General features: G+C 36.6%; 2 non-coding genes across 2 annotated transcripts; one reads left to right on the top strand and one right to left on the bottom strand.

Moving 5' to 3' along the window:
- The first annotated feature begins 54215 nt into the window (after window positions 1-54215).
- LOC128287647 (small nucleolar RNA R71) lies at window positions 54216-54322 on the top strand. The gene has a single exon (XR_008278346.1). It is a non-coding gene; the product is annotated as a small nucleolar RNA R71 (small nucleolar RNA).
- Window positions 54323-62281: 7959 nt separating this feature from the next.
- LOC128287590 (small nucleolar RNA R71) lies at window positions 62282-62388 on the bottom strand. Its single transcript, XR_008278290.1, has one exon. It is a non-coding gene; the product is annotated as a small nucleolar RNA R71 (small nucleolar RNA).
- Window positions 62389-72089: the final 9701 nt, after the last annotated feature.

Genomic DNA, 72089 nt, shown 5'->3' with positions numbered 1-72089 from the left:
CATATATCAATAATCATTACACATCCATATTTCATTTCACATAATTCGAGTAGGGTCATTTCTTGAAGACTTACTTCGGATGTTGTCGAACGGCTTCAACGGCTATTCGGTCACTTTTTCCTTCCCTTTATCCAATCGTGGCCCTCTAAGCTCTTGAGCTTTATGTTAACAAATAAATCGTTTTAGTCGTTTGAATATCAAAGGGGAATCCAAGGTACTTAGCCCTTATAAGGCCGCACACACTTACATTCACATACTTGAGCTCAAAAATTTTAACATAGCATCAAGCACTCATATGGCCGATTATACTTAGTCATACTTGCACCAATCAACAATAAATTTCAAGGTTTTTCACACCAGTATATGTACTAGGCGAATGTACATGCAAGTTTCTCAAACATTCTTCAACAATTTCTTCTTTAAACAAACATATTTATCACTTATTTCATAACCAAATCATCATGTGCAAACATATATACACATATAGGTGCATGGCGAAATTCAAGGTGTTCATAACCCTTCAAAACATAAATTTTAACTATCATGCAAGAAGCATAAACCATGCTCATGTGCCTACCATGGCGAATACATCACACATCACACCCTTTCAATTTTTGGTCATGGTTAAACAAAGGACTCAATGCCCCACTCAAGAATACTAAAAGAAATTTCAAGAGTAGTCAATCCATCATTAAATGCATCATCAACAAGCTTCACTTTTAGCATGCAATGGCTTTAATACAATATCAACTTTGGCCAAATACCATTTCCATGGCATAACAAGGATTTGAACCATGGCGAACATGAACATCAAGTTAGCAACTAAAACATGCATGAATCTCATGACACAACCTCATACATACCTTAATCTTGATGCAAGTTTAGCCAAATCTCCTTCTAGATCTCTTCTAAACAAAGAAAATGAAGCAAAAATCTCTTCTTCCTCTTAGAATTTTCGCCAAAGGAAGGAGGGAAAAGATGAACAAATTTTTTGTTTTTCTTTCTTAGTTACACGGCAATGGGGGAAAGGATGAGCAATTTTTTGATTTTTTGTTTCTCATCCAACATCATTAATTTTTTATCATTTAATACATCATGCATTAACAAAACATGTTTCAACATGTTTTCTTTGCCCATAAACCATGTCATGGCCGGCCACTAAGCTTCCTTTGGGGAAATTTGACATGCAAATCCTTTATTTTTGCATGCATGATCAATTAGTCATCACACATCTCCCCATCATACTTTCAAAGTTTACTACTAGGTCCTTTCTAGTGAAATTTACCTTTATAACTCTAAATCGAAACATCAAAAATGTCACACATGAGCACACACATATTATAGGCATCAAAATAAATTTTAAATTATTTTTATGCCTTGGTTTTGTGGTTCCGAGACCACATTCCGACTAGGGTCAATTTTGGGCTGTCACATGATCGGTTGTGATCCTAGATATGTTGTAGACACAAATGTAGCTCTTTGTCAGTGTCTTGATATGGCTCGCTTGAACTTCCCAATATATATGACTATCCGGAGCTTCCGTTACATGACTCTTTGTGAGCTTCCCGATAGGTTCTTCATGAGCTTTCTAATTAAAAGTTATTTGTGAACTTCCTGATTATGGATCTTGTGATAGCCCTAAAGTGACCCTAGTCGGAAAGCGGTTTCTGGACCGCTAAACCGAGTCACCAAATTATTTGAATATGATAATTATTGTCTAAAATATTTGACTATGAATGTGTGAAAGTTTTAAGCTTTGATTTAGTTAATTGCATGTGAATTTAGTTAATAGGACTTATGTGTGACACTTTTGAAATGTGATAGGTTATTCTATAAGGATCTATTAGTGCATGTAATCAAAAGGGTGGACTTGCATGTCAATTTCCCCACTTAATTGGTAGTGGCCGGCCATAACAATGAGGGTGGACAAAATGTGATGGGCAAAACATGTCATAAAACATGTTATGTTAATGTTTCATGTTGGAAAGAATAAAATAAAGTAGTTAGTAATAAAATAAGGGGATGAAGGGTGATGAAAACAAAGAAAAGAAAAAAATGTTCATCCTTTAACATCTTTGACCGAAAAATCAAAGGAAAAGAAAGGGAGAAAAGTTGAAGAGGTTCGGCCATGCTTGTAACTAGGCTAAGGTATGTTTGATGTTGCTCCATGAGATTCATGGATATTTTTAGTTGTTAGCTTGAGTTCTACCTAGCCCATGGTTTAAATCTTTGCTATGTGAGGGAGATGATACTCGGCCAGGGGTGTTGTCTTCTTGGTTGGTGTTTGATGTTGTGGTGATGAGGCATGAAGATGAGTTAAGTTTCGGCTAAGGTGGATTTGTGTTGATGTCATTTGCATGCTAAATGTGAAGCTTTGTATGATACATGTGATGGTGGATTGATGACTCTTGGATTTTCTTTTTAGCATTTTTAAGTTAGACATTAAATTCTTTGTTTAAACCATGACCAAAGTTGAAATGGTATGGTGTCTTGATGCATTCGGCCATGGTAGGAAGTAGAAGAGAAATATGGTTGTTGTTCATGTTATTTGGATGAAAATGGTAGTAAGAGGAAGTGCAAATGTTAGTATTTGATTACTAGTGTATATATGTGTATTAGCCGAGTTTTGAACTTGAAACAAATGGTATGTAGTCAATACAAGTAACCATATTTGTAGGAAGTATTAAGCATATAATTGGCCTCAACATAGACATGCAAATTCGCCACATGAGATAGATTGGTGTTGCATGTATTCGGTTATAAGCGAGCATAATGATGAATCTATCTTGACTTAGATAATCGGCTCAAGGAGAATTTGTTAAAGTGCTTAGTTAATTGATATTAGGTTAATGATGTGTAGTCGGTCATAAAGGTGCACATGAGGAAATGTTAGATTAATTGTATTAAATTGCTCAATGTGATTAAAAATGCGTATGACCATTTTGTATTTGAGCTAAAGGTGGCCATATGACCTATCAAACTCCTTGTCATATTCGGCCATAAGCTAGCATAATGAGACTTTAATAAGTTAAATTTGTTTGAATTAGCTCAAGAGCTTAGAGGACCAAAGTTGGATAAGGGAAAGGAAAAAGTGATCGAATAGCTGCCGAAATCGTTCGACAACATCCGAGGTAAGTTTTTGAGTAATGGATCTTAGATTATGATTCGATTAGATCATGTTTTAAGTAAATCAAGATCATGCTCTTTGTATGTAACTATTGAGCCGAAAATGATAATGCTTGATAAGTGACTTGTGTTTGAATTCTAGTTATGAAAATGAAATATAGATATGTCATGATTTATTGATATGTGCATGGATATTTGGATGATAACCGGGCTAAGTCCCGAAGGCATATGTGCTAGTGACCAATTCCGGGCTAAGTCCCGAAGGCATTTGTGCGAGTTACTATAACCGGGCTAAGTCCCGAAGGCATTTGTGCGAGTTACTATAACCGGGCTAAGTCCCGAAGGCATTTGTGAGAGTTACTATAACCGGGCTAAGTCCCAAAGGCATTTGAGCAAGTAGCTATATCCGGCTAAATTCCGAAGGTACTTGGTTTGGGAATGAGCGATCTTGCTGTAATAATTTCAATTAATACGCGTAAAATCCCAACGATGAGGTACGTTTCAGTATATGCATTGGAGTAGTTGATTCCTTTTAAATATTATTCGCTCATCAATTAATGAGCTTCCGGCCTTTGGTTAAGTCGATCCCTTATGTGTGAATATAAGGGTTGGAAATGTGAAGTAGGACTGATTTTTGAGAATATGTGTATATGAAATTATCCGTTTAGTTATATGAATGCTATACTTTAGTTGTGCCTAATTTCATTGCTCAAAACTTACTAAGCATTAAATGCTTACTCCATTCTTTGAATCTCTGTTTTATAGATTTTGGTTAAATCCGTTATCGGACTCGGGATTGTTGAAGTCAAGTCGTCCACACTACCAAAGCCCTTTTGGTACACTTTTGGTTGAACTCTGAAAATGGCATGTATAGGACTACCCTTTTTGTTGTTGGTCACGTACCCTTTGGTTTTGTATAAATTTGGATAGCCATGCGAAAATGGCTTATATATACTTTGAGCATAGTATTATAATCGTTTTGTATGTTGTTCATTGAGAGGTATGGAAATGTTTGGTAACGATTAGCCATTGGAATGGTTAATCATGATCATTTTGGTGCTTTGTATGACAAGTTCTAGTTGATTCATGGAAAACCATGAAATAGGTAAAGTTTACCTTAAAAACAGATGCTGATAGTAGCAGTGGTGTGGATTTGAAAAATCACTAAAAATAGTAGGAATGGAATTAAATAGTGAATAAATTATGTAATCGAACCTTGATGAATCAAATTTCATATGGAAGAAACAAAACGATCATATGAGTCGTAGTTTAAGAGATATTTAAGTTTTCGTGGAACAGGGCCAGAGTGATTTATGGATCCCCTAATCTGACTTTGGAAATTCACTATAAATTAACCAGAGATAATTAGAAGTCATGCCGTATATTTATAGATTCCTTTTTGAGTCTAGTTTCGTTAGAAACAAACAGCATAAGTATTGAAGCCCTGTACAGGGAGATATATAAGTTGTAATGCATGAAGGTTAGAGCAGCCGAACCCTGAAACAGGGGAGATCTTAACTAATAAACTGTACTAATTGGCTTGACCAAAAATTCTATAAAAAAATTATAGATGGATATATGAGTCTAGTTTCAGGTAAAATTTACTGAAACTGGTTTTCGAGTTTTGGAACTCAAGATATGATTTTTAAGGTAACAAAGGACGCAGCTTAGCCACTTGTCCGGAAATTTTAAAATGGATTGTGAAAATAAATGAAATAAGTCCGTAAATACCTCGTGTTCGACTCAACAACGGTCTCAAAGTGCACGGGTGTTACAATTTTATTGGTATCGAGCTACGGTTTAGTCGATTCTAGGACTACCGTAATACGTTTGGGTCTAGCTATACATGCCATTATGTGATTATTTGATAGTGTGGTGATTTCTGACAATTGAAAATGTGTTTATTTATAGTAATGGATCCCGATCCCAACCGAAGCGGTAGTGATGATCTTGAGAGTGTAGCGCTGCTCCAAGACAAGGGACAAAGACCGGCGGACTCTCAACCTATTGCTAGTAATCCGAATGATGAAGCTAGACAAGCTTTTTATAGCGTGATGAATGATTGGTTCAACCAATACATTCGAACTAATACGGCTGTTCCACAACCTCCATTCCCGACTAATACCACCCTCGCACCTACAATACCTTCGGCAACTGACCAAATAAGGTCAAATAAGTCCCCAGTTGGCAGAATCCAAAAACACTGAGCTACTGAATTTAAAGCTACGGACAGCGATGATGCCGAGCAAGCTGAATTTTGGTTGGACAACACTATTCGGGTACTCGATGAGCTATCTTGCACACCCGATGAGTGCCTAAAGTGTACTATCTCCTTGCTACGTGATTTCGCCTACTATTGGTGGAATACGTTGACTTGTTGTGCCAGAGAGCAAGTAACTTGGGAGTTTTTCCAAACCGAGTTTCGGAAAAAGTATATCAGTTAGAGATTCATGGATCAAAAACGGAAGGAATTTCTTGAACTTAAACAAGGTTCCATGTCGGTTACCGACTATGAATGAAAGTTTGTAAAGCTTAGCCAGTACGCTCGAGAATGTATTTCTTCAGAAGCCGTGATGTGTAAACATTTCGAGGATGGACTGAATGATGATATAAAGCTGTATGTTGGCATTTTGGAAATCCGAGAATTTGTGGTACTTGTCGAGCGAGCTTATGGGTTTAGGAGCTTAGTATGGAGAAAAGAAAAGCTGATGTGGGAGCAAAGGAGTTTCGTAAGAGGTCTTCGGGGAGGCCCTTTCAACAGTCATTGAAGAAATTTAGAGATGATTTAGGCCGATCTAGAGACACTTTGGGTTTTTCTAGACGAAATCATGATCGACCCCCTGTGAGTGCACGAGTCACTTCGGTCGCCAGTGTTGGAAATGATCGTTGAGACAGAACGGAGTGTCAGTATTGTGGTAAATGGCATTCGGGGAGTTGTAGATTCCATGACCGCTCTCTGTTACAAGTGCGGATCAGGTGACCACTTTATTAAAGATTGCCCGAGATTGTGCGAGCAGAACGTAAATCGAGTGGGAAACCCGGTGCTACTATCGCTCGGGGTAGACCATCTAGAAATATGGGCAATGCTAGTGGCGGTCGAGAGGATCTAGAGATGCTACAACCAGATCGAGGCTCGTGCTCTGCTAGAGCTTACGCTATCAGACGCGAGGATGCTTCCTCGCCGGATGTTATTACGGTACTTTTACTCTCTTTGATACTAATGTGATTGCTTTGATTGACCTTGGTTCTACTCATTCTTATATGTGAAACCTTAGCATCCAAGAAGACTCTACTGTTGAGTCTCTCGAGTTTGTAATTCGGTGTCAAATCCTTTGGGTCGTTACGCTTGTCGACAAAGTGTGCAAGAAATGTCCCTAGTAATCCGAGGTTCTGTTTTCCGGCCGATTTGATGCTTTTACCGCTTGACTAATTTGATGTTATCCTCGGTATGGATTGGTTGATCAGATATGATGCAATTGTAAATTGCAAAAGAAAACCATCGATTTAAGGTGTGTAAATAACGAGATAATCCGAGTTGAGTCTATCGACTTGAATAGGTTGCCACCGTAATATCATCGATGTTGGCTCGAAATATGTAAGAAAGGGTGTGAAGCATACCTTGCGTATGTACTTGATGACAAAGAGTTAGAAAAGAAGCCTGAATCTGTGCGCTGGTTTGTGAATACCGGATGTTTTTCAGAAGAATTACTGGGTTTACCACTGTTCGGAGGTAGAGTTTGGTATTGAACTTGTACCAGGACTACACCGATTTCGATAGCTCCGATCGTATGGCACCAACCGAGTTAAAAGAGTTGAAAGCTCGGTTGCAAGAGTTGACGGATAGGGTTTCGCTCGACCAAGTTTCTCACCTTGGGGTGCACCAAGATTGTTTGTGAAAAAGAAGGACGGAACCATGAGGTTGTGCATCGACTATCGTCAGCTGAATAAAGTGACAATAAAGAATAAATATCCGTTACCGCGTATTGACGATTTGTTTGACCAACTAAAGGGAGCCTCGGTGTTTTCAAAGATAGATTTGAGATCGGGTTATTATTAGTTGCGAATTCGAGATTCGGATATACCCAAAACTGCTTTCAGAACGAGATACGGTCACTACGAATTCTTAGTGATGCCGTTTGGGCTCACTAATGCCCCTGCGGTATTTATGGATTTGATGAATCGGATCTTCAGACCGTATTTGGATCGGTTTGTAGTTGTGTTTATCGATGATATTTTGGTCTATTCGAGAAATGAAACCGACCATCTTGAACACAGGATTAGTGTTGCAAATTTTACGGATAAGCGGTTATATGCTAAGTTCGAGAAGTGTGAGTTCTAGTTAAGAGAGGTTAGCTTCTTGGGTCATGTGGTATCCGCATCGGGTATTCGAGTTGATCCGAGCAAAATTTCAGCCATACTTAACTGGAAGCCTCCAAGAAATATTACTGAGGTTCGGAGCTTTTTGGGACTTGCCGGTTACTACCGACGGTTTGTAAAAGGTTTCTCGATGATAGCCACACCAATGACGAAACTACTTCAGAAAGATGTTAAGTTTGAATGGACAGAAAAGTGTCAGAAAAGTTTCGATCAATTGAAAACTCATTTGACGGAAGCTCCAGTACTAGTGCAGCCCGAATCAGGCAAGGAGTTCGTCATTTACAGTGATGCATCCTTACTTGGGTTGGGTTGTGTATGCAAGAGGGTCAAGTTGTAGCTTATGCGTCGAGACAACTGAAGCCACATGAGAAAAATTATCCGACCCATGATCTTGAACTAGCTGCCATCGTGTTCGCTTTGAAAATATGGCGACATTACTTATTTGGTGAGAAGTGCCATGTATATTCGGATCACAAAAGTCTCAAATATTTGATGACTCAAAGAGACTTGAATCTGCGACAAAGACGTTGGCTCGAGTTGTTGAAAGATTATGAGCTTGTCATTGACTATCACCCGGGAAAGGCTAACGTGGTTGCGGATGCCTTAAGTCGTAAATCACTGTTTGCTTTACGAGCGATGAACGTACACTTGTCTGTTCTATCCGAAAATGTGTTAGTGGCGGAATTAAAGGCCAAACCATTGTTGATTCATCAAATTCGTGAAGCTCAGAAAGTCGATGATGAACTGGTTGCAAAACGGGCTGAATGTGTTTCTAATATGGAATCAGAGTTTCAAATTGATGATGACGATTGTTTGAGGCTCAGAAGTCGTTTGTGTGTTCCAAGAAATTCAGAACTTATTTCGATGATTCTGAACGAAGCTCATTGTAGCCGAATATCAATTCACCCGGGGAGTACGAAAATGTACAACGATCTGAGACGTCAGTTTTGGTGGCATGGTATGAAACGAGACATTTCTGATTTTGTTTCGAAGTGCTTAGTATGTCAGCAAGTGAAGGCGGAACATCAAGTGCCTACGGGTTTACTTCAGCCGATCATTATACCTGAATGGAAATGGGATCGAGTCACGATTGTAACGCCCCGTACCCGAGACCGTTGCCGGAGTCGAACACGAGGTGTTAACGGACTTAATTCATTAATTAAACAGCTCATACAATTCATTTTAAAATTTCCAGACAAGCTGGCTAACTGCATCACAGTCGCTTTAAAAATCATATCTCGAGTTAAGAAACTCAAAATCCAATTCCGTAAATTTTTCCTCAAACTAGACTCATATATATATCTACTAATTTTTTTCTAGAATTTTTTGTTGGGCCAATTAGTACAGTTTATTAGTTAAAGTCTCGCCTGTTTCAGGGTTCAACTACTCTGACCTCTATGTATTACGAATCAGATATCTCCCTGTAAAGAGCTTAAATGACTATACCGTTTGTCTCTAATAAAACTAGACTCAATAAGGAATCTGTACATATAAAGCATGACTTCTAATTATCTTTTTAAAATTTATGGTGAATTTCCAAAGTCAGAATAGGGGATCCAGAAATTGCTCTGGCCCTGTTTCACAAAAATTTAAACATCTCATAAAATATAGCTCATATACCTGTTTCGCTTCTTCCATATGAAAATAGACTCATCAAGCTTCGATTCAATAACTTATTCATTATTTAATTTCATTTCTACTATGTTTAGTGATTTTTCAAATTCACATCACTACTGCTGTCTGAATCTATTTTATGGTAAATTTTACCTATTTCATGGTTTCCATGGATTAGCTAGCAATTTAGCATACATAACACCAAATATGATCATGATTAGCCATTCCAATGGCTAATCATTACCAAGCATTTTCATACCACTCAAGAACCATATCATAACACCATATACACAAAATGATTATAATGCTATACATGCCATACTCAAAATATACAAGCCATTATGCCAAGATGGAATACGGATAGTGTGAGCGTGCCTCCGACCATTTCCGATTTCCGAGCTGGCTTGTCAACACTACAAGGAATGAAAAGGAGGGAGTAAGCATAAATGCTTAGTAAGTTCACATGCAAATAGCAAGTAACATAACCATATAAGCAAACATAAAACATCATTTGCATAATCATCACCAAGACATTCATATCACATTTTCATTTATCATCTTACCATATTGTTGTTATATCAAGTTTTCAACCCGAGGGTTAAGTACATACCTGTTCAAAGTATCCATTTCACAACACTTACCAATACGTCCCTTTCATCTTGAGTATTCCTCCATTTGAGTATAACTTTACCCGTTGAACACATCGGAATATAATTCGGATACATAGAAAGTTTGCACATAAGTGCCACATATGTAGCCAAGCTACCATGTAACCCGGCCATAAGTGAACTCGGACTCAACTCAACTCAACGAGCTCGAGCGTTCGCATCTGTAACACCCCGAACCCGAGACCGTCGCCGGAGTCGAACACGAGGTGTTAACAGACTTCAAACCACTTATTGAGAATTTCCCAGACAAGCTGTCAATCTGTGTACTAGTCGCTTCAAAAATCATAACTTGAGTCTTACAACTCGAAAATCAGTTTTGTAATTTTTCCCTGAAACTAGACTCATATTTCCATCTACAGATTTTTTTTTAGAATTTTTAGTCAAGCCAATTAGTACAGTTTATTAGTTACAGTCTCTCCTGTTGCAGGGATCGACTACACTGACCTTTGTGCGTTACGAATTGGATATCTCCCTGTACAGGGCTTCAATACTGATGCCGTTTCTTTCTATAGAAACTAGACTCAGATAGGAATCTACAAATATATGGCATGACTCCTAATTATCCCTGGTTAATTTACAATGATTTTCCAAAGTCGGAACAGGGGATCCAGAAACCGTTCTGGCCCTGTTTCACGAGAACTTTAATATCTCTTAAAATACAGCTCATATGGTCATTTCGTTTCATCCATATGAAAATAGACCCATCAAGCTTCGAGTACATAATTTTTTTAGCTATTAATTCTACTTCTACTATTTTTAGTGATTTTTCAATCTCATATCACTGCTGCTATCCGCAACAGTTACTGCAGTAGACTATGCCAATTTCATGAATCCTTCCTTAGCCTTACTAATCATCCATCATACGTGACACAAATTATGGCCACCTTATCAAAATTAAGGTTTCTAAGACTCGTGGCTATAGATTCTAGCATCCCACTCAAACGACCACATAGGCCATTTTCACATGGCTTAAAGTTTACAACCCAAAATTTAACAAAACAAAATAGCCCATACATGCCAAATGTTCTCCTAAGTCGACTAAGAAGACAATACCAAAAGTTGCTCGCCGGTGTGATGACTTCGTTGATGGTTACGAACACCCAAAAGGAGACGAGTCCAAGAAACCTAAAATGGGTGACAAGAAAACACCGAGTGAGTTTATAACTCAAGAAGTCATAAGCATTCCACAACCATCCATTAATAACATTATCATAAAATGAAATAATGAAACAAGGCCAAGTGTTCTAGCCGTACCGAACTATACCATAGTCCCTTAGATCCTTCGGATCAATCTCATACCAAGTCATACATTTACATTTCATATACTATTCAATAGGATATTTGAAACAATTTCCATACATCATTTCATTTCGCAACAATCATGCAATTGAAATCATCACATAGATTTAAATCTTACCAACTCCACCCCGAGCATGAACATAGCATCTATTAGCCATGAACTCAAGGTACTTACTCTTTCCGCTGTCCATACTCATCTCGATAGAGTCACACCTCCGTATAAATATTCAATCGGAGATATATGTAGAGTTCGCACACATAGTGCTTAATACTCAATCACGCACACTTAGTGCCACGTGATTCAAGCCCGCACACATAGTGCCATATAGTCCAAACTCGCACACTTAGTGCCATACATTACAAGCTCGCACACTCGGTGCCAATCTAAATCACCGACGCATATATTTCTCGCACACTTAGTGCCGAAGCAAACTTCCTACACATTTCACTATCTCTTTTACGTTCAACATTATCATCTTTTCATACACATACATTTGTATATATTTCATCTCATTAAACACAATTGCATAGATATTACAATCATTTAAGCAATATCAAATATATGCTTAATGACGTACCTTGTGTTGGGTAAAAATAGTCCAAGTCGGCTACTCGATGACCTTCGTCTTTCCCTTGCTTGATTCTCCTTCTTTAACTCCTTGAGCTTAATCAATAAATCAACTAGTTTAACCATCTTGCTAAACATTCATAATTCAATTACACATGCATATGTTTGTTTGTATATATTCGGCAACTATCCTCACTTATTACCCATTTAGTCAACAATCTAAGCCAAGATAAGGCTTCAATATGGTTGCCTCTAACCGAATACATCATCATAAGTAAGTATATACCTTAAGATAGTATATACGTCATACCAATACATCATGCTCAAACATATATACACATATGTATGCTAGAGCCGAATCTCAAGTTGAATGTAACTAAACATGAACATGATTTCGAAACACAAATCTTACTCTCCATGCAAAGGGCATAAATCACACTTGGGGATGTACCATGGCCGAATACATCACAACACCATAATTTTGGTCATGATTACACAAAGAACTTAGTATATCATTCAAAAATGCTCAAAGAAAATCTAAGAGTCCTCAATCCATCATCACATGTATCATCATCAAGCTTCATATTTAACATGCAATGGCATTAACTCAAAATCCACCTTGGCCAAATACCATCCCCATGATATAACAAAGATTTGAACCATGGGCTAATAAGAACATCAAGTTAGCAACCAAAAACATGCATGAATCTCATGGCACAACATCAAACATACCTTAATCTTGATGCAAATATAGCCAAACCTCTTCCTAATCCTCTTCCAACCCAAGCATGAAGCAAAATTCCTCCTTCCCTCTAGTATTTTCGGTCAAGAGAGAATGAAATGGATGAGCAAAATTTTTTTTCTTTTCTTTTCTTCCATGTACGGCAATGGGGGGGGGGGTTTCACTCACACACACATTTTTTTTTCTTTCTTTACTACCCATGCTTATTTGTTTATTGTTTCCCCCTAATGCACCAACAAAACATGTTTCATGACATGTTTAGCCCATACTCCCTTGTCATGGCCGGCCATCACTTGTAAAAAGGGGGTATTTGACATGCAAGGCCATTGTTTTGCATGCATGCTTTAATTAGTCATCATACATTTCCCCATCATACTTTCAAAGTTTTCTACTAGGTCTTTTCTAGTGAAATTCACATTTATAACTCTAAATTAAAGCATCAAAATGTCACACATTAGTTAACACATATTATAGGCATCAAATAAATATCGAATTATTTTTATGCCTCGGTTTTGTGGTCCCGAAACCACATTCCGACTAGGGTCGTTTTAAGGCTATCACAGCATCCATGAGTGAACTCGGACTCAACTCAACGAGTTCGGATGCCTAGTTACATCTCACGAACTCGGACTCAACTCAACGAGTTCAGACATTTGCATCCATAAGTGAACTCGGACTCAACTCAACGAGTTCGGATGCTCAACCATCCTAGTGACATGTCACTTGCATCCTAATCTATTCCTAAGGTTCAAACGGGCGTTTTCCTCAATCACACATCTTTTCCGTCTTCCACGGAATATCGGAACCGATACTTGGTAGCAATTCATATTTATCAAGTAGTAAACATAATTTGCATATTACTCAACATTAACCACAAAGCATAATATTTCACGATAAAAAAAATCAGCATATCATATAATTAACATCAATAACTTAAAAATAACAATTATGCTACATTATTTACGCATGAACTTACCTCGTATGCGAAAATGGCTACTTTTACCATTTCGTCCACAACTTGGTATTTTCCCCATTTTAGCCCGAATTTTAGTTTTCCTTGCTCTATCATTTAAAATATAGTCTAATTAGGACTCACATTATTCAAATTGACACAAAATCATATTTTGGAAAAATTACAATTTTGCCCCTAAACTTTTGCATATTTACACTTTTGCCCCAAAGCTCGTAAATTAAAATTCAGCCTATTTTCTTATGTTTTATGACATGCTGATCATTTTTCCCTTCTATGGCAACATCAAATTCTCACTCTAACATGTACTTATGACTATTAGGTATTTTTACCGATTAAGCCCTTTTGCTAGTTTTCGCTTAAAACCGAGTAGTACAAGTTGTCTAACATAATTTAAAACCTCATATTCTATCATTAAACACCAAAATACACAAATTTCACCTATGGGTATCTTTCCAAATATGAACCCTAGGTTGAATAATTGCTAGCATAAGCTTAATCGAGCTACGGACTCCAAAAACATAAAATCATTAAAACGAGGCTAGAACGGACTTACAATCGAGCTTGGAAGCTTGAAAACCCTAGCCATGGTTTCTCCTTGCTATATTCGGCCATGGGGTTGAAGATGAGCAAAATTGGCTTTTAATTTTGTATTTTAATTCATTTTACCCCTAAATGACCAAAATGCCCTTACTACTAAACTTTCCAAAAATTCCATCCATGTCCAATTTTTGTCCATAGACTTAGAAATTGGTAATATTCTATTTAAGACCTCCTAATTAATATTTCAAAACAATTTCATACTAGAAACTTCTAGAATGCAAGTTTTGCAATTTATTCGATTTAGTCCCTAATTTCAATTTAAGCACTTTATGCATAAAATTTCTTCACAAAATTTTCACAAAATCATGCAATCATATCATAGACCTCAAAATAATCATAAAATAATTATTTCTATCTCGGATTTTGTGGTCACGAAACTACTATTTCGACTAGGCCCAAAATCAGGATATTACAACTCTCCCCCTCTTTAGGGATTTTCGTCCCCGAAAATCTTACCAGAAAAGTGGTCTTCACTTTTAATCTCATATTCGGTGCCAAAGAACTTTCACTTAGACTGTACCTCCAATACATCTCTTTAATTTCTCATATGATCTGAAAGCTTACAGTCTCAACTCTCAACTGTTCTTAAATTTTCAACCCTTCTCAGTTTCCCATGATATCATGACATAAAACCCGGATCTCAACTTGATTTAATGGAGACCGAAATTCCAAGAAATCCAACAATCAAAGAGACCTAAAATTCCATGAATCTGATGAGTAGGAATTCATTCAATACAGATATGATTTATAGATCTCGCTAAACATTTAACAATAGGATACATCACATTTTCCTCTTTCTGCTATGGAATTAATTCTGATATGGCCTCAAGAATAATCTTTCTCATTTCCATCCCAATGTCAACACTGACAAGGATAATTTTGATAGATTCCAATGCTCGGCTTTAACCCCTTTAACAACTCCGATTTTATGTAACATCGAATGCTCTAAACTATCACATTACCTCACTGTCTTGAAACACATCACAATTCATACAACAGTACATTACTGAAAGTCAGGAAGTCTTTACTCAATGTAGACTAGTCTAGTTCGGATGCTTTGGTTATCAATATTCTCATCTATCCGAACTGTCAACATGTAATAAACTTTTCAGCTTTCACAAGACGAAAACCTTATCATTCAGTAGTGACTTTAACTAATATCCAACTTTTTCTAATAAATATACACTTCTCGTTCGGACTATTTACTCTTTTATCGTACAAAATGAAATTCTATTATCGACTTGAAAAAATAATCGACATAATTGTCACATGAAATCTTTCAAATAAATAATTCACCCTACCGATGAAACTTGCGCTTTTATCACCTATGCCTTTCTCGATGTCAAATCCTTACGAAATTAGAAAAAATCCCAATACTAAAATCACCACATTACCAAGATCAAATTAGAAGTATAGTCATATTTGACATGATTATCACGAGTGAAGAGCGACTTGAACACGAGTCATAATTGACAAATTATGGAACAAAGATAATAAGAAAACCGAATAAAGAAATCCAAGATAGAGAAACCCGAATAAAGAAATCCGAATAAAGAGATCCGGATAAAGAAACCCAAGATACGATACTATCTTGGGAGAATCGAAAACCAAATTCATAGAGAAAATACGAATACCACGATAATTCTTCAAAGAAAGAAAGTCCAAAAGAAAACATCATTTAATCCCATGAAATCAACTATAACAGATCAATATATCTTCCCATACATATATATCGGATGAAGCATCAAGTAGAAGAAAGCAGAATCATAATATCATATGTATTCTCTCATCAATTCTTATCGACGAAATGAAATAGAATACCCGATGAAATAGAGCAATATAAATTATAAACCAATCGGACTACCGGTGCTTTCATCCAACACGAATTAGAAGACATTCCCATATAATAAGAATTTCTTCAGAAGATCAATAGCCATAGAAATATTTCTGAGAACGGGTGAACACATAGAACATCTCAAAAGAGACTGCTAAACCTGTCCGGTCATAACTGTCACACTCAGATAATTCACATTTCAAATATCATTTCCCCAACTAGTTCTGCCGTCACAAATTTCATATTAAATCATTCACTAAAGAATGTCAGTTCTAAATAAATTTCGATTTACACTTTTCTCGACCTTGCACCGAGTAATTCGATTTACCAAAGAGAATTCCTTCTCTAATCGGGACGATGCATAATTCCAATAATCTTTATACCAATCCGATACTTTCTTGGCTCTGACTTTACTTATCAGCTCATTTTCAATCTCGATCATACTCATAATTATTCTATCACTGAACTCTTTGGGTTCTCAACTGGAAACTTATTCAATACAAATCTCATGAAATTCCATTATAAGTACCACTTTGGTAAGGGGGAGGGGTTGTAGGACGTCTAACTCGACTTTCTTATACATACACATATGACACAACTTCCATCATCATAGTAACATCATCAAAATCATGTCAGTCATTCATGTTGGCTTACACCAATTTTCCTATTGTCCCATTTAGACAATATACTTATACATACATTCTATGTTTTCTAGACAGCTTTACTTATCGATTCATTTAATTAAATTAATTCATGCTCATGACATTATATAAGGCCAAACAAACATAGATATTTGCATCACAATCACAACTTTCATTTCGTGCATCATCATGTACATATCATTACAATCATATAATTCAGTCCAACAATTTAACATAGATAAGTTCATTTCATTATAATCCTTTACCTCATAAAAAATTGTATATCATTAACATTCATCAACATTCAACGTCCAATCAAGACAAGGACATTTTCATTCGTATTATGATATTATGACCTTTATTCATACCTCTACTACTTTCTATTTATTCCGTTCATCTTATCAAGTAAGCCACATACACTACATCGTATGAGCATTAAGCAAATATGGATATTTATCACAACATGAACTTTCATCTCACATATTATAACATATGTATCATAAACTTTTATTCATACTTTTCTGAATCGAGACTTATCATAATCATAATTTTACTCAAATACCTTCACATAACATTGAACATGGTCGGCACAGCTCGGTTGGAGAGTACCCTGTCTAAATAAGACGGTACTTATACGCGTCGGAAGACATCACACTATCACAGATCAGTGGCATGTATAGCTAAACTTTTACACATGCTAGGTTAGTCCGAGAACCGACTAAACCTGCTCTGATACCACTAAATGTAACGCCTCGTACTCGAAACCGTTGCCAGAGTCGAACACGAGGTGTTAACGGACTTAATTCATTAATTAAACAGCTCATACAATTCATTTTAAAATTTCTAGACAAGATGGCTAACTGCATCATAGTCGCTTTAAAAATCATATCTCGAGTTGCGAAACTCAAAATCCAATTCCGTAAATTTTTCCTGAAACTAGACTCATATATATATCTACTAATTTTTTCTAGAATTTTTGGTTGGGCCAATTAGTACAGTTTATTAGTTAAAGTCTCCCCTATTTCAGGGTTCAACTACTCTGACCTATGTGTATTACGAATCAGATATCTCCCTGTACAGAGCTTCAATGACTATGATGTTTGTCTCTAATAAAACTAGACTCAATAAGGAATCTGTACATATAAAGTATGACTTCTAATTATCTTTTTAAAATTTATGGTGAATTTCCAAAGTCAGAACAAGGGATCCAGAAATTGCTCTGGTCCTGTTTCACAAAAATTTAAACATCTCATAAAATATAGCTCATATACCTATTTTGCTTCTTCCATATGAAAATAGACTCATCAAGCTTCGATTCAATAACTTATTCATTATTTAATTTAATTTCTACTATTTTTAGTGATTTTTCAAATTCACATCACTACTGCTGTTTGAATCTATTTTATGGTAAATTTTACCTATTTCATGGTTTCCATGGATTAGCTAGCAATTTAGCATACATAACACCACATATGATCATGATTAGCCATTCCAATGGCTAATCATTACCAAGCATTTCCATACCACTCAGTAACCATATCATAAGACCATATACACAAAATGATTATAATGCTATACATGCCATACTCAAAATATACAAGCCATTATGCCAAGATGGAATACGGATAGTGTGAGCGTGCCTCCGACCGTTTCCGATTTCCGAGCTGGCTTGTCAACACTACAAGGAATGAAAAGGAGGGAGTAAGCATAAATGCTTAGTAAGTTCACATGCAAATAGCAAGTAACATAACCATATAAGCAAACATAAAACATCATTTGCATAATCATCACCAAGACATTCATATCACATTTTCATTTATCATCTTACCATATTGTTGTTATATCGAGTTTTCAACCCGTGGGTTAAGTACATACCTATTCAAAGTATCCATTTCACAACACTTACCAATACGTCCCTTTCATCTTGAGTATTCCTCCATTTGAGTAGAACTTTACCCGTTGAACACATCGGAATATAATTCGGATACATGGAAAGTTTGCACATAAGTGCCACATATGTAGCCAAGCTACCATGTAACCCGCCCATAAGTGAACTCGGACTCAACTCAACGAGCTCGGGCGTTCGCATCCATGAGTGAACTCGGACTCAACTCAACGAGTTCGGATGCCTAGTTACATCTCACGAACTCGGACTCAACTCAACGAGTTCGGACATTTGCATCCATTAGTGAACTCAGACTCAACTCAACGAGTTCGGATGCTCAACCATCCTAGTGACATGTCACTTGCATCCTAATCTATTCCTAAGGTTCAAATGGGCGTTTTCCTTAATCACACATCTTTGCCGTCTTCCACGGAATATCGGAACCGATACTCGGTAGCAATTCATATTTATCAAGTAGTAAACATAATTTGCATATTACTCAACATTAACCACAAAGCATAATATTTCACGATAAAAAAAAATCAGCATATCATATAATTAACATCAATAACTTAAAAATAACAATTATGCTACATTATTTACACATGAACTTACCTCGTATGCGAAAATGGCTACTTTTACCATTTCGTCCACAACTTGGTATTTTCCCCAATTTATCCCGAATTTCAGTTTTCCTTGCTCTATCATTTAAAATATAGTCTAATTAGGACTCACATTATTCAAATTGACCCAAAATCATATTTTGGAAAAATTACAATTTTGCCCCTAAACTTTTGCATATTTACACTTTTGCCCCAAAGCTCGTAAATTAAAATTCAGCCTATTTTCTTATGTTTTATGACATGCTGATCATTTTTCCCTTCTATGGCAACATCAAATTCTCACTCTAACATGTACTTATGACTATTAGGTATTTTTACCGATTAAGCCCTTTTGCTAGTTTTCGCTTAAAACCGAGTAGCACAAGTTGTCTAACATAATGTAAAACCTCATATTCTATCATTAAACACCAAAATACACAAATTTCACCTATGGGTATTTTTCCAAATATGAACCCTAGGTTGAATAATTGCTAGCATAAGCTTAATCGAGCTAGGGACTCCAAAAACGTAAAAATCATTAAAACGAGGCTAGAACGGACTTACAATCGAGCTTGGAAGCTTGAAAACCCTAGCCATGGTTTCTCCTTGCTATATTCGGCCATGGGGTTGAAGATGAGCAAAATTGGCTTTTAATTTTGTATTTTAATTCATTTTACCCCTAAATGACCAAAATGCCCTTACTACTAAACTTTCCAAAAATTCCATCCATGTCCAATTTTGTCCATAGACTTAGAAATTGGTAATATTCTATTTAAGACCTCCTAATTAATATTTCAAAACAATTTCATACTAGAAACTTCTAGAATACAAGTTTTGCAATTTATTCGATTTAGTCCCTAATTTCAATTTAAGCACTTTATGCATAAAATTTCTTCACAAAATTTTCACACAATCATGCAATCATATCATAGACCTCAAAATAATCATAAAATAATTATTTCTATCTCGGATTTTGTGGTCACGAAACTACTATTCCGACTAGGCCCAAAATCAGGATATTACAACGATGGATTTTGTATCTGGGTTGCCAATGTCGGCAAGTAAGAAAGATGCGATTTGGGTTGTTGTTGATAGACTGAATAAGTCGGCTCACTTTATCCCCGTACGCACAGATTTTTCATTGGATAAACTAGCTGAATTGTATGTTTCTCAGATTGTGAGATTACATGGGGTACCTATTTCTATTATGTCGGATAGAGATCCGAGATTCACCTCATGATTTTGGAAGAAATTGCAAGAAGCTTTGGGTACCAAGTTGCATTTTAGCACCGCTTTTCACCCCCAAACCGATGGTCAATCCGAGCGGATAATTCAGATACTTGAGGATATGTTGAGATGTTGCATTCTCGAGTTTAGTGGTTCATGAGAGCGGTATTTACCTTTGATTGAATTCGCTTACAACAATAGTTTTCAATCAAGTATTAAGATGGCACCTTACAAGGCTTTGTCCGGTCGTAAATGCCGTACACTATTGTTTTGGACCGAGCTCGGTGAAAGTAAAATTTTCGGAGTTGATTTGATTAAAGATGCTGAACAGAAAGTAAAAGTAATCTGTGAAAGTTTGAAGGCAGCCATAGATCGTCAGAAGTCGTACGCGGATTTGAAACGAAAAGACATTAAATATCAGGTGGGAGACAAAGTGTTTCTTAAAGTTTCCCCTTGGAAAAAGATACTCAGATTTGGCCGTAAGGGAAAATTGAGTCCGAGATTCATTGGGCCGTATGAAATCTCCGAACGAGTTGGTCCAGTTGCATATAGGTTGCTTTTACCCCCTAAACTTGAAAGGATCCACAACGTTTTCATGTTTCGATGCTTGACGTTCTGATCGATCCTTCGCACATAATAAGTCCCTCCGAGGTTGAAATTCAAGCCGATATGAGTTATGAAGAAGAACCAATTCAGTATCCTAGCTCGTGAAGTGAAAGAGTTGCGAAACAAAAAGGTTCCTTTAGTAAAAGTGTTATGGCTCAAACACGGGATGGAAGCAGCCACTTGGGAACCCGAGAACTCTATGAAAGAACGATACCCAAACCTATTTACCGGTAAGATTTTCGGGGATGAAAATTTCTTAAGTGGGGGAGAGTTGTGACAGCCCTAAAGTGACCCTAGTCGAAAAGCGGTTTTGGGACCACTAAACCGAGTCACCAAATTATTTGAATATGATAATTATTGTCTAAAATATGTGAATATGAATGTGTGAAAGTTTTAAGCTTTGATTTAGTTAATTGCATGTGAATTTAGTTAATAGGACTTATGTGTGACACTTTTGAAATGTGATAGGTTATTCTATAAGGATCTATTAGTGCATGTAATCAAAAGGGTGGACTTGCATGTCAATTTCCCCACTTAATTGGTAGTGGCCGGCCATAACAATGAGGGTGGACAAAATGTGATGGGAAAAACATGTCATAAAACATGTTATGTTAATGTTTCATGTTGGAAAGAATAAAATAAAAGAGTTAGTAATAAAATAAGGGGATGAAGGGTGATGAAAACAAAGAAAAGAAAAAAATGTTCATCCTTTAACATCTTTGACCGAAAAATCAAAGGAAAAGAAAGGGAGAAAAGTTGAAGAGGTTCGGCCATGCTTGTAACTAGGCTAAGGTATGTTTGATGTTGCTCCATGAGATTCATGCATATTTTTAGTTGCTAGCTTGAGTTCTACCTAGCCCATGGTTTAAATCTTTGCTATGTGAGGGAGATGATACTCGGCCATGGGGGTTGTCTTCTTGGTTGGTGTTTGATGTTGTGGTGATGAGGCATGAAGATGAGTTAAGTTTCAGCTAAGGTGGATTTGTGTTGATGTCATTTGCATGCTAAATGTGAAGCTTTGTAATGATACATGTGATGGTGGATTGATGACTCTTGGATTTTCTTTTTAGCATTTTTAAGTTAGACATTAAATTCTTTGTTTAAACCATGACCAAAGTTGAAATGGTATGGTGTCTTGATGCATTCGGCCATGGTAGGAAGTAGAAGAGAAATATGGTTGTTGTTCATGTTATTTGGATGAAAAATGGTAGTAAGAGGAAGTGCAAATGTTAGTATTTGATTACTAGTGTATATATGTGTATTAGCCGAGTTTTGAACTTGAAACAAATGGTATGTAGTCAATACAAGTAACCATATTTGTAGGAAGTATTAAGCATATAATTGGCCTCAACATAGACATGCAAATTCGGCCACATGAGATAGATTGGTGTTGCATGTATTCGGTTATAGGCGAGCATAATGATGAATCTATCTTGACTTAGATAATCGGCTCAAGGAGAATTTGTTAAAGTGCTTAGTTAATTGATATTAGGTTAATGATGTGTGTATTCGGTCATAAAGGTGCACATGAGGAAATGTTAGATTAATTGTATTAAATTGCTCAATGTGATTAAAAATGCGTATGACCATTTTGTATTTGAGCTAAAGGTGGCCATATGACCTATCAAACTCCTTGTCATATTCGGCCATAAGCCAGCATAATGAGACTTTAATAAGTTAAATTTGTTTGAATTAGCTCAAGAGCTTAGAGGACCAAAGTTGGATAAGGGAAAGGAAAAAGTGATCGAATAGCCGCCGAAATCGTTCGACAACATCCGAGGTAAGTTTTTGAGTAATGGATCTTAGATTATGATTCGATTAGATCATGTTTTAAGTAAATCAAGATCATGCTCTTTGTATGTAACTATTGAGCCGAAAATGATAATGCTTGATAAGTTGTGTTTGAATTCTAGTTATGAAAATGAAATATAGATGTGTCATGATTTATTGATATGTGCATGGATATTTGGATGATAACCGGGCTAAGTCCCGAAGGCATTTGTGCTAGTGACCAATTCCGGGCTAAGTCCCGAAGGCATTTGTGCGAGTTACTATAACCGGGCTAAGTCTCGAAGGCATTTGTGCGAGTTACTATAACCGGGCTAAGTCCCGAAGGCATTTGAGCAAGTAGCTATATCCGGCTAAATTCCGAAGGTACTTGGTTTGGGAATGAGCGATCTTGCTATAATAATTTCAATTAATACGCTCGTAACATCCCAACGATGAGGTACATTTCATATATGCATTGGAGTAGTTGATTCCTTTTAAATATTATTCGCTCAGTCAATTAATGAGCTTCCGGCCTTTGGTTAAGTCGATCCCTTATGTATGAATATAAGGGTTGGAAATGTGAAGTAGGACTGATTTTTGAGAATATGTGTATATGAAATTATCCGTTTAGTTATATGAATGCTATACTTCAGTTGTGCCTAATTTCATTGCTCAAAACTTACTAAGCATTAAATGCTTACTCCATTCTTTGAATCTCTGTTTTATAGATTTTGGTTAAATCGTTATCGGACTCGGGATTGTTGAAGTCAAGTCGTCCACACTATCAAAGCCCTTTTGGTACACTTTTGGTTGAACTCTGAAAATGGCATGTATAGGACTACCCTTTTTGTTGTTGGTCACGTACCCTTTGGTTTTGTATAAATTTGGATAGCCATGCGAAAATGGCTTATATATATACTTTGAGCATAGCATTATAATCGTTTTGTATGTTGTTCATTGAGAGGTATGGAAATGTTTGGTAATGATTAGCCATTGGAATGGTTAATCATGATCATTTTGGTGCTTTGTATGACAAGTTCTAGTTGATTCATGGAAAACCATGAAATAGGTAAAGTTTACCTTAAAAACAGATGCTGACAGCAGTAGTGGTGTGGATTTGAAAAATCACTAAAAATAGTAGGAATGGAATTAAATAGTGAATAAATTATGTAATCGAACCTTGATGAATCTAATTTCATATGGAAGAAACAATACGATCATATGAGTTGTATTTTAAGAGATATTTAAGTTTTCGTGGAACAGGGCCAGAGTGATTTCTGGATCCCCTGATCTGACTTTGGAAATTCACTATAAATTAACCAGAGATAATTAGAAGTCATGCCATATATGTATAGATTCCTTTTTGAGTTTAGTTTCGTTAGAAACAAACGGCATAAGTATTGAAGCCCTTTACAGGGAGATATATAAGTCGTAATGCATGAAGGTCAGAGCAGCCGAACCCTGAAACAGGGGAGACTTTAACTAATAAAATGTACTAATTGGTTTGACCAAAAATTCTAGAAAAAAATTTGTAGATGGATATATGAGTCTAGTTTCAGGTAAAATTTACGAAACTGGTTTTCGAGTTTTGGAACTCAAGATATGATTTTTAAGGTAACAGTGATGCAGTTAGCCAGCTTGTCCGGAAATTTTTAAAATGGACTGTGAAAATAAATGAAATAAGTCCGTAAATACCTCTTGTTCGACTCCGGCAACGGTCTCGGGTACGGGGTGTTACAGATCTTATGAGCTTCCTATTATAGATCCTGAAGAAGCTTCCTGATAGGCTCTTTGTGAGTTTCCTAATTAATGGCTCTTTGTGAGTTTCCTGTTATATGGCTCGAGAGAGGATTTCTCGATCATGTGCTTTAATGAACACCCCTGAATATGAATTGATGAATTTCTAATTTGTACACTTCGAGTGTATTACCTATGTATCCATCGATGTTTCCAATGATTCAATGGGAAAAATCCTGATATGAGAAAATATGAACGTGAAATGAATTATTACACGTATCTCCCTGAAATACTTGAAAATGATAATACATCATATATGGAAATATGAGATAATGCTATATCAACATGGAATTTATTTGATGAACATATTCATCTATGATTATATATTTGTACACCTCGATCGTATGACCCGTGTAACAATCGACATTTTGATTGATTTAATGGGCAAAGTTCCGACATGAAATAGTCTAAACTTGACATGAAAAATTATGAAAATGTACTTAAAATACATGGATATGATTTGTATATGTTATATGAATACATGATGTGGAAAGCATATTTATATGGAGATCTGATTACTATTGTGCCCATACATATTTCTTGATATTTGAATGAAATATATGATTAACAAGGATGATGAAGATATGTGCTAGGGCTTGTGATCAAATTGGTTGAATGTATCTTGCATGTTTATCTTGAACATGAATGAATGGTAAGTTAATTACCATGTTATCCTAACTTACTAAGCATTTCATGCTTACTATATTTTATTTTCCCCTGTTCTATAGTAATTTGGAGGCTCGTTGGATTGGAAGCTTGGAAGAGATCACAAACACTATCCATCAGCCTATTTCGGTATATATATGGTAAATTAATTATGTATATAATGGCATGTATAGGTTAATTGGCCAATATCGGCATATAAATGCTTGAATTGTACCTAGCCTTGGAATGGCTTGTGATGGATATGTTTGGTATGTGTTTGAAATGGTTGATTGATAAAAATTATTTTGGCATATTGATAATTTAATTTAGTATATTTGATCAGATATGCATATATGTGAACTTAGTAATTTAAGTAAATGTGTATACTTGATTATATGAGGTATTATATCATGGATAGGACTTGATTTTGAGTTGGGTTAAATGACCTATAGTAGCTTGTAAATGTGTTAAAGTGTTGGTGTAGGAGGATGATGGGGTGAGAAATATGGCTTGGAAAATAGCCTATTTTCGTCAGCACGGGCAGAGACACTGGTATGTGTCTCAGCCGTGTGTGACACACAACCTAGCAAATAGGCGTCTGACCTGGCCGTGTATCCCCTGCATCTTTAAAATTTCAAACAGAATGCCTAGGTATTTACACACGGCATAGCACACAGGCGTGTGGCTTGGCCATATGACACAAGTCCGAGAGTTACACGACCTGAGACACGGGCGTGTCCCTTGGCCGTGTGGTTCACACGGCTTGACCACATGAGCATGTGACCCTTACACCTAGGAAAAATTTTAAAATTTTGTGAAAAATTCTGTGAGTACCCGGTTTAGTCCAGACTCATTTCAAATGCATGTTTTGGGCCTCGAGGGTTCATATAAGGGACTTTATGATTGATATCTAATATGAATATTGTATGATGTAGAATATTTGTTATTTGATCTGTAAATTCTGATAATGTTCTGTAACCCTGTTTCAGCGACGGATTCGGGTTAGGGGTGTTACAGAATAGCCCTAAATAGATTATTTCACGTTTTTCCTAAAACTACACCTACTGCATAATCACTAGCATCACATATAATAATAAAAGGTTTCAACCAATTCAAGGTAATGATTATAGGAACATTTACGAGTTTTTCTTTTATTACCTCAAAAGCTTAGACGTAGCTTGGTCAAATATGAAATATGTCTCTTTTTGGAGAAATTGATTTAGAGGTTTAGAAATATGAGAAAAATATTTTGTAAATTTCTGGTAAAATCTTGCATGGCCTAAAAAATTTCGAACACCTTTAACATTTGTCGAATTTGGAAGATGCTTGATAACTTATATTTTGGCTTTATCGAGTTCCAAACCTTTTCCTGATATTTGATGTAACAGCCCGTTTTAGTCAGAATCAGAACAGTGGTTTTGGGACCACAAATCCGAGGTTGAAATATTTGTTTTATTATTATTTTAATGTCCATGGCATGATAATATGTTTGTGTGAAAATTTTGTTAAGAAATTTTATCGTTTGATTAGTTAATTTGATAAAAAGGACTAAATCGCATAAGGAGTAAAACTTGTATGCTATTAGTGAAAGATGTCTAATAGCTATAGAATACTAAGTGGAGGTCCTTATGTTGTAATTAGACCATTATAAGGGTGAGTGGACATTTATGGACTTATAAATAGGTGTTTTTAAATGTTTAATTAATGGTTAATTTTGTAATTTGGTTATTAAACATAAAATAAATAAAACAAAAACCAAAAATTTTAGTGCTTCATCTTCCTTAGCCGAATATTGAAGGGAAGAAAAGCTAAATTTTAGGTTTTCATTCGGTTAAGACATTGATGCTCAATTAAGGTATGATTTTTGTCTCGTTTTTAATTATTTCTATGTTTTTGAGAGCGTTGCAACTAGGTCGAGCTAGCCCAGAGACTATTTTGCAAAACTGTTAAAGATTTTGAATGTTGCCATTGATGAATAAGCATGTATTTTGAAGTTTCTTGATAGATTATGAATGCTTGTTGATAGATATACAAGTTTTGTTAAGTGATTTTTAATAAAAATGCAAATTAGGGGCTAAATTGTGAAAGGTGTAAATTTAGGGGTTAAAATGTGAAATAAATGAAAATTTTGGGTTATTATAACCATGATAAATATTCAGCTAGGCTTGGGTTGTGATGAAATTGAATGAATTTTGCTTTACGAGCCAAGGGACTAAATTGTAAAATTGTTGAAATATTAGGGGCAAAAGTGTAAATGTGGTTTAATGAGTGTTTTGGATTAAATTGAATAGAGAGATAATTGAATAAGCTGAATTTGATATTATTTACATAAAAAAAGTGAAATACAGACTTAGATCAGGGAAAGAACAAAGTCTCAGATTAGTTGACCCGCGTCGTTGTTTTTACATCCGAGGTAATTTCGCATGTAATAAGCATTGATATAATTATGTTTAAATGCTTTGATATTGTATGAATTGTGAATTGAACTCTACAGATACGTTCGACGATGATTTAGCATTGAAACTCCTAGTTTAACCTTAGGAATAGATTAGGATACTAGTGACATGTCATTAGAGGATACTTTGATTTGGCTTCCGGCCATGATATTGGCACTTCGGGTGCGAGTTACTTTGATTTGGCTTCGGGTCATGATATCGACACTTTGAGTGCGAGCTTCAATGATTTGGCTACGGGCCATGATATTAGCACTTCGCGTGTGAGATATATTGAGTTGGCTTCGGGCCATGATATTGGCACTTAGTGTGTGAGACTCCTGAGTATCTGACCTCTATTCTGAATGGTTCAACGAGTATTTTGAAGATGTGAATGGGTGAGAAATAGATACATATCGGTTCAGGTATGTACAAAAAACTATTTGAGCAATGAATCAAAGGAAGTTGTAAGCTTATGATAAATTATGTGGTTAAATTCCATGTTCACTTAGTGTTTAATGTTTTGATGTAATTTGAGTTACTTATTAAAAAATGTAAATGAATGGTGAATTTTGCTTTATTAATTTATACGAGCTTACTAAGCTATAAAGCTTACATTGTTTATTTTTCCGTGTTTTATAGTGATTTCTAAGCTAGCTCGGATTTGGGGATCGTCAGAGACTTCATCACACTATGAAGCTATCAATTTGGTACTTTTAAGCTTATGTTTTGGTTATATGGCATTTATAGGTATTTTGTGTCATTTTGATTATGGGTTGTTAATGATTTTTCACCATGTGAATTGGTTTGTAAATGTATATGTTTTGACTTGTAAATATAGCCATGAGAGTTGGCTTAATTTGGTTGTTTTGGTTATGTATAAATATATGCATATATGTTTTGTATTGTGAGTTTATGGATGAATATATTATGCTTGGGAATTATAAAGATTAGGATGTTAAGTGGTTGATTTTAGAGTAGTTACATGCTTGTCGCTTTGATGCAAAATGATGCAAGTTAGAAGTGTATAATTAGTTGATTTATAATTGTGAATTGGTATAAATAGTATAGCATGTATTTGTGATTTGTGTGCATGGAGAATGAGAGAAAAGAATATGCATGAGATATGGATGAATTGGTTTGTGACATCCCTAAAGTGACCCTAGTCGGAAAGCGGTTTCGGGACCGCTAAACCGAGTCACTAAATCATTTGAGTATGATAGTTACTGTCTAAATATGTGAAAATGCATGTGTGAATTTTTAATTCTTTGATTTAGTTAATTTGAATGTGAATTGAAAGAAAAGGGACTCATGTGAAAGTATTCAATTATATGTGGCTAATTTTAAGAGGTTAATAAAGGAATGAAGTAAAATAAATGGAGTTGCATGTCAAATAATCCATTTGACAAGGATAGTGGCCGGCCATGACAAAATTATGGGCAAGGAAACATGTTTCCAACATGTTATGTTAGTGGGGTATGTAGAAAACAATAGAATAAAAGCTAGTAATAAAGAAAGGGAAAAAAAAAGGAAAATGATGATAGCAAAAAAAAAGTGTGTGGATGCCTCCCCCCCCAATTTGCCGTGAAGTGAACAAAGAAAAAGAAAAAAAAAGTGTTCATCTTTGAACATGCTTGGCCGAATTGAAGAAGAAAGCAAGAGAAGGTTTGGTCACCCTTGAGCTTGAATTAAGGTAAGTGAGTTCATGTTGGTTCTTGAAAGGTTAGCATACTTTAAGCTAGCTACTAAAATTTCCTACTTAGCCATGTCAAAATCTTGGTTGTGTGGTAATATTGGGTAATCGGCCATGGAAGAAATTGAGGAAAAGGATTGTTGTCTTTGTGTTGTAATGAGTATTTGTGGATGGGTGAAGTTTGAGTTAGTTAAGTGTTCATGTAGATGGTTTGGGTGATAGGAAAAAATCGGCTTGTGTGTGTATGGATAGTTGCCGAATGTGTGTATAGTCAAAGAAGAAATCCTTAAAGTGTCTAGTTAATTGATGTTAGGTAAATGGTGTGTATAAATTATTTAAAATAAAATAATTGTATGAGTATTAAGGATGGTACATGAATTGACCTTAGAAGAAATTTTAGTATAATATGCTTGGATGTTAATAGGTTATTGCTTTAATGACCGGTGTGTCAAGGGATAATGCATGGACTAATTGATTAATATGTGTTAAGGGAAGGTGAATAAATGTCTATTTGATAAGCTATATATATATTCGGCTATGAAGGCTGAAGGTTAAGTCATAGAGATTTTGGTGATATTCATATTCGGTCATAAGGGTTATATGTGTAACTTGGCTATGTGGGTTACGAGTTAAGGTAAATTGCTTATTTGATATGGGTATTCGGCCATAAGCTAGCATGATGGGACTTTAATAAGATAAATTTGTTTGAATTAGCCCAAGAGCTTAGAGGATCGAAGTTGGACAAGGGGAATGAAAAAGTAATTGAATAGCCATTGAAGACATTCGACAACATCCGAGGTAAGTCATTAAGCATATATTTGGTATTGATTTAAATGATCATAATATATATGCAATTGTGTTTAATGAATTGATGTGTAAATGGAAATGTATGTGTATGGAATGATGCCATCGTTGAATGTATAAAGGTGGTAAATTGCATAAAGTATTGGTCTCGGCACTAAGTGTGCGGGTATAAATGGACACGGTGACAATATTGGCACTAAGTGTGCGGGTATAAATGGACACGGTGACAAGATTGGCACCACGTGTGCGGGTTTAAAATTGTACAGCACTAAGTGTGCGAATTTGATTATATAGCACTATGTGTGCGAGCTGATTTTATAGCACTAAGTGTGCGGATTCACTATATGCTCTTGCATTACAATTGGCACTGAGTGTGCGACATTATCGAGTTAATCCGGACAGCAGATCGGGTAAGTACCTTGAGCTCATGACGAATAGGCAATATGTTCATGCTCGGGGTTGAGCTTGGTAAGCTTTAAATCTATGTGATGATTGCAATTGTGTGATTGTGGTGAAAATGAGTTAGTGTGTGAAAATGCCTCAAATATCTTATTGTGTAGAATATGAAATGTGGATGTATGACTTGGTATGAGATTGAACCGAAAGGTCCGAGGAATTATGGTATAGTTTCGGTATGGATGAGTACCTAGCCTCGTTTATTGTTTCATGTTGTGATAACTTTATTAATGGATGGTGGTTGAATGCTTATGACTTCTTGAGTTATAAACTCACTCGGTGTTTTCTTGTCACCCTTTTAGGTCTCTTGGACTCGTATTGTTTGCGTGCTCGGAACCGTCGTTGAAGTCATCACACCGCTGGAAATCTTTTGGTATTGTCTTCGTAGTTGAACTAGGAGAACATTTGGCATGTATAGGCTATTATGTTTTGTTGAATTATGGGTTGTAAACTTTAAGCCATGTGAAAATGGCCTATGTGGTCGTTGAGTGGGATGCTAGAACCTATAGCCACGAGTCTTAGAAACTTTAATTTTGATAAGGTGGCCATAATTTGTGTCATGTATGATGGATGATTAGTAAGGTCAAGGAAAGATTCATGAAATTGGCATAGTCTCATCGCAGTAACTGTTGCGGACAGCAGCAGTGATATGAGATTGAAAAATCACTAAAAATAGTAGAAGTAGAATTAAATAGTGAATAAATTATGAAATTGAACCTTGATGAATCTATTTTCATATGGACGAAACGAAACGACCATATGAGCAGTATACTGAGAGATATTAAAGTTCTCGTGAGACAGGGCCAGAACGGTTTCTGGATCCCCTGTCTCAACTTTGAAAATTTACTATAAATTATCCAGAAAGAATTAGAAGTCATGCCTTATATGTGCAGATTCCATTTTGAGTCTAGTTTCATTAGAAACAAACGGAAGCAGTATTAAATCCCTGTACAGAGAGATATTCAAGTTGTAACGCGCGAAGGTCAGTGTAGTCGACCCCTGTAACATGGGTGACTTTAACTAATAAAATGTACCAATTTGCCTGACAAAAAATTCTAGAAATAAATCCATGGATGTATATATGAGTATAGTTTCAGGGAAAATTTACGGAATTTGTTTTCGAGTTCTGGAACTCGAGATATGATTTTAAGGTAATAGTGATGCAGTTAGCTAGCTTTGCCTGAAACAAAAATTTCATAATTTCCAAGAGGAAATAAGGAAGTAAGCAGTAACACCCGTGGTCGAATCCGGTGACGGTCACGGGTTTGGGGTGTTACATTTAATTGGTATCGAGCTATGGTTTAGTCGGTTCTAGGACTACCATAGCGCGTGTGAGTCTAGCTATACATGCCAAATTGTTAGTGCTTAATAATGTGATGACTTGACGGTCGAAATTTTTGTTTTGATTAGCAATGGAACCTGGTAGAGAGACCCTTGGCGGATGACGTTGAAAGTGTAGCGGCTGCTCCGCGCAAGGGACACCACCCGTTGAGCCTCGGTCATCCATGAATAATCAAAATGAAGGCGAAACAAGCCTTCTTAACCATGATGAATGAGTGGGTCGCGCAATATGCCCGAACCAATCCGGCTGTCCAACCATTCCGAATTTAAATACTCCACCCCAAGAGCCCGCAATGCCTCCGATTCTTGATCCTGTGAGGTGAGTAAACCACTGTGGACTTGATTAGGAAGCGTGGGGCCGAGGAGTTCAAGGCCATAGTTCTTGATGATGCCGAAAAGGCCGAGTTTGGCTCGATAACACCATTAGAGTGTTAGATGAACTGTCATGCACACCCGATGAATGTTTTAAGTGTGCTATATCCTTGTTGCGAGACTCAGCTTACTATTGGTGGAGGACTTTAATTTCCATAGTCCCAAATGAATGAGTTACTTGGGATTTCTTTCAATCCGAATGTCGAAAGAAATACATTAGTCAACGGTTCATCGATCAGAAGCGTAAGGAATTCTTGGAACTCAAGCAAGGCCGGATGATCAGTATCGAATCTGAACATGAGTTCGTAAGACTTAGTCGGTATGCTCGGGAGTGTGTGGCTGATGAGGTTGCGATGTGCAAAAGATTTGAAGAAGGATTGAATGAAGAGTTAAAGTTACTAGTGGGAATTTTGGAGATAAAGGAGTTCGTGACACTAGTCGAATGAGCCTGCAAGGCGGAAGAACTTGGGAAGGAGAAGAAGAAGGCTGAATTTGAAGCAAGAGATTACCGTAAAAGATCGACGAGTAAAGCTCCGTTCTCGGCTATAAAGAGGTTCAGGGAGGACACTAGTAAGTCGAGGACGACTGCGGGAATTTCCATTAGAGCCCGACCATTGACGGACTCCCGAGCTACTTCGGTAGCTAGTGTGGGCAATAATCGTCAAGAGAGACCTGAATGCCCCCAATGTGGAAGACGACACCTAGGTGAATGTTGGGGTAAGTCTGTTAACTGGGCCTGTTACGGATGTGGTTCGAAGGACCACTTCATTAGGGATTGTACGGAGCTAGATGAGAAGAATAAGATGCAAGGTGCGAGATCTAGTGGGGCGACAGCTAGAGGTAGACCCCCGAGGGTTTCAGGAGGTAGGGGTGGTAATCGGAGGGAGCCACCGACACGGCTGTTCGATCCGAGACCCGTGCTCCTGCTAGAGCATATGCCATCCGCGCACGAGAGGAGGCATCCTCCCCTGACGTTATCACTGGTACTTTTACTCTCTTTGATACTAGTGTGATTGCATTGATTGACCCCGGCTCTACTCATTCGTATGTATGTGAAACCTTAGCATCCAGTAAGACTCTACCTGTTGAGTCTACTGAGTTCGTAATTCGGGTGTCAAACCCTTTGGGTCAATACGTACTCGTTGATAAAGTGTGCAAGAGATGCCCCCTAATAATTCGAGAATCCTGTTTTCCGGCCGATCTGATGCTTCTACCATTTGATGAATTCGATGTTATTCTTGGTATGGATTGGCTGACCGTAATGATGCAGTGGTAGATGTTTTTCCGGAGGAGTTACCGGGATTGCCACCGGTTCGAGAAGTGGAATTCGGCATCGAAGTTGTACCGGGTACTACGCCGATCTCAATAGCTCCGTATCGTATGGCATTAACGGAGTTAAAGGAATTGAAGGTTCAATTGCAAGAATTGACAGATAGAGGTTTCGCTCGACCGAGTTTTTCTCCATGGGGCGCACCAGTATTGTTTGTGAAAAAGAAGGACGGAAGCATAAGGTTGTGCATCGACTACCGTCAACTCAATAAAGTGACGATAAAGAATAAATATCCGTTGCCACGAATTGACGATTTGTTTGATCAATTAAAGGGAGCCTCGGTGTTTTCAAAGATAGATTTGAGGTCGGGGTACTATCAGTTGAGGGTCCGAGAATCGGACATACCCAAAACCGCTTTTAGAACGAGGTACGGTCACTACGAATTCTTGGTGATGCCGTTTGGGCTTACTAATGCCCCTGCGGTATTTATGGATTTAATGAATAGAATTTTCAGGCCATACTTGGATCGGTTCGTAGTTGTATTTATCGATGACATTTTGGTCTATTCGAGAGATGAAACCGAACATGCTGAGCACCTGAGGCTAATGTTGCAAATTTTACGAGATAAGCAGTTATACGCAAAGTTCAGTAAATGTGAATTTTGGTTGAAAGAGGTTAGCTTTTTGGGGCACGTGGTGTCGCATCGGGTGTCGAGGTGGACCGAACAAAATTTCGGCCATAGTCGATTGGAAACCTCCAAGGAATGTTACCGAGGTTAGGAGCTTTTTGGGGCTTGCCGGATACTATCGACGATTTGTGAAAGGTTTTTCGATGATAGTTGCACCGATGACAAAACTACTTCAAAAAGATGTTAAGTTCGAGTGGTCGAACATTTGTCAAGAAAGTTTCGATCGACTAAAAACCTGTTTAACCGAGGCCCGGTACTAGTACAACCGGAGTCCGGTAAAGAGTTTGTCATATACAGTGACGCATCCTTGGTTGGGTTAGGTTGTGTGTTGATGCAAGAAGGTCGAGTTGTGGCTTACGCGTCGAGACAACTAAAGCCGCATGAGAGAAACTATCCGACCCATGACCTTGAACTAGCGACCATAGTGTTCGCCTTGAAGATATGGCGGCATTACTTGTTTGGAGAAAGGTGTCATATTTATTCGGACCACAAGAGTCTAAAATATTTGATAACTCGAGAGATTTAAACTGCGACAAAGGCGTTGGCTTGAGTTGTTGAAAGACTATGAACTCATCATTGATTATCACCGGAAAGGCCAACGTGGTGGCCGATGCTTTAAGTCGCAAGGCACTGTTTGCTTTGAGAGCGATGGATGCTCATCTATCCGTTTCACCCGATGAGGTGCTAGTAGTCGAATTAGAGACCAAACCGATGGTCAATCCGAACGGATAATTCAAATACTCGAGGATATGTTGAGATGTTGCATCCTTGAGTTTAGTGGTTCATGGGAACGATAATTACCTTTGATTGAATTCACTTACAACAATAGTTTTCAATCAAGTATTAAGATGGCGCCTCACGAGGCTTTATACGGTCGTAAATGCCGTACCCCATTATTCTGGACTAAACTTAGTGAAAGTAAAGTCTTCGGGGTTGATTTGATTAAGGATGCCGAGCAGAAAGTTCGAGTAATTCGTGAAGGTTTGAAAGCTACTTCGGATCGCCAAAAGTCGTATGCAGATTTGAAAAGAAAAGACATGGAATATCAGGTTGGAGACAAGGTATTTCTCGAAGTCTCACCCTGGAAGAAGGTGCTTAGATTTGGCCGTAAGGGCAAATTGAGTCCGAGACTCATCGGTCCGTATGAAGTATCTGAACGAGTTGGGCGATGGCGCATCGATTAATTTTACCCCGAGCTCGAAAAGATTTACAATGTTTTCCATGTCTCGATGCTTGACGATATAGATCCGACCGTCGCGACGTAATCACTCCATCCGAGATTGAGATTCACCTAATTTGAGTTATGAAGAAGAGCGGTTAGCATTCGATGCGTGAAGTAAAAGAGTTGCGAAATAAGAAAATCCCATTAGTGAAGGTGGTGTGGCATAAACACGAATTGAAGAAGCCACTTGGGAACCCGAGAACTCTATGAAAGAGCGATACCCAAACCTATTTACGGTAAGATTTTCAGAGACGAAAATTTCTTAAGTGGGGAGAGTTGTGACATCCCTAAAGTGACCCTAGTCGGAAAGCGGTTTGGGACCGCTAAACCGAATCACTAAATCATTTGAGTATGATAGTTCTTGTCTAAATATGTGAAAATGCATGTGTGAATTTTAATTCTTTGATTTAGTTAATTTGAATGTGAATTGAAAGAAAAGGGACTCATGTGAAAGGATTCAATTATATGTGGCTAATTTTAAGAGGTTAATAAAGGAATGAAGTAAAATAAATGGAGTTGCATGTCAAATAATCCATTTGACAAGGATAGTGGCCGGCCATGACAAAATTATGGGCAAGGAAACATGTTTCCAACATGTTATGTTAGTGGGGTATGTAGAAAACAATAGAATAAAAGCTAGTAATAAAGAAAGGGAAAAAAAAAAGAAAAATGATGATAGCAAAAAAAAAAGTGTGTGGATGCCTCCCCCCCCCCAATTTGCCGTGAAGTGAACAAAGAAAAAGAAAAAAAAAGTGTTCATCTTTGAACATGCTTGGCCGAATTGAAGAAGAAAGCAAGAGAAGGTTTGGTCACCCTTGAGCTTGAATTAAGGTAAGTGAGTTCATGTTGGTTCTTGAAAGGTTAGCATACTTTAAGCTAGCTACTAAAATTTCCTACTTAGCCATGTCAAAATCTTGGTTGTGTGGTAATATTGGGTAATCGGCCATGGAAGAAATTGAGGAAAAGGATTGTTGTCTTTGTGTTGTAATGAGTATTTGTGGATGGGTGAAGTTTGAGTTAGTTAAGTGTTCATGTAGATGGTTTGGGTGATAGGAAAAAATCGGCTTGTGTGTGTATGGATAGTTGCCGAATGTGTGTATAGTCAAAGAAGAAATCCTTAAAGTGTCTAGTTAATTGATGTTAGGTAAATGGTGTGTGTAAATTATTTAAAATAAAATAATTGTATGAGTATTAAGGATGGTACATGAATTGGCCTTAGAAGAAATTTTAGTATAATATGCTTGGATGTTAATAGGTTATTGCTTTAATGACCGGGTGTGTCAAGGGATAATGCATGGACTAATTGATTAATATGTGTTAAGGGAAGGTGAATAAATGTCTATTTGATAAGCTATATATATATTCGGCTATGAAGGCTGAAGGTTAAGTCATAGAGATTTTGGTGATATTCATATTCGGTCATAAGGGTTATATGTGTAACTTGGCTATGTGGGTTACGAGTTAAGGTAAATTGCTTATTTGATATGGGTATTCGGCCATAAGCTAGCATGATGGGACTTTAATAAGATAAATTTGTTTGAATTAGCCCAAGAGCTTAGAGGATCGAAGTTGGACAAGGGAAAGAAAAGTAATTGAATAGCCATTGAAGACATTCGACAACATCCGAGGTAAGTCATTAAGCATATATTTGGTATTGATTTAAATGATCATAATATATATGCAATTGTGTTTAATGAATTGATGTGTAAATGGAAATGTATGTGTATGGAATGATGCCATCGTTGAATGTATAAAGGTGGTAAATTGCATAAAGTATTGGTCTCGGCACTAAGTGTGCGGGTATAAATGGACACGGTGACAATATTGGCACTAAGTGTGCGGGTATAAATGGACACGGTGACAAGATTGGCACTACGTGTGCGGGTTTAAAATTGTACAGCACTAAGTGTGCGAATTTGATTATATAGCACTATGTGTGCGAGCTGATTTTATAGCACTAAGTGTGCGGATTCACTATATGCTCTTGCATTACAATTGGCACCGAGTGTGCGACATTATCGAGTTAATCCGGACAGCGGATCGGGTAAGTACCTTGAGCTCATGACGAATAGGCAATATGTTCATGCTCGGGGTTGAGCTTGGTAAGCTTTAAATCTATGTGATGATTGCAATTGTGTGATTGTGGTGAAAATGAGTTAGTGTGTGAAAATGCCTCAAATATCTTATTGTGTAGAATATGAAATGTGGATGTATGACTTGGTATGAGATTGAACCGAAAGGTCCGAGGAATTATGGTATAGTTTCGGTATGGATGAGTACCTAGCCTCGTTTATTGTTTCATGTTGTGATAACTTTATTAATGGATGGTGGCTGAATGCTTATGACTTCTTGAGTTATAAATTCACTCGGTGTTTTCTTGTCACCCTTTTAGGTCTCTTGGACTCGTATTGTTTGCGTGCTCGGAATCGTCGTTGAAGTCATCACACGGCTGGAAATCTTTTGGTATTGTCTTCGTAGTTGAACTAGGAGAACATTTGGCATGTATAGGCTATTATGTTTTGTTGAATTATGGGTTGTAAACTTTAAGCCATGTGAAAATGGCCTATGTGGTTGTTGAGTGGGATGCTAGAACCTATAGCCACGAGTCTTAGAAACTTTAATTTTGATAAGGTGGCCATAATTTGTGTCATGTATGATGGATGATTAGTAAGGTCAAGGAAAGATTCATGAAATTGGCATAGTCTCTGCGCAAAGAATCGCTATGCGGACAGCAGCAGTGATATGAGATTGAAAAATCACTAAAAATAGTAGAAGTAGAATTAAATAGTGAATAAATTATGAAATTGAACCTTGATGAATCTATTTTCATATGGACAAAACGAAGCGACCATATGAGCGATATCTTGAGAGATATTAAAGTTCTCGTGAGACAGGGCGAACGGTTTCGGATCCCTGTCTCGACTTTGAAAATTTACTATAAATTATCCAGAAAGAATTAGAAGTCATGCCTTATATTTGCAGATTCCATTTTGAGTCTTCATTAGAAACAAACGGAACCAGTATTAAAGCCCTGCTGAGAGAGATATTCAAGTTGTAACGCGCGAAGGTCGGTGTAGTCGACCCCTGTAACATGGGTGACTTTAACTAATAAACTGTACCAATTTGCCGACCAAAATTCTAGAAATAAATCCATGGATGGATATATGAGTATAGTTTCAGGAAAATTTACGGAATTGGTTTTCGAGTTCGGAACTCGAGATATGATTTTTAAGGTAACAATGACGCAGATTAGCTAGCCCGCTGAAACAAAAATTTCATAATTTCCAAGAGGGAAATAAGGGAAGTAAGCCCGGTAACACCTCGTGGTCGAATCCGGTGACGGTCACGGGTTTGGGGTGTTACATGGTTAATTAGAATGCCTTTTAATGTTATGTTTTGATGCCATTTGGGTTAATATAGGTGTGTGTAAGTTTGGGTGGCAAAATGGCTTGATAAATAGCCTATTTTTGTCCACACGGGCAGAGACACGGGTGTGGGTCTCAACCGTGTGTTGCCGTGTGTCCCCTGATGTTGAAATTAAAATCAAGTCAGTATGCTCCACATGGCCTCACACACCGGCATGTGACTTGACCGTGTGGCACAAGTCAGTACACCCTATAGGTTTGGCACAGCCTAGTACACGGCCTGGCACACGGGCGTGTATGGCCATTTTTAGGGTACACAGGCTAGCCACACGGGCGTGTGTGTTTGCCGTGTGGCCCAAGTCATAAAGTTACACGGGTTTAGACACGAACTGGGACACGACCATGTGCTCCCAATTCGAATGTCCACACGGCCTGTGACACGGGCGTGTCTATTGGCCGTGTAAGACACACGGCTGGAACACACTAGCGTGTGTCCCTTGTTTTTTAGAAAGAAATTCTTAAGTGTTCAAAAAGTTTACAAAGTTATCAGTTTAGTCCCGAACCATTCCCAATGTATGTTTAGGGCCTCATAGGCTCGTATTAGGGACACAATGATTGGTTGTGAATGAAATGTATATGATTTGATTAATTGTATGTGAAATGTATGTTTGAATGTGTTATAAGTTTCCTTGCATCTTTTTAACACTTTTTCGAGGTTATCCAAGCATTCTTGAAAAGAGTCCTCATATACGGAAAAATCATCCATGAATTCATCTAACCCCTCTTCTAACTTATCAGGAAAGATTGTGGTCATGCATCTCATGAAGGTTGCTAGAGCATTACATACACCAAAAGGAACTCTTTTAAAGACATATGTACCAAAAGGGTAGCTGAAAGTAGTTTTCTCTTGACCATCGGGATGAATTGTGATTTGATGATACCCTGAATACCCATCAAGGAAGCAATAATAGTCTTTTCCTACTAACTGATCAAGCATTTGGTCGATAACGGGAAACAATAAATGGTCTTTTTTGTTGCATCATTCAGTTTCTGATAATCAATGCATACTCTCCAACCTGTAACTATTCGAGTGGGAATTAACTCATTGTCATCGTTCTCGACCACAGTTAAACCTCCCTTCTTCGAAACACACTGGGTTGGGCTAACCCATTCACTATTAGAAATAGCGTAAACAATACATGTATCTAACCATTTAAGTAATTCCTTTTTTACAACCTCCTTAATGGCTGGATTAAGTCTATGCTAACCGTCTACCACATGTCTTTTTCCTTCTTATAATCTGATCTTGTGTTTACAAAACGCAAGATTGATTTTTTTAATATTAGCAATTGTCCATCTGATCTCTTTTTTATGTATTTTTAGGACATTTAATAAGGCCTCTTCCTGTTTTGAGTCTAAACTTGCAGAAATAATTATTGGTAAAATATTTTTTCCCCAGATATTCATACTTTAAATGGTTGGGCAATGGCTTTAGTTCTAATTCTGGTGTTTGACAATAGATGGTACCATCTTCACTAAGTTTGGGATAATTTACTTTCACTATTCCTTTTTTTGTCTCCACCAATCCAATTGAGGTATAACATGATGATTCTCCTATTCCGCACTATCCTATTCCTCTTCTGTTTTGTAACCTGTTGATTATTTCACACTGAACTCTAATTGATTACATTCTTGCTCTCTATGTTCTATGGATTCTAGTTCTTGATTTCATATTTCAGGACATTATTCCCAAGTTGATTCATTGATGTTGTATCTTTCTAATATTTCCATTACTTCCTCCAGAGTCTTTGTCCAAATACTTCCCCTATCATGATATCAAATTTTCATCCATTCCTGTAACACCCCTTACCCGTGTCCGATGCTAGGATAGGGTACGATGCATTACCGGACTTGAACATAACCAATCATACAAAATCAGGCCATAAAATTTCATTCAATTTAAATCCATTCAAACACATGCATATCGTCCCTTATACGGGCCTACGAGGCTCAAAACATGCAATGGAAGTACTTCGGGACTAAACTAGAAACTTTGAAAAACTCAAAAAAATTTACATCAAAATAGGGGTCCCACTCCCGTGTGGCTTGGGACACGCCCCTGTCCTTAGCTCGTGTAACTCTTTGTTTACGACGTTATGCACAATTTGGGGTCACACACAAAGTCACACGCCCGTGTCCTTCACATGGCTGAGACACACGGTCGTGTCTCTACCTGTGTGGCCAAGAAAATGGCTATTTACCAAGCCATTTTCCACCCTCATTTGCACACTCACATACTCACTTTCAATGGCACTTAACATGGCACAATTAAGCTACCAACAGAACCACAATCAAGGCTTAAACATATCAAAACAATTATTTACTGTACATAACAAAACTGTCCTCTTGAGTCATAGTCACTAAATTATTTATATCTTGAGCTACATAATTCTAAATTAAGATTCGCTTGATTTTTCCTAAACTATACTCAAATATATTCCTGCCATAAAATTTTCAGAATTTATGGTTTAGCCAATAAGTACAGTTAATTCTTCAAATTCATCCCTATTCTGCTGTTTGACAGTTTCGACCTTTCTTCACTAAAAATTAATTATTTCTTAGTACGGGGTTCAGATGATGTTCTCATTTGTTTATCTTGACAATAGACTCATTAAAAATTTAACATATAAATTTTAATCCCCAAGTATTTTTATACAATTTTTAATGATTTTCCAAATTTAGAACAAGGGAACCCGAAATCATTCTGACCTTATCTCACAAAAATTCAAATTTCTCATAAAATGAAATTCTTTTGCTTACACCATTTCTTCTATGTAGAACTAGACTCAATAGGATTTAATTTCATATTTTATTCAACCTCTAATTTTATTTCCACAATTTTTTGTGATTTTTCAAAGTTATACTACTACTGCTATCCAAAACTATTTTCTTCCATGATTTCTTTGTATTAACTTTCATTTAGACATACATAACACCTTCAACATAACAACTTCCCACATGTATCATCTAGTCTAGTTTCATTAACATACCATTATAAACCACATCACACAATGACATTGGCATAGGCATATGAGTAATTAATATGCTTGCAACCCATTAGCCAATATAAGCCAATTTATGTGGCTACATACCAAATCAAATCTTTAATCATTACAACCCAATACATTTGGCCTTATTATAATGACACATACAAAAATGAATAAGTCCCTATACATGCCATAGACTCAAAGGTTTGCGTTCATTTACCCAACATGATGGCTTGATAGTGTGATAGCATCTCCGGCGATCTCCAACTCGAGCTAGCATACAACCCTATAAGATATAGGAAAGGAAGGGGAGTAAGCTACAAAGCTTAGTAAGTTCACATGAAAATAATAAATGATTCATGTTAATCATACACATGCTTGAAAATATAAGCACAAGTTCATATAAAATAGCTATAAATCTCAAGAATAGTAATATAGCCAATTCACATGTTTATTCTTTTTGATTTATCGACATAAGTTAATACAACCTTACTTTAGTTTAACAACCATAACCTCTTCATTGTAATATGTTCCACAATTAGCAAACCATTTCAAACATCATAGTAAAAGTACACATTACTTATGTTTATTCATGTTTTCATGCATATGGCTTAGTACATTTCAAATTGTCTAAACTCTTTCTCCCCATACTTTCTTAACATTTTAATAGACAGTTATGTCAATATTTCCCTTTTCTCATAACCGATAAATCACAATTTAGACGACAACCATTTACTATCTCACCAATCGATTTGGCCCCAAAGCCTTGCACATGTTTGTCAATCGAATCTACCATGAGTTTACCTATCATAAACATAAACACTTAATCACAAGATTTCATAAATATTTTTAATAGACATTAATATCAATCTTTCCTTCATTTCATACTCATGGAGTCACAATCAAAGAAAATAAAACATTTCATATATCAATTCCATTTGGCCTAAAAACCCTTGTCTCATAGTATCAATCAACCTTACCATGTATTTATTCATCATACACATGAACCAATAGTCACATGGTTATCTTAAAGTCACTTTCATAGTGATTATGAATTCATAATATCAAGAAGCCAGTGCTTATCAACTTTACATACATACCTGTATGAACTCGTAACATAATCATTTACTTTCTCATCTTTGGCATAATCTTTGAATCACCTGTTGAATAACTTGGAATACTATCGGATACACGGAATACCTTTGCACATAAGTGTCACATATGTAGCCAATGCTACCTCATATCACATATCACATAGTGCTTATTCTCGAGTTAATCACGGGCTTGCTAACACAAGCTGACAGGTATCCACAACACATGTCGGAATACCCAGCCACTGGTAGGACGTACATGAAAAGCACCCAGATCACGTAGTCACATATACACATAATCTCATGAGCTCATAATCACATAGTTCCTAGTGACACGTCACATTGTATCCTAAGTTATTCCTAAAGTTCAACTAGGATTTCGTGGTACCAAATCTTTATCGAATCATCATCGAGTCATCATTAATCAAACCCATAGAGATAAATATACATTTCATTCAATATCAAGCATTTAATACATAATAACATAATGTTGAATTATTTACACACGAGCTTACCTCGATACCAAAAATGGTGAAAAAGACCTAACCGTCAAATACTTGTTTTTCCCTCGTTCTAGGGCCGAACCTCATTTTCTTAATCTATAATATCAAATTTTGCTCACTTATTAGTCACATTATTCATTGTGACCCAAAAATCATATTATGGAAAAATTATGTTTTTGCCCCTAAAGTTTTACATATTTACACTTTTTCCCCTAGGCTCGTAAAATGAAATTTATTCAATTTCTTTAACATAAAAGCCTAACCGAATCATTTTCATAACTATAACAACCCACAATTTCCATTAAAACACACTTTTACTACATATTTTATAACTTTTACAATTTAATCCTTTTAGGCACTTTCACTAAAAATCATTTAGTAAAAGTCGTTTCTCTAACCATAAACATGTATTTTCCACCATTAAGAAAAAAAATACACACATATTCATCATGGTTCAAAATCCTAGACTTTAACCATATCTCAAATTAGTGGTAGAAATAAATAGATCTTGTTACGAGGATTTCAAAAATGTAAAAATCATTAAAAACGAGGATAGAACAAACTTACAATTGAGCTTAAAAGCTTGAAAAACCCTAGCTATGGTTTCCTCTTCCAAATTTTAGCCAAGGAGGAAGATCAAAAACTTTTTGGGTTTTTATGTTGTTTATTAAGTCATTTAATTACTAAATAACCAAAATACCCCTAACTTAAAAATATTCTATTTCACCAATTTCATGTCCATTTTTGTCCAACAAATTATCCAATGGTCTAATTACCTTTTAAGGACATTCCAATTTAAATTTTCATAGAAATTAGACACCTCTAGCTTCTAGAACTCAAGTTTTATACTTTTTATGATTTAGTCCTTTTTCCTAAATTGAGTGCCCAAACATCAAAATTTTCGAACGAAATTTTCATGAAATTTGTAATATCCTGATTTTGGGCCTAGTCAGAATAGTGGTTTCGTGACCACAAATCTGAGATAGAAATAATTATTTTATGATTATTTTGAGGTCTATGATATGATTGCATGATTGTCTAAAAATTTCGTGAAGAAATTTTATGCATAAAGTGCTTAAATTGAAATTAGAGACTAAATCGAATAATTTGCAAAACTTGCATTCTAGAAGTTTCTAGTATGAAATTGTTTTGGAATATTAATTAGGAGGTCTTAAATAGTAATTTTACCAATTTCTATGTCTATGGACAAAAATTGGACATGGATGGAATTTTTGGAAAGTTTAGTAGTAAGGGCATTTTGGTCATTTAGGGGCAAAATGAATTAAAATACAAAATTAAAAGCCAATTTTGCTCATCTTCAACCCCATGGCCGAATAAAGTAAGGAGAAACCATGGCTATGGTTTTTCAAGCTTCCAAGCTCGATTGTAAGTCCGTTCTAGCCTCGTTTTTAATGATTTTTACATTTTTGGAGTCCCGATAGCTTGATTTAGCTTATGCTAGCAATAATTTAACCTAGGGTTTATATTTGGAAAAATACCCATAGGTGAAATTTGTGTATTTTGGTGTTTTATGATAGAATATAAGGTTTTAAATTATGTTAGACAACTTGTGCTACTCGGTTTTAAGTGAAAACTAGCAAAAGGGCTTAATCGGTAAAAATACCTAATAGTCATAAGTACATGTTAGAGTGAGAATTTGATGTTGCCATAGAAGGGAAAAATGATCAGCATGTCATAAAACATAAGAAAATAGGCTGAAGTTTAATTTACGAGCTTTGGGGCAAAAGTGTAAATATGTGAAAGTTTAGGGGCAAAACTATAATTTTTCCAAAATATGATTTTTGGATCAATTTGAATAATGTGAGTCCTAATTAGACTATATTTTAAATGATAGAGCAAGGAAAACTGAAATTCGGACTAAAATGGGGAAAATACCAAGTTGTGGACGAAATGGTAAAAGTAGCCATTTTCGCATATGAGGTAAGTTCATATGTAAATGTTGGTAACATAGTTATTATTTTAAATGTTTTTATGTTGTTTAAATGATATGATAATTGTTATGAAATATTATACTCGTGATAATTGTTTGATAATATGTCAAATTATGTGATATACTTGGAAAATGTGAAATACTACCGAGTATCGGTATTGACATTCCGTAGGAGATGGTTGAGACACATGATTGGGAAAAAGGTCCCGTTGAACCTTAGGAATGGATTAGGATACAAGTGACATGTCACTAGGATGTTTGGGCATCCCAACTCGTTGAGTTGAGTCCGAGTTCGAGAGATGTAACTAGGCATCGGTGCTCGTTGAGTTGAGTCAGAGTTCACTTATGGATGCGAACGCCCGAGCTCGTTGAGTTGAGTCCGAGTTCACTTATGGGCGGGTTACATGGTAGCTTGGCTACATATGTAGCACTTATGTGCAAACTTTCCATGTATCCGAATTATATTCCGATGTGTTCAACGGGTAAAATTCTACTCAAGCGGAGGAATACTCGAGATGAAAGGGACGTATTGGTAAGTGTTGTGAAATGAATACTTTGAACAGGTATGTACTTAACCCTTGCGTTGAAAACTCGATATAACAACAATATGGTAAGATGATAAATGAAAATCTGATATGAATGTCTCGGTGATGATTATGCAAATGATGTTTTATGTTTGTTTATATAGTTATGTTACTTGCTATTTGCATGTGAACTTACTAAGCATTTATGCTTACTCCCTCCTTTTCATTCCTTGTAGTTTTGACAAGCCAGCTTGGAAATCGGAAACGGTCGGAGGCACCCTCACACTATCTGTATACCATCTTGGCATAATGGCTTGTATATTTTGAGTATGGCATGTATAGCATTATAATCATTTTGTGTATATGGTCTTATGATATGGTTATTGAGTGGTATGGAAATGCTTGGTAATGATTCGCCATTCAATGGCTAATCATGATCATATTTGGTGTTATGTATGCTAAATTGCTAGCTAATCCATGGAAACCATGAAATAGGTAAAATTTACCGTAAAATAGATTCAGACAGCAGCAGTGACGTGAGTTTGAAAAATCACTAAAAATAGTAGAGATACAATTAGATGATGAATAATATATGGAATTGAAGAATTATGAGTCTATTTTCATATCGATGGAACAAAACAGGTATATAAGTTATATTTTATGAGATGTTTAAATTTTTGTGAAACAGGGCCAGAGTGATTTCTGGATCCCCTGTTCTGACTTTGGAAATTCACCATAAATTTTTCAAAGATAATTAGAAGTCATGATTTATATGTACAGATTCCTTATTGAGTCTAGTTTTATTAGAAAGAAACAGCATAGTCATTGAAACTTTGTACAGGGAGATATCTGATTCGTAATACACAGAGGTCAGAGCAGTCAAACTCTAAAACAGGGGAGAATTTAACTAATAAACTGTACTAATTTGCTCGACCAAAAATTCTATAAAAACATTAGTAAATATATATATGAGTCTAGTTTTAGGAAAATTTACGAAATTGGATTTCGAGTTTTGTAACTTGAGATATGAATTTTTAAGCGACTATGACGCAGATTGTTAGCTTGACTGAAAATTTTAAAAATAAATTGTTTGAGCTGTTTAAGTAATGAATTAAGTCTATTAACACCTCGTGTTCGACTCCGGCGACGGTCTCGGGTACGGGGGGTTACAAAATTGATACGTGATATTCGTGACAGGTGTTAAAGATTTATGAAAGAATCGTTCTCGAGACTAACTTGTTATCACGATTGAGGCAAGTGTACCTATCGAACAGTAGTATAGTTCAGCAAGACCGGTTTGTCGAACCCAAAGGAACTACGAGTACTAGTATTTACTTCCTTTTTATTATCTAGCCTAAAAATTAAGAGGTTTGGTTATCTAAACTAATTATCAACTAAGAATACACAGAAAGAAAATTTGGGAAAATACTTTTGGAAAAATTCGATTGATTAAAACAATAACTAAGGAAAAATCCACCTAGACTTCACTTGTTATTTGACTCTGAATCAGACGATTTATTCATTTGACTTGATCCGTAGAAATCCCTAAGTTATATTATTATCTCTCTCGAGACTAATAACGTCTAACCCTAGGTTGAATAATTGAAATCTCTTTCTAATTAACACCTTAGGATTGCATTAACTCGATCTATGGATTCCCTTATTAGATTTCACCCTAATCTGGCAAAATCTTATCACCTTATCTCTAGGAGTACAGTCAAGTCTGCTTAATTATGAAAAATTTACTCTTAGACAGGGTCTATTCCTCCTATGAATAAGAGCTTAACTTGAATCAATATCCTGGAATATCAAAACAAGAATTAAGAACACATAATTAAGAACAAGTCAAATATTTATCATACAATTTAGAATATAATAACAAGATCCCTCTTAGGTTTCATTCCCCTTAGGTATTTAGGGGGTTTAGTTCATACTTATGAAAGAAAACATTCCAAAAGCATAAATATAAAAAAATATAAGAAAACCCAAAACTCTTGAAGGAACTTGAGAGGAGATTTTAAGTCTTGATGATGAATCCGACTTCTGAGATGGATCAATCGGCTTTCTTTGAGTAATTCCTTACATCTTACTCTATGTGTCCCTTTTCTAAGTGCCTCCTCTGGTGTTTAAATAGGCTTTAAAATGCCTAAGAGCCCCCAAAATTAGCCTTTTCCAAATTGGACTAAACTTGGGCTCAACAGGGACACACCCGTGTGACACGCTCGTGTGCAATTAGTTAAGGCCATGGTCAAGGTTGTTAAATGGGCACGAGCATGTGATCTACCCGTGTAAGTCATGGTTCGATCTTACCAAAGTGACACGGCCATGTGACACGCCTGTGTGAGGAAGTCCAAGCCGTGTTGATTTCCCACGTGGGTCCATTTTTGGCCCGTTTCTCGCCCTTTTTACTCTCCTATGCTCACCTAAGTATAAAACATGAAATTAAAGGATTAGGAGCATCGAATTCACCAATTCTAAGGAGAAACCATCCATAATTGCGCTAAGCATGGGATAAAAATATATATAAATTATAGTTTATCAAATACCCCCATAGTTAAGCATTTTCTTGTCCTTAAGGAAAATCCTCAACTCACAATCAAAATAAATTCTTCTCACTTTATAATCCCTATCAATAATATCTCAAAATAATCCATAAGTACACATACATTGAAAATTCTACTAAAAGTACATCAAAGTTTCAAACATTCCAAGTTGAGCATTTTATCACGAAAACATAGGTGTCTCCCCTCATTTAAGTGATTACCTTTGATCAAAATATCCCAGAGTTTAACATCCTTACTAAAGATTCACTCAAGTCACTCAAGGTGTTTAAGGACATCAATAAAAGCACTCATTAGTCAATATGAAAAGTTATTACCATAGGCTTGCTTGAAAATCAAATCTCTACCACTATATATTGAATTGATACATCAATCAAAAAGGTCTTTTTAGAGGGTTGTAATGTGGCTTTGGTTAGGGGGTGTGGTCATAAGCTGAAAGAAGATCTTAGAATCGAGATTGAATTGAAAAATTACCTAGTTAGAAAAATAACTAGTCATCAGTTGAATACAAGTGAGCTTCTTCTTAGAATATGGAATTAACACTCAAGCTCAAAAATGACTAATTACTACTAATATGTATTGGAGTAATTTTTTTTAAGAACAAGTCAAATACATAGAAGAAAAAAATATAGCTAAGCAATTAGTTAAAATCAAATCTCGACAAAAATAGGGATCAAATTAGGGGATTTCAACAATAATGAGTTATAGGTTAATATTGAGGGTAAATCAATTAATGGTTTGTTAGGCTCAAAGGGGTTCACTAAGGGTTAACTATGAAGGTAGGCTTTTGTGGAGTGAGTGGGTTAAACCTAAGTCCCTTTATCATCTTGACATATCAAATCAAATGGTGTGGTCTTGACATGCATAATCAAGTAAGTTCTAGAATAACAAATCAAAACTGACGCACTCATAATGAAAGTGAGCATGAAAGGAATAAAATATGCTCTAACGGCTCAAGATCTCACAAAAATTATGGCTTTTTGATGTTCAAACTTGTGAATTTCAACTCAAGATAATACCTAAGCTTAGGGAAACAACCTAAAAGTTTTTAATTCTTCAAAAATCAACTTATCATGCTTGATTCCCTAATGTCATAAAGTTTAAACAATCAATGCATAAAAACGTATGTTTTAATTCAAGACATATCAATAAAAATCATAAATTAATCAAAATTCATTCTAATAGTGACATAAGTGACTTATGTGAGAATAAGACAAAATTCAGGGATTTCTAATGATGATATGAAAGACCCCCACACTTAAGATGACATTGCCCTCAATGTACAAAGAAAGATATATTGACAAAGATAGATTTATAATCATAAGATAGGGAGAGAAGTGAAACTTCCTAAATGATGCATGGACTCTTTGAATTGGAGTCATGGAGAATAAACGGCGAAAGCAATGATGAGGGTGGAGGAGGATACTCCGGTGGTGGTAGAGGTTTCCACAAATGCTGCACCAAAAGAATATTATATCTATGGTCGTGGTCGAGCAGGGCATGGCAGTCATGGAGAACCTTTCCCAGTAGAGGTTTAAGTTCCTGAGTAATAGTGAGCTTTGGAGCTCTTTATAACTGTGATAGAATCAGGAACTTTTTTAGGAAATATATAAGGAAGAATAACTACTCGTAATGAAATAGCCGAAATTAAAAATTGTAAAATAATAATTATAAAACCTAATAAAATTAAGCTTAAAGAAAGATAAAAAGTAGTCTTAAAATAGAATAAAAGTAACAACATAAAATAATAATAAAAAGTTTTTAAACATCTTCATCGCTAGATGGTTCGCGAGGTAGGGGTGGTGATGAGATGTGGAAGTGGTGACAAATCTGCTGTAAAGTAGCATCAATGTTATCGAAGCGCTGAAAACACTGCTGCTCGAATCAAGTAAGGAGCTCAGAGATGTCAGTGTCTGAAGCCGCCGTATGAACTAGATGAGAGGGGGGTGGTGGCTGAGTCAGTGGATCCTCGTGACTTGGAGGGACATCATTAGTAATGTCCTCTGGGTCCTCCTCCTCGGTGGACTGGGCAAGGCGATACTGAGGAGGGTATGTGCCACGTCGTTTCTCGATATTCTCATACTTAGAATGCTCGAGATGCCCTGTGGGGACATCTGACCGATGAGAGGGAGGGAGGATGATTGTGCTATCGTGTTGAGGAGCCCAAAGTGCCGAGCCAATCGAGTCACATAGGGCCCAATAGAGATGACCCCTCTTCTGTGTAGCTCCATCTGGTGGCGAATGGCGAAGGCAATAAAGTAGACGAGGTTAATGACGTGCCCATTCACCATACTCCATAAGAAATAGGCATCGTGGGTGGTGACGACGCTGGTGCTCTCTCGTCTCCCTATCAGAGTGTGAGACAAGATGGCGTGTAGATACCTCAAGGATGGAGGGAGAGTCGATGCCTTGGAGCGGCTGGGATTGTAGGTGGCCAAGGCAAGGACGAGGTCCCTCTAGCATTTCGAGGGGGAGTAGTGGATGTGGTGGTGGAGGGTGTTGAGTTCATCGTTTTCCATGAACTCCTCCGTGTATAGCCCTAGTGCAATGCTGAACTCGGGTACGCTCAACTGGCGTACTAGACCACTAAGGCGAAATTGGACCGTTCCAAGATCATCGAAGTTGGTCATGATGGTCTGAAGATGGATCGTCGAGCAAAGCCTCAATGTGAACTAGAGATATTTTGGCTCCACGATCTCAAAGAAGAGCCCCCACGGGTCAGTCGTCAGGAGGGCTCAGACTGCGTCAGCCAAATGAATCTGTTCTAGTGTGGCCCAGTCAATGCAGCGGCCCACACCTAGGGGTCGGGCCCGTAATATCTGATATAATTCCTCTTGGGGTCCCATGGGAACCTAGAGGAACGGGTGCCTAATCTTCGTGGTAGGACCCGAGGATGACACTACTCCTTTCCTCTTCTTCGAGGCGGGAACAGTGGTCTTCTTACCATGTGAGGATGACATTGTACCTGCATTGAAAAATCGAAGTTCAACCAATATGCCCCAAGAATAGTATGGAAAATCAAAACTAAATATGAATATTTCATGAGATTAACGTACTAGATGATATAAACTAAAACAACTAAAAATATCAAGTTATAGGATTATGAGAATAATGAATGAATGCATGTGGGTAAGCATAAATTTCATGGAAACAAGGAAAAATAAAAGAGTATAGCATAATACAATAACTAAAATGACAAAAAATTTTATTAAACAAGCATGAGTATTTTAATATTCTAACTATGAATATTCATTCAAAATAGTTCAATAGAGCAGAGAAATCATGAAATAAGCAACATGTATAAAGAAAATAGAGAGAAAAGAGTAAACAAACGCAAAGGAAGGAGCTTCGAGCGTCAGAATCGGTGTTGTAGGCGGCGCACGGGCATGGGGGGTAGGCCGTGTAGAGTTGAAGCGGCCAGGGTTAAGGATTTTTAGGGAGGGTGATGATGAATAGTGAGGGGTTTATATCGATTTTGGGGTACACAGTCGTGGGACACGCCTGTGTGCCCTAATTTTTCCCCGTGTGTTTCGCGATTTTTAAATTCGGGTGCATCTGACATTCGGCCCACGCCCGTGTTCGTTTTGACAGTGTAGACCACTGGTGGATGGTGACACGACCGTGTTACATTCTCAGTTTCAACCACGGTCTCGAGGCACGGGTGTGTCTCACACCCGTGTTGTTTTAGTAGTTTTGCCCACGGCCCTGTCGCACGGCCGTGGCAACTTATCGCACCCCGTGTTGGGGAAAAATCTTTCCCTGTTTTCACACGGCCTAATGCATGCCCGTGTGCCTGGCCGTGTGGTCTTTAGAAATCCTGCGTTCCATGATTCGATTAGTATGTTAGATGTTAAAAACTAAAATTTGAATAAATTAACACTGTTAGTGCTCGAGTTGCCTCCCAAGAAGCGCTTATTTATAGTCTAAGCTCGACTTACCTCACTTTTGCATGGTCAAGGTGGAGCGAGGAGTTTACACTCCTCATCCCTGATATAAACTTTATCAACATAAGGTTTAAGACGAGTATTGTTTACCTTAAATGTGCCGAATTTAGGATGATTTACCTCGACTGTACCATATGGGAAAATACTGAGTACCGTAAGAGGAATTTCTTTATTAGGTTCAAAAATGGTAATGCGAGGATCTACTGCATCTAGTAGTACTTTGTCTCCAACCTTAAGTTTATTTGGTGAGGTATTGAGCTCATCCTGGCTCAGTGTCAGCTTATCGGGTGTTCTCTATTTCTGTGTCCGCCATTCATCTAGCTCCTCGATTTGTAGCCTTCGTTCTTCATAGATAGGTCCCTTGTTTTTGTTTGAACACGGCTCATATGTGTTCTTCGTAACTGTTTCCTACACAGAAGGTTTCACCACATGATCAGTACTAGTAGAATGATTTATACAACCACCTTCAATTTTTGATGTGTTACTCGAATTACGAGCTTGAAGGGTGATTGTTTTGTCTCCCATACGAAGTGTGAGTTCACCTGTACCAACATCAATAATGGTTCTAGCAGTCGCTAAAAAGGGTCGTCCTAAAATTAAAGGTGCGTTACTATCCTCTTCCATGTCTAGAACAATAAAGTCTACTGGGTATATAAATTTATCGATCTTAACAAGAACATCTTCAATGATACCCCTAGGAAATCTAATGGTTTTATCAGCTAATTGAATGCTCATCCTAGTTTGTTTGGGTTAACTAAGACCTAGCTGTTTAAACATTTTATAAGGCATAACATTAATACTTGCCCCTAAGTCAGCCAATGCATGATGAACATCTAAACTACCAATTAAACAAGGAATCGTAAAACTCCCTAGATACTTCAATTTGTTGGGTAGCTTATTTTGTAATATGGCTAAGAAAACCGCATTCAAATCCACATGCGACGACTCATCCAACTTTCGTTTATTTGTTAAAAGCTCCTTTAAAAACTTGATTGCGTTTGGCATCTGCGAAAGGGCTTCAATAAATGGTAAGTTAATATGTAGTTTCTTTAAAAGTTTAAGGAATTTACCAAATTGTTTGTCTGATCGGTCTTTCCTTGTCACATTAGGGTATGGCACACGAGGTTTATATTCTGTACTCATCGGCTTTGGGTCATTTTGGCCCACCTCATTCTTACCTTTGCTTACCACCGTTTCTGGCTTTGGTTCTGCAACTAACCCTTCCTCATCTTGAATGGCAATCGCGTTGAGTTGGTCCCTTGGGTTAGATTCAGTGTTGCTGGGCAAGCTTCCTGGTGGTATTTTGGAAATCAACTTGGCGACCTGGCCAATCTGAGTTTCGAGCCCCTGGATTAATGCTTGTTGATTTTTGAGTGTCGTCTCGGTATTCTGAAAATGAGTTTCTGACACTGAGATAAATTTGGTTAGCATCTCCTCAAGGTTCTACTTTTTCTTTTACTGGTACAGTGGTTGCTGAAAGCCTGGAGGGGGTGGTGATCTCTGATTTCCTTGGCCTCCCCATGAAAAATTTGGGTGGTTCCTCCAACCTGCATTGTAGGTATTGCTATAAGGATTGTTTTGAGATCGAGGATCGTTACCCATGTAATTTAACTACTCGTTCTCCGTGTTGTGGCCATAAGGTGGGTATTCTAAACTGCTTTATCCACCTCCACTTGTTTTGCACTGTATTTCTGGGTGAACCTGTGAAGAACTAAGAAAACCATCAATTTCTAATTCAAGAGTTCTACCTGATTAGAGAGCATGGTGACCGAATTGACGTTATAAACGTCGGATGCTTTTGTTGGCTTTGTCCCCAAGACTTGCCACTGATAATTATTCAGTGACATCTCTTCTATAAATTCATAAGCATCTTCAGGTGTCTTATTATTGATAGTTCCGCCAGCGGCTGCGTCGATCATTTGTCGAGTCGAAGGATTCAGGCCATTATGAAATGTTTGAACCTGTAGCTAGAGTGGTAACCCATGGTGAGGGCATCTTCTCAAGAGGTCCTTGTATCTCTCCCATGCATCGTAGAGTGTTTCTAAATCCATTGGCACAAAAGAAGAGATATCATTACGTAATTTAGCCGTTTTAGCCGATGGAAAATATTTTAATAAAAACTTTTCGGTCATTTGTTCCCAAGTAGTGATTGACCCCCATGGCAACGAGTTCAACCATTGTTTAGCTTTGTTTCTCAAATGAAAAAGGGAATAATCGAAGGTGAATGGCGTCATCAGAAATGCTATTTATTTTAAAAGTGTCACAAAATTCTAAGAAATTTGCCAAGTGAGCGTTGCGATCTTCGTCCTGCTAACCATCAAACTGAACAAATTGTTGTATCATTTGAATTGTGTTAGGTTTCAGTTCAAAAGTATTTGCAGCTACAGCAGGTCTAACTATGCTTGATTCAGTTCCTGTTAAAGAAGGTTTAGCATAATCATACATAGTGCACAGAGCAGGATTCTGATTAATAGCAATTGCATGAGGTAGCGAATTTTCTTGGTTTTTAGCCATCTCCTCAGTTGTCGTTGAAGTATCGTCCTCTTGCTCTTCCTCTGTGCATCGTAAGCTTCGTCTTATTTCTCGTCTGCTTCTGCGAACTGTGTGGTCGATCTCACCATCAAAAAGTAGTGGTCCTGATGGGTTTCTTCTGGTCATAAACTAAAAAAGCCTATCAGAAGAAAATAAATGAAGAATTAGAAAAGAAAATAAAAATTTAAATTGCATTAAAAGTAAAATGGCTAAAGTAATTAAAATCGAGTGTTCCTAATATCCTAGTTCCCCTGCAACGGTGCCAAAAACTTGATACATGATATTCGTGACAGGTTTTAAAGATTTATGAAAGAATCGTTCTTGAGACTAACTTATTATCATGATTAAGGCAAGTGTATCTATCAAACAGTAGTATAGTTCAGCAAGACCGGTTTGTCAAACCCAAAGGAACTACAAGTACTAGTATTTACTTCCTTTTTATTATCTAGCTTAAAGATTGAGAGGTTTGGTTATCTAAACTAATTATTAACTACGAATGCATAGAAAGAAAATTTGGGAAAATACTTTTGGGAAAATTCGATTGATTAAGACAATACCTAAGGAAAAATCCACCTAGACTTCACTTGTTATTTGACTCTGAATCAGGCGATTTATCGATTTGACTTGATCCATAGAACTCCCTAAGTTATATTATTATCTCTATCGAGACTAATAACGCCTAACCCTAGGTTGAATAATTGAAATCTCTTTCTAATTAACACCCTAGAATTGCATTAACTCGATCTATGGATTCCCTTATTAGGTTTCACCCTAATCTGGCAAAATCTTATCACCCTATCTCTAGGCATGCAATCAATGTCGCTTAATTATGAAAAATTTACTCTTAGACAAGGTCTATTCCTCCTCTAAATAAGAGCTTAACTTGAATCAATATCCTGAAATATCAAAACAAGAATTAAGAACACATAATTAAGAACAAGTCAAATATTAATCATACAATTCAGATAATAATTACAAGATTCGTCTTAGGTTTCATTCTCTTTAGGTATTTAGGGGGTTCAGTTCATACTTATGAAAGAAAACATCTCAAAAGCATAAATATAACAAAACATAAGAAAACCTAAAACTCTTGAAGGAACTTGAAGGGAGATCTTCAGTCTTGATGAAGAATCTGGCTTCTGAGATGGATCAATCGACTTTCCTTGAGTAATTCCTTGCTTCCTACTCTTCGTGTCCCCTTTCTAAGTTCCTCCTCAGGTGTTTAAATAGGCTTTAGAATGCCTAAGAGCCCCCAAAATTAGCCTTTTCCAAATTGGACTAAACTTGGGCTTGGCAGGGACAAGCCCGTGTGCGATTACTTAAGGCCGTGGTCAATATGGTTAAATAGGCACGGGCATGTGATCTACCCGTGTAAGTTGTGGTTTGATCTTACCAAAGGGACACGGTTGTGTGACACGCCTGTGTGAGGAAGTCCAGGCCGTGTTGATTTCCCACGTGGGTCCATTTTCTTTGTTTTCGGCCTGTTTCTCACCCTTTTTACTCTCCTATGCTCACCTAAGTATAAAACATGAAATTAAAGGATTAGGAGCATCAAATTCACCAATTCTAAGGAGAAACCATCCATAATTGCTCTAAGCATGGGATAAAAATATGTATAAATTATAGTTTATCAGAAATCATTCTGTGAAACCGTAGACCATAAAAATATAATAAAAATAAATTTTACTGTGTCAAATTTGTGGTCCCAAAACCACTGTTTCGACTAGGCCCAAAATTGGGTTGTTACAACTCTCCCCCCTTTAGGGATTTTCGTCCCCGAAAATCTTACCAGAAGAAATTGCTTTCTACTCTCATGAGTCACTTCCATTAATTTCTCAAAATCACATATCAATTCAAACTTGTATATCTCTATCTAGTCACCTTTGAACTCTAACACACAGTGTTGAAGCATATCGTCAAAGTTTTGAATTGTTCTTCCAGACTTACCACTGATTTACAGATGTATTACTGTGCCGAGATGCAACTGCATACTCAGACTTGAAATTTAGAATAAAAAATTGACTCATACTAAACTCGTTTAGCTTACCATTCAATAACACATTTATGAGATTCTCAATCTTGCATTGAAAACATTGTTGTAGCTTTTAATCTAGCTAAAATCAGATCATCATCAATTAAGATCAATCATGTAATCCATTCACAAAATAAACAAAGAATTTTCCATTCAGCATCTATAACTATATCTGCTTTCCAAGAGATTAATCAATAACTATTCGCGATCTTTCAATAGCTCAAGTCTTTAACACTATCCTAACTTCAAATCTTTCTATGACATTCAATACTTTAATTCTTGAAATCAGAGAACATGTGACACCTTTCGTCGAATAAATGATATCACCAAATTCTCAATACGGATATAAAATTGACCGTCTCTAAATCACTAGTCGAACAGTTCTATCTTTGGATTCAAACCATTCAAAACTGGCACAACATGCTCTCAGATTGGTCCATCTCAGTCATCTATCACCCCATGGACAGGTGGATCAGTGCCTTGACCATTCAAATTATCATTCATACATAGTATAACCCTTTAAACAGGAGGATTAGCATCTTGACCATTTAGATTATCATTGAGACTAGGATCATTCCTGTTCCTAGCCATATTCTCTTAGTTCTTTTTACCTTCTGTGTAAAGTTCTATCAATTCTAGGTCAAAATGAGACTCTTTGTTAGTAGGAATGCCTTTTCTCATGCACTCATGGCAAACCTGCAGAGATAAAATATAGCTAAGTTAAATAAAACTAATAGAATTAATTAAAATATCAAAACCAAATTATACCAAATTGTCGATCCAGGCAACGGCACAAAAAACTTGTCTCGTGTGAAATGATATGCAATTTGTGCAAGCATACACGTCAAATCAAGTAATAAAGTAATGATTGAGTATTGTTCCCATGAGGATTAGATTGAGACAAAAAAGTGGTCAGGTTATTATAATAAATTTAGATTAATGTTATACCAAAATAATGATAAGAATGCAGTGGTAAATAGGAGGGTGAACAAAATGTGTAACCACTGAATAATTGAAAATGCTATGGCAATGCAATATCAAAAATGCAATGGCAATTATGAGAATAACTACGCTAATGATATGCAGCAAATAAATAAATGACTAAGAAGGCTATGGCAAAGCTACTACGACAAAGATAAGGATTACGCGAAGTTGAGTGGAAAAGTTGGGTTTACTAAAAATCTACTTCTCCTGTCAGTAATGCCTTAGCAAAACCATATTTAACCTAGAGCCTAGAAGAGTTCTAAGGTAGTCTACTTCTACCGAAAGCAAAAACCTCAAGTTACCTTGCCTATGTCTTAGGCTTTTAATATGGTACCCTGCACCGTTCCCTTCTATATGAGCGCCGCTCTATGTCTAGAGTCTACTATAAGTATCTATCAAGTACTTGCCCATATCATTCAACCACGGTTTAACTAATCTAACCTTTTTAGAATTTAGATTAATTTAAGGGTATGCTGCACAGTCGACTATTCTATGGATTGCTAACATACATTGTAAAGAATAAAATAATTGAATGAAAGAGTAAAATAACTTAGATTTATACTATAGTCATTAAAGACAATTAAGTTTCATCAAAATAATCCCAACCCTAGAGGATTTAACTCATAGGTTGGAAAATAAAATTCAACTCAAACGTCATTTTCATTACTATAATTCACGAAAGAATAGATTATAAATAATGGAAGAACTTCAGGAAGACAGCGTTTGCTTGTCCAATCCACAATCCAACTGTGCAGTGTCCTAAAGTGGCTGAGATGGGTTGCCTACGTCTTTCCTTTTCCTGTCTCTACTCAACCACCACCTTCTAATTTTCCTAAGGATCTCTACTTGCAGTTTCGCACCCTAGGGTTTTCACCTTTGTTTCTTTTTAAATTGCTTTGTTTTTCATTTTTAGGACAATTTGAACAGCCTTAAGGTTTATCTTCTCCTCTTTTCTAGGTAGATTTATCTGGTACAAGTAGAGTTAGGCTGAAACTGGAATGTGTCGAATGTTGACTGGACACCTTCCCAGCATTGCAACAGTATACAAGCTGGCAATTTGGCCTCCTTTTTTCCCCGACAAAACTTCACGTATTTATTTCTTGTTTCTTATCTTGCACCTGCTAGTACCACAAAACATAAGCCTTCCCTAAGCAATTAAAAGCACCTAATATTTAAATGTAGCCCAAGTTCTAATGCAATGCTAAAAATACTAATGAAATGTCCTAAAATGCAAGTAGATGTAATTAAGTACAGGCAATTAACTAGATCCAAAGGCATAAAATATAAATCTTTTCAAAAGTTATCAATAAGACCTTTAGTACTTGTATGTTTTGCAACATACCGAACTTAGATGTTTGTAGCCAATAGTGGTAAGTCAACTACTCATCAAGTTGAAATTGTTAGTAAGCATGAAAGTCTAAGTCATATGCTCCGATATCAATACTTGTATTATACTAGCTCAAAGGTTATCATTTTTATTTGTCATCTTTGTTTATGCTACTTGAGGATAAGCAATGACTTAATTGTGGGGAAGTTTGATCTGTCATAATTCAAAATAGCAGATTAAACTACTTTTCACATTTAAGGAGCTTATATATAAGAATTTTCATTATATTTTACTTGAGTTTCTTTAGTTTTACTTACATTCATCAAAATGTGAAAATTGTGTCTTTTATTTACCTAAAGAGCTGAATGAGGCCTAAGGGAGAGTTAACATACTTCATGAGTGAACAGGAGACTATTAGAAGGAATTTTAGGCCAATCTTGGAAGCTATGTCACAACATGGGAGATACGATGTTGCAACATAGAAAGCAAAATGAAAAAAAGTAAGAAACTGCCTTCTATGTCGCAACACAAGTTGAAGGTGCCATGACATACCTTTGAAGAAAACTGTAGAGGAATAGACTAGTTGCTCTATCACGACACAAGTCTTGTGTTGCAACATCGACTCTGTGACAACAATAAAGCACGAAATAGGGTCGTTTTGGTTTGCACAGTTGAACTTCAAGCTCGGGAACGTCAGCTAACCTAAGGTTAAGGACGATGGCTACCTAAAGGCTATAAATGGGTTCCTTTGGCACACATTATGGACATCATTTGATTAGCTGAGATTTTATTTATAGATTTAATTTCCTTTTCTTAGGTTTTTAGAGTTTTTTTTTATTTTGTTCTTTCTTTTCTTTCAAGAGATTTGAGTTGTAAAGGAGATTAACTCTTGTTGATTCGCACTCATTATCAAAATCGATTAGGTTTTCTTAAACTCACTACTATTCATTCATTATGATTAATTGTTCCATCTACTCCATGTTGGTTATAAGAGCCATGAGGAACTAATCCTTTTATCGGCGATTAGCGAGTGGAAATATGATCTTTTACCTGTTGTGTAAGGTTAGTCAACGGATTAATTGTTTGGAAAAGGCAGAATATGAAACATACCCTAGGTCTAATGATAAATCGTAATTTATACATATTTTTATCCCATGCTTAGCTCATTTATGGATGATTTCTCCTTAGATTTGGTGAATTTGATGCTCCTAATCCTTTAATTTCATGTTTTATACTTAGGTGAGCATAGAAGAGTAAAAAGAGCGACAAACGGGCCAAAAACGGAGAAAATGGGTCAATGTAGGAAATCAACATGGCCTAGACTTCTTCACATGGGTAGTTCACACGCCCGTGTCTATTTAACAGATTGCAACACGGCCTAAGCCACCTCACACGGGCGTGTCCCTGTCGAGCCCAAGTCTAGTCCTATTCAGAAAAGGTCACTCTTGAGGGTTTTGAAGCATTCTAAAGCCTATATAAACACCCTAGGAGGTACCTAGAAGACACACGGAGTAGGAGGCAAGGAATTACTCGAAGAAAGCCGATTGATCCATCTTAGAAGCCAGATTCTCCTTCAAGACTGAAGATCTCCCTTCAATTCCCTTCAAGAGTTTTTGGGTTTTCTTTATGTTTTGTTATCATTATTCTTTTAAGATGTTTTCTTTCATAAATATGAACTAATCCCCCTAAATACCTAAGGGGAATGAAACCTAAGACGGATCTTGTTATTATTATCTGAATTATATGATTAATATTTGATTTGTTCTTAATTATGTGTTCTTAATTCTTGCTTTGATATTCCATGATATTAATTTAAGTTTTGATGTGCTTATTCAGAGGAGAAAAAGTCCCTGTCTAAGAGTAGATCTAACATAATTAAGCGTAGTTGATTGCATGCCTAGAGATAGGGTGACTTAATTTCACCGGATTAGGGTGAAACCTAATAAGGGAATCCATAAATCGAGTTAATGCAACACTAGAGGTTTTAATTAGAAAGAGATTTCAATTAATCAACCTAGGGTTAGACATTGTTAGTCTCGAGAGAGATAATACTATAAATTAGGGATTTCTACGTATCAAGTCAAATGAATAAATCATCTAATTCAGAGTCAATAACAAGTGAAGTCTAGGTGGATTTTTCCTTAGGTATTGTCCAAATCATTCAGATTTCCCAGAAGTTATTTCCCCAATTCACTTTCTGTGCATTCTTAGTTTAGTAATTAGTTTTAGATAAAACAAATCCCTTTATTTTTAGGCTAGATAATAAAAAGAAAGTTAATACTAGTACTTTTAATTCCTTTGGGTTCGACATCCCGGTCTTGCCATAAGCTATACTACTGTTCGATAAGGTGCGCTTGCGTTTGTCGTGATAATAGTTAGTTTCGAAGAATGGTCAATTATAAATTTAATACTTATCACGATTTGTTCAGATAAAGTTTTTGGCGCCGTTGCCGGGGAACTAAGATATTAGGAATACTTAATTTTTATTACTTTAGCCATTTATTTTACTGCAATTTAAATTTTATTTTATTTTTGTTAATTTTACTAAATTTTCTTTTTTTTCTTCTGGCAGGTTTTTATAGTTTATGACTAGAAGAAAATCATCGGGACCATTATTTTTTGATAGTGAGATAGAACACACAACTAGCAGAAACCGAAGAGAAATTAGGCGAAGCCTACATAACATAGAGGAAGGACAAGAGGACGATATTCAAACCACAACGGAGGAGATGGCTGAAAATCAGAATAATCAGCTTCCTCTAGTAGTTGCTGTAGATCCAATAAATCAAAATCCTGCGCCTCGTACTATGAATGATTATGCTAAACCTACTTTAACAGGAGCCGAATCGAGTATAGTTAGACCTGCTATTATTGCAAATAATTTTAAACTGAAACCTAACACGATTCAAATGATACAACAATTTGTTTAGTTTGATGGTTTGTAGGATGAAGATCCAAATACTCATTTGGCGAATTTTCTGGAGTTTTACGACACATTTAAGATCAATGGCATTTTTTACGATGCCATTTTCCTTCGGTTATTCCCTTTTGTCATTAAGGAATAAAGCTAAATAGTGGTTGAACTCGCTACCACGAGGGTCAATCACTTCTTAGGAACAAATGACCGAAAAGTTTTTACTTAAATATTTTCCACTAGCTAAAATGACTAAGTTCAGGAATGATATCTTTTCTTTCGTGCAGATGGATCTAGAAACACTCTACGATGTATGGGAGAGATACAAGGATCTATTGAGAAGGTGCCCTCACTATGGGCTGCCCTTATGGCTACAGATTCAAACTTTTCACAATGGCTTTAATCCTTCAACTAGACAGATGATTGACGCAGCTGCTAGTGGGACTATCAATAATAAGACACCTGAAGAGGCTTATGAATTTATAGAAGAGATGTCACTGAATAATTATCAGTGGCAAGTCATGAGAACAAAGCCAACGAAAGCGACTAGTGTTTTCAACCTTGATGTAGTTATTATGCTATCTAACCAGGTAGAACTTTTAAATAAAAAGATTGACGATTTATGTGGTTCTACTCAGGTACATCCAGTGATGAGGTGCGATTCAAATGGAGGAGTACACACAGAATATCAACCCTTCAACCCTAGCACTGAGGAGGAACAAGTTCAATACATGGGTAACAATAATTCTAGACCTCAAAACAACCCATATAGTAACACTTATAATGCAGGTTGGAGGAACCATCCCAATTTTTCGTAGGGTGGTCAAGGAAGTCAAAGGCCACAACATCCTTCGGCTTTTCAACAACCACCTTACCAATAGGAGAAGAAGCCGAACCTTGAGGAGATGCTAACAAAGTTTATCTCGGTGTTAGAGACTCATTTCCAGAACACTGAAACAGCACTTAAGAATCAACAAGCATCGATCCAAGGAATCGAAACTCAGATAGAATATCTCGCTAAAATAATTTCTAAACAACCACAAGCTAGCCTACCGAGTAACACTGAATCTAACCCAAGGGAACAACTCAATGTGATTACCATTCAAGACGAGGAAGGGTTAGTTGAACCTAAACCAGAACTGAGGTAAAGAATTATGGTAAGTAAAGGTAAAGGTAAGGTAGTCCACAGTGAGCAAAAATCGGTAAGTAAAGAGTAAAAACCACGGGTGCCATACCCCAATGTGACAAGAAAAGACCGCACAGATGAACAATTTGGTAAATTCCTTAAAATATTAAAGAAATTGCGTATTAACTTATCGTTTATTGAAGCTCTTTTGCAGATGCCATACGTAGTTAAATTTTTAAAAGAGCTGTTAGCAAATAAGCGAAAGTTGGATGAGGCGTCGCATGTGGAGATGAATGCAGTTTGCTCAGCCATTCTACAGAATAAGCTAGCCAACAAATAGAAAGATTCAGGGAGTTTTACAATTCCCTGTTTAATTGGTAGCCTAGAGTTAATAATGCATTGGCTGATTTAGAGGCTAGTATTAATGTCATGCCCTATGAAATGTTTAAATAACTAGGTCTTGGGAAACCTAAACAAACTAGGATGAGCATTCAATTGGCAGATAAAACAATTAAATTTCCTAAGGGTATTATTAAAGATGTACTCGTTAAAATTGACAAATTTATATTCCCAATCGATTTTGTTGTTCTAGACATAGAAGAGATAGTGACGTGCCTTTAATTTTAGGAAGGCCCTTTTTAGCAACTACTAGAACTATAATTGATGTTGGTACAGGTGAACTCACACTTCGTGTGGGTGATGAAATAATCACTCTTCAAGCTAGAAACTCATACTGATCATGTGGTGCAACCTTCTATGCAGGAAATGCGTTCGAAAAGCATACATGAGCCTTGTTCAAATAACAACAAAGGACCCATCCATGAAGAACGAAGGCTACAAATCGAGGAACTAGATGAATGGTGGACATAAAAATCGAGAGCACAGGATAGACCAAAACCATGCCATAAGGAGCTCAATGTTTCACCAAATCAACTTAAGGTTGGAGACAAAGTACTACTAGATGTAGCAGACCCTCGTATTACCACTTTTGAACCTAATGGAGCAATCCCTCTTACGATACTCAGCATTTTCCCATACGGTACAGTTGAGGTAATTCATCCCAAATTTGGAACTTTTAAGGTAAATAGTACTCGTCTAAAACCTTATTTTGATGAGAATGAGGAGTATAAACTCCTCACACCACCATGACCGCGCAACAGAGAGGTAAGTCGAGCTTAGACTATAAATAAGCGCTTCTCAGGAGGCAACCCGAGCTCTAACAGTGTTAACTTCTTTGAATTTTAGTGTTTAACATCTAAATCACTAACTGAATCCTTGAACACAGGTTGTCCAAATCTACACAGTCAGGCACACGGGCGTGCCTTAGGCCGTGCCCATACCACGGAAGGCAACACGGTCGTACGATACGGCTGTGTGAAAACAGAGCAAAATTTTTCCCAACATGGGATTCGACAAGTAATTTTTCCAAAACAACACGAGCATGTGCCACGCCAGTGTCTAGAAGCCATGGTTGAAACTGAGCAATTAACACGGGCGTGCGACATGCCCGTTCCACCGCCCGTGCTCGAGACTGTGAAATTAACATAGGCATTTGCATTTATACACGGGTGTTAGAAAAGCGAATGAAGTAGGACATAGCTGTGTGACACGGCTGTGTGCATCAACACTTCCAAAGAACACGGGCATGGGCCGAATTTTAGACGCGCCTAAATTTGAAAATCACGAAACACACGGGCCGAAATGTGCTGCCCGTGTACCCCAATATCTATATAAACCCCTCACTATTCATCATCCCCTTTCCTAAAAACTCTAACCCTAGCTGCCGAAATCCCCTCTCCCACCACCGATCGGCCACTCCTTTCTCCTTTTCCTTCCATTTTTCTCCTCTCTTCCTCTCCTTCATCCCCTCTTCTCACCCTTGCACACCACACAGCCTCATTGCCGACACTCGTGGTTGACTACATCACTCCTCCACCAAGCACTATTGCGTTTGTCCATTCTTTTCTCTCTATTCCCTTGTTATTTATTATTATTTATTGTTTATTTGAATGTTTTTGATGATAATCATGCTTATACTCTTTGTTTTTATTTAGAAACTTGCCATTTTAAGTTGATGGATTATGATACATTCATCCTTGTGCTTCCATAGATTTCATGCCATTTTCCATATAATCATTACCATATGTACTAGGTATTTCGTTAGCACTGTTCTTGTATTCTTAATACTAATAATTAATTGATATATCTAATAAGACTTAGTTATTTTCAGTAGATTTTCCCTTTAGTCGGTAACCCCTATGAAGTATTCTTGTTTATTTTTAACATGCCTGCATACGTTTACATGCTATTCTTGGGGATTATTCTTATAACTTTGTCTTTTTATTACAGATACTATGACGAACCCAAAAGGCAAGAAGACTGTCGTCCCCGCCTCGAAGAAACGCAAAGGACCAGCATCCTCTTCGGGTCCTACCGCTGAGATCAAGCACCCATTCCTCCAATTTCCACCGGAACCACAGGAGGAGCTATTCCAGATATTACGGGCTGGTCCCCTAGGTATGGGCCATTGCATTGACTGGGTCGCACTGGAACAAATCTAACTGGCTGACGCTACTCGGGCCCTCCTGATACTGACCCATGGGGGCTATTCTTTTAGATGTCGAGCCAACGTACCTCGAGTTCACACTTGAACTCTATTTAACCTTTCACCATCAAGTTGTTATGATAGAGTTCGATGATCTTGGAACGGTCCAGTTTTGTCTCAGCAGTTTAGTCCGCCAGTTGAGCGTACTTGAGTTCGGAGTCACTTTAGGAATATACACAGAAGAGTTCATGGACCATGACGACTTCGCGAGCCTCCATCACCACATCCACTACTCTCCATCAAAATACTAGAGGGCCCTTATCCTTGTTTCAACTACCTATGACCCGAGTCACTCCAAGGCATCGTCTCTCACCCCATCTCTGAGATATTTACACACCATTCTAGCCCACGCCCTGACAGGGCGGAGAGAGAGCACCGGCGTCGTCAACACTAAGGATGCCTTTTTTTATGAAGCATTGCGTATGGGCACGTATTCGACTTCGCCTATTTCATTGCCCTCGCCATTCGCCATCAGACGGAGTGGCAAAAAAAGGGGGTCATATCCATCGGCCCTTATGTGACTTACCTAGCACAGTACTTCGGTCTCCTCAACATGGCAACGTAAGCATCCTCCCTCACTCTCATCGGTCAGATGTCCCCACAGGGCATCTCGAGTATGCTGCATATAAGGATGATTGAGCGAAAATGTGGATTTGATCCTCCCCAGTACCGCCGTGTCCAGTCAGTAGAGTAGGAGGACTTAGAGGACATTTTCGATGATGGCCCTCCACCTCACGAGGATCTAGCCTCCCAGCCACCACCTATTCATCGTCCAGTTCATACGGTGACTTCACTCTCTGACATCTCTGAGTGTCTAACTCGATTCAAGCAGCAATGTTTTCAGTGCTTTGATCGCATTGATGCCACTCTACATCAGATTTGTCAGCACCTTCACATTTCATCGCTACCCCTATCTCGCGAACCATCTAGCGATGAAGATGTTTAAAGACTTTTATTTATTATTTTTATGGTTTTATTTTTATTTTTATTTTTATCTTTTTAAAACTACTTTTTATTTTAATTTTATTTCATCCTCAGGTTTTATAGTTTATATTGAACAAGTTATACTTTCGGCCATTTCTTTACAAGTGTTATTGATTTTATCACAATTATAAAGAGTTCCAAAGCTCACTATTACTTAGGAACTTGAAACTCTACTGGAAAAGGTTCTCCACGACTGCCATGTCTTGCCCGACCACCACGATAACCTCTTCACTGGACACTGTGGTTGTGGAACCCAACCTTTACCACCACCGGAGTATCCTCCTCCAATCTCATCATTGCATTTGCCGATTACTTTCCATGACTCCAAGTCAAGGAATTCATTCATCATTCAGGAAGTTTCACTTCTCTACCTATCTTATGATCTAAAGCATTCTAAATCCTATATAAACACCCTAGGAGGTACCTAGAAGACACATGGAGTAGGAGGCAAGAAATTACTCGAAGAAAGCCGATTGATCCATCTCAGAAGCCGGATTCTCCTTCAAGACTGAAGATCTCCCTTCAATTCCCTTCAAGAGTTTTTGGGTTTTCTTTATGTTTTGTTATCATTATTCTTTTGAGATGTTTTCTTTCATAAATATGAACTAAACCCCCTAAATATCTAAGGGGAATGAAACCTAAGACGGATCTTGTTATTATTATCTAAATTATATGATAAATATTTGATTTGTTCTTAATTATGTGTTCTTAATTCTTGCTTTGATATTCTAGGATATTAATTCAAGTTTTGATGTGCTTATTCAGAGAAGCAAAAGTCCTTGTCTAAGAGTAGATCTAACATAATTAAGCAGAGTTGATTGCATACCTAGAGATAGGGTGACATAATTTCATTGGATTAAGGTGAAGCCTAATAAAGGAATCCATAAATCGAGTTAATGCAACACTAGGGGTTTTAATTAGAAAGAGATTTCAATTAATTAACCTAGGGTTAGACGTTGTTTGTCTCGAGAGAGATAATAATATAAATTAGGGATTTCTACGGATCAAGTCGAATGAATAAATCTTCTAATTCAGAGTCAATAACAAGTGAAGTCTAGGTGGATTTTTCCTTAGGTATTGTCCAAATCATTCAGATTTCCTAAAAGTTATTTCCTCAATTCACTTTCTGTGCATTCTTAGTTTAGTAATTAGTTTAGATAAAACAAATCCCTTTATTTTTAGGCTAGATAATAAAAAGAAAGTTAATACTAGTATTTTTAGTTCCTTTGGGTTTGACATCCCGGTCTTGCGATAAGCTATACTACTGTTCGATAAGGTGCGCTTGCCTTTGTCGTGATAATAGTTAGCTTCGAAGAACAGTCAATTATAAATTTAAAACTTATCACTATTTGTTCACATCACCTAACAACCCTGGGAAGTCATCAAGGTGGGAATTAACCAAAAATTGGCATTCACATTCTTGAACACCTTGACCCCAAACCAACTTAGACTGTGAGGTCAGAAGATATGTAGTTCTTGCTAACTCGTTATGTTAGTGGAAGATCAAAAAATCCTAGTAAGGTAGTGACTAATTGATTGATGAAGAACCCGAGACGCCAGTTGATTGTGATTGCTGTAGCGAGCTAATTACCCGCCTTCATATTTGATTTACTTTATTTCTCCCTATCTATTTTAATTTTAATTCATTTATGTTATGTTATTTTATTGATTTAAAAACCCTAAAAAAATATCTCATATTTTACTATTGTACTATAACTGATTTAAAAATATTAATTAGATCTTTAAGTGCTTAAGTTAAGACTAATTTAGTACTCACCTCCCTTGCATACGATCCTTAGAGTACTTACTTACTTCATTGAAAAATTTATATTATAACTCAGCCCGTATACTTGCGGATACCACCTTGTAATTCTCCATTCTATTGCAATATTCACACTTTGGATGTTAGTACATCTAGAGGCGGTCAATAAGCCATACATTTCCCCACTTCCCTTTAGCTAGCATTTCCCTGAAGAAAAACTCTCTTGGCCGGCCACCTTGAGTAGCATTTTGCGGAGAAGAAATCACGAGAATTAGAGGAAACCACCATGATTAGTCTTCAGAGAATCGCCGAAATCATCAAGAGTTTCTTCTTCCTTATTCTTTATTTTTGTTCTTCGTTATTTAAATATGTTTGCAAATTCTTTAATTGTTTTTCCATTACTCATAATGACTTAATTCTCTTTTAGCTAGAATGATTGCAATAATTTCATAAAATTCATTTGATTCATATTTATGATGTTTTGTGCCTCAATTGCTCATGCTTTCAATTAAAATCATTTATGTATTTCATGCATTAAAACATGTTTTAATGCATTAGAATTAGTTGATCAATCCTAACTAGATGGAAATTAATGAACACAATAATTGGAAGGTGTTTTCTTAATTTAAATCTTGATCTGAATAAATTAAAGGTTCATAATAACTTGGGAGAGCTCTATTACCTTATATAACTTTAGGTTTGTGTGATTAAATTGTTTCAAACCTGATTTGTCTCTGTTACTTCACATAAGTTCTAAGGAATCCTTAGTAAAATATGGACATGCTTTTCTATGTATAAGATTTCGAAAGAATTTATTTCAGATTCCAAGTTAATGAATTATCGAGTTGCCATGGAATTTTTTCAGAACATTGTTAAACATGATGAGAATGGATTGATTCAAGTGTTGTAATTATTCTAGCTTATTCATGTTATTGTTGTTAAACTTGTGAAATTGTTGCTAAATCATCACTTTGCATTTTATGTCATCTTATTTGCATTTAGGTTAATTTGCATCTAGTTAATTAATTTAATTTTAACATATATAATCCAAAATTATTTTTTTTCTTTACCAACTTGTAAATTCAAAATTTTGCAATTATTTGATTAACAGATACAATTCATGTGGAGACAATAACTCTTTTACTTACTAATTACTTGATAACGACTGTGTACATTTGCACATTCCGTCACAAATCAAGTGCCGACGCAGTTAACTGGGATAGAATAGCGTCTTCTATGAGGTACCTTAAGAACTCATCAAGTAAATATTCCCTACCTCAATCAATTTGAAGTTTATTTATGGGTAAACCTAATTGTTTATCCACTTCCGCACGAAACTCTTTGAATTTATCAAAGGTTTCACTCATGCGATGCATTAGGTATACATACACATATATGGAATAGTCATCAATAAAGGTTACATAATATTAATAACCACCTTTTGCACTAACGCTCATAAGGTGACATACGCTAGTATGCACAAGTTTTAGGGGTTTTCTAACCCTAATTCCTTTTACATCAAAAGATCACTTAGTCATCTTACTTTTTAAGAAAGATTCACCCTGTGGAAGATCAACTTCTTTAAGTGAACTTAAGATTTTGTCTTTCACAAGTCTAGTAATTCTTTCTCAATTAATATGACCAAGTCTCAAATACCAAAGGTACGTCATTAGAGTGAGAAGTTTAAAGTCTTTTATTTGATATTTTAGTCTTAAGTAGTGTTTACATCTTTGGTTTTATAAAATAGAGATTATTTGGCAACCATCGATTATAGAAAAGATTTCGATTTCTAAACCATTGTTAAAAGTCACGGTGTCATCTTTATATAAACATACAACAAAAATTAAGTTTCTTTTGAAACTTGGTAAATAGAGAATGTCTTTTAAAATAATCCTCCCACTATTTTAGTTATCACACTTGTCCTGTTCCCAGACAGTAATGATAAGCTCTTATCTTTAAGATCTTTTGTCTTCTCGAACCCTTGTAGAGAAACACAAACATGATTAGTGGCTCCCAAAGTAATGACCTAGTGGTCTATTGAGTCTTCCACTAAACAAGCTTCTATCATCAAAAGTTTTATACCTTTACCTTTGGTAGCTAGGTATTCCTTCCACTCTTTACAGTTTGCCTTGAAATGCCCTTTCTTGCTGCAGAAGGAACATTTAGACTTAAATAAGTCTTAAGGCTTTCTTGTTTTCTTCCTTTCCACTTTTTGTGGCCCAGAGACCTTAGCTTTTCCTCACTTAGGGCGCTTTCCCTTCCATTTTGAGGAAGAAGCAAAAGCTATAGTCACTACTTTGGACCGGCTGACCGCCATTGAACATTAACTCATAGTACTATAATTCCTTCAAGAGTTGGTGTTAGGTTTTTGTTACCAAGGTTATATGCTACCAAGCAAAATTCTTTGGCAAGCTTTTGAATACCATATCAATTTTAGTGTTCTGGTCAAGATTGGCCTCATTTTCAACAGCCTCGACAAAGTAGCCCATAAGAGTGATCATATGGTCTTTAACCAGAGTTCTAAGCTTTTGCTGGGAATTCATCAAGCTAGCTATGACAGACTACTGAGTCAAGGCAGCTTGGCCTTTGAACATGTCTTCTAGCTTATCCCGAATTGCTTTAGGAATCTTATAGCTTTTTAGTTGCTTATATAGAGTACTGGTCATGTTTGCTAACATATAGAAATAAGCTATCTCATTAGACTCTTCTGAGTGTTTTCTAGCCTTAACTTGAGTTGGCAATGGGAACTTATTATCAAGAACTGTTTTAAGTTTCTCACAACTCATGAAAATTATCATGTTCATTTTCCATTCTTTATAGTTTTTTTTGTTCAGTTTGTTTTCAGTGAGTATGTTCAATAAGGGAGTTGGTGCCATTTTTGAACTGGAAAAAAAATTCATATATTAATATCTTTGTATTAAAAAAATGTTTGAAAATATTTTTCTACATTACGATATGCATTAAGATGATGCATGCGTCTTATATTAAACCTTGGAAACATTTGTCAGTCGTTGCAACGATAATTCCTACACCAATTGAATCAAGCCACCTTGAGGTGATCATGATCAACTAGTAAGAACATGGATTTCCATCAAATTAGTACATGAGCCTAATTCCTTAGACGTTCACACGTACTAGTAATCATGTAACATTTGACAAACATTCTAACTTAAGCATATCTCTTTAGAGAGCTATTTAACTAGATGATCTTTAATATATAACCATCAACTCAACACCTATCACATCATGCACCATAAATGAGTCATCTTGGGACAACCTCACTATGTAGCATGTTGTGACTAGTTGTCTTCTTAATGTATCGTATGATAATACCTACAATAGGGTCAGTCCAACTATCATATGATCATAAGAAAGGTCCGCTTATTTTTAGGAAGCCTCCTTAGAGAAATCCACATGACAACGTCTACCTTGAAGCAAGTCGATTTCATGCCATCACAAAAGACCATTGATAGAGGTTGTAGGTCTTGCTTAGTCTCCCAATCAATATTTTTTTTAAAAATGCAATGTTTTCAATTTTTGATTTCAATCATGAATAATCAATATATGCATGATAAGTACATATGG

This window comes from Gossypium arboreum, chromosome 13 (genome assembly GCF_025698485.1).
Source record: "Gossypium arboreum isolate Shixiya-1 chromosome 13, ASM2569848v2, whole genome shotgun sequence".
NCBI classification, from domain to species: Eukaryota; Viridiplantae; Streptophyta; class Magnoliopsida; order Malvales; family Malvaceae; genus Gossypium; species Gossypium arboreum.
The sequence above is the reverse complement of the archived record's forward strand: the minus strand, read 5'-3'. Positions and strand labels throughout refer to the sequence as shown.